This window comes from Sceloporus occidentalis, unplaced genomic scaffold, assembly GCF_023333645.1.
Source record: "Sceloporus occidentalis isolate IW3139 unplaced genomic scaffold, rSceOcc1.0.p SCAF_310, whole genome shotgun sequence".
NCBI lineage: Eukaryota > Metazoa > Chordata > Lepidosauria > Squamata > Phrynosomatidae > Sceloporus > Sceloporus occidentalis.
Window position 1 is genome coordinate 75662 of NW_028317290.1, and position 71718 is coordinate 147379.

At 44.0% G+C, this 71718-nt stretch overlaps 1 pseudogene; it reads right to left on the minus strand.

Moving 5' to 3' along the window:
• Positions 1-17504: 17504 nt before the first annotated feature.
• Positions 17505-32981, minus strand: LOC149274923 (prostaglandin reductase 1-like; annotated as a pseudogene).
• Between the last annotated feature and the right edge of the window lie 38737 nt (positions 32982-71718).

A 71718-nucleotide genomic window follows, 5' to 3' on the forward strand; every position in this document is an offset into this window, starting at 1 on the left:
GCAGGCTTTTGAGGGCTTTCAGCAAAGTATGGAGGTTTGCTTAGGCTTCGGTGGTTGTGGGGAAGATGGAGGAGTGTATTGCAGGCTTTTGAGGGCTTTCAGCAAAGTATGGAGGTTTGCTTAGGCTTCGGTGGTTGTGGGGAAGATGGAGGAGTGTATTGCAGGCTTTTGAGGGCTTTCAGCAAAGTATGGAGGTTTGCTTAGGCTTCGGTGGTTGTGGGGAAGATGGAGGAGTGTATTGCAGGCATTTGAGGGCTTTCAGCAAAGTATGTAGGTTTGCTTAGGCTTCGGTGGTTGTGGGGAAGATGGAGGAGTGTATTGCAGGCTTTTGAGGGCTTTCAGCAAAGTATGGAGGTTTGCTTAGGCTTCGGTGGTTGTGGGGAAGATGGAGGAGTGTATTGCAGGCTTTTGAGGGCTTTAAGCAAAGTATGGAGGTTTGCTTAGGTTTCGGTGGTTGTGGGGAAGATGGACTATTGTATTGCAGGCATTTGAGGGCTTTCAGCAAAGTATAGAGGTTTGCTTAGGCTTCGGTGGTTGTGGGGAAGATGGAGGAGTGTATTGTAGGCTTTTGAGGGCTTTCAGCAAAGTATGGAGGTTTGCTTAGGCTTCGGTGGTTGTGGGGAAGATGGAGGAGTGTATTGCAGGCTTTTGAGGGCTTTCAGCAAAGTATGGAGGTTTGCTTAGGCTTCGGTGGTTGTGGGAGTGTATTGCAGGCTTTTGAGGGCTTTCAGCAAAGTATAGAGGTTTGCTTAGGCTTCGGTGGTTGTAGGGAGGATGGATTAGTGTATTGCAGGGTTTTGAGGGCTTTCAGCAAAGTATGGAGGTTTGCTTAGGCTTCGGTGGTTGTGGGAGTGTATTGCAGGCTTTTGAGGGCTTTCAGCAAAGTATGGAGGTTTGCTTAGGCTTCGGTGGTTGTGGGAGTGTATTGCAGGCTTTTGAGGGCTTTCAGCAAAGTATGGAGGTTTGCTTAGGCTTCGGTGGTTGTGGGGAAGATGGAGGAGTGTATTGCAGGCTTTTGAGGGCTTTCAGCAAAGTATGGAGGTTTGCTTAGGCTTCGTGGTTGTGGGGAAGATGGAGGAGTGTATTGCAGGCTTTTGAGGGCTTTCAGCAAAGTATGGAGGTTTGCTTAGGCTTCGGTGGTTGTGGGGAAGATGGAGGAGTGTATTGCAGGCTTTTGAGGGCTTTCAGCAAAGTATGGAGGTTTGCTTAGGCTTCGGTGGTTGTGGTGAAGATGGAGGAGTGTATTGCAGGCTTTTGAGGGCTTTCAGCAAAGTATGGAGGTTTGCCTAGGCTTCGGTGGTTGTGGGGAAGATGGAGGAGTGTATTGCAGGCTTTTGAGGGCTTTCAGCAAAGTATGGAGGTTTGCTTAGGCTTCGGTGGTTGTGGGGAAGATGGAGGAGTGTATTGCAGGCTTTTGAGGGCTTTAAGCAAAGTATGGAGGTTTGCTTAGGCTTCGTTGGTTGTGGGGAAGATGGACTATTGTATTGCAGGCATTTGAGGGCTTTCAGCAAAGTATGGAGGTTTGCTTAGGCTTCGGTGGTTGTGGGGAAGATGGAGGAGTGTATTGCAGGCTTTTGAGGGCTTTCAAAAAAGTATGGAGGTTTGCTTAGGCTTCGGTGGTTGTGGGGAAGATGGAGGAGTGTATTGCAAGCTTTTGAGGGCTTTCAGCAAAGTATGGAGGTTTGCTTAGGCTTCGGTGGTTGTGGGGAAGATGGAGGTGTGTATTGCAGGCTTTTGAAGGCTTTCAGTAAAGTATGGAGGTTTGCTTAGGCTTCGGTGGTTGTGGGAGTGTATTGCAGGCTTTTGAGGGCTTTCAGCAAAGTATGGAGGTTTGCTTAGGCTTCGGTGGTTGTGGGAGTGTATTGCAGGCTTTTGAGGGCTTTCAGCAAAGTATGGAGTTTTGCTTAGGCTTCGGTGGTTGTGGGAGTGTATTGCAGGCTTTTGAGGGCTTTCAGCAAAGTATGGAGGTTTGCTTAGGCTTCGGTGATTGTGGGGAAGATGGAGGAGTGTATTGCAGGCTTTTGAGGGCTTTCAGCAAAGTATGGAGGTTTTCTTAGGCTTCGGTGGTTGTTGGAAACATGGAGGAGTATATTGCAGGCTTTTGAGGGCTTTCAGCAAAGTATGGAGCTTTGCTTAGGCTTTGGTGGTTGTGGGGAAGATGGAGGAGTGTATTGCTGGCTTTTGAGGGCTTTCAGCAAAGTATGGAAGTTTGCTTAGGCTTCGGTGGTTGTGGGGAAGATGGAGGAGTGTATTGCAGGCTTTTGAGGGCCTTCAGCAAAGTTTTGAGGTTTGCTTAGGCTTCGGTGGTTGCGGGGAAGATGGAGGAGTGTATTTTAGGCTTTTGAGGGCTTTCAGCAAAGTATGGAGGTTTGCTTAGGCTTCGGTGGTTGTGGGGAAGATGGAGGAGTGTATTGCAGGCTTTTGAGGGCTTTCAGCAAAGTATGGAGGTTTGCTTAGGCTTCGGTGGTTGTGGGGAAGATGGAGGCGTGTATTGCAGGCTTTTGAGGGCTTTCAGCAAAGTATGGAGGTTTGCTTAGGCTTCGGTGGTTGTGGAGAAGACGGAGGAGTGTATTGCAGGCTTTTGACGGCTTTCAGCAAACTATGGAGGTTTGCTTAGGCTTTGGTGGTTGTAGGAGTGTATTGCAGGCTTTTGAGGGCTTTCAGCAAAGTATGGAGGTTTGCTTAGGCTTCGGTGGTTGTGGGAGTGTATTGCAGGCTTTTGAGGGCTTTCAGCAAAGTATAGAGGTTTGCTTAGGCTTCGGTGGTTGTGGGGAAGATGGATTAGTGTATTGCAGGGTTTTGAGGGCTTTCAGCAAAGTATGGAGGTTTGCTTAGGCTTCGGTGGTTGTGGGGAAGATGGAGGAGTGTATTGCAGACTTTTGAGGGGTTTCAGCAAAGTATGGAGGTTTGCTTAGGCTTCGGTGGTTGTGGGGAAGATGGAGGAGTGTATTGCAGGCATTTGAGGGCTTTCAACAAAGTATGGAGGTTTGCTTAGGCTTCGGTGGTTGTGGGGAAGATGGAGGAGTGTATTGCAGGCTTTTGAGGGCTTTCAGCAAAGTATGTAGGTTTGCTTAGGCTTCGGTGGTTGTGGGGAAGATGGAGGAGTGTATTGCAGACTTTTGAGGGCTTTCAGCAAAGTATGGAGGTTTGCTTAGGCTTCGGTGGTTGTGGGAGTGTATTGCAGGCTTTTGAGGGCTTTCAGCAAAGTATGGAGGTTTGCTTAGGCTTCGGTGGTTGTGGGGAAGATGGAGGAGTGTATTGCAGGCATTTGAGGGCTTTCAGCAAAGTATGGAGGTTTGCTTAGGCTTCGGTGGTTGTGGGGAAGATGGAGGAGTGTATTGCAGGCTTTTGAGGGCTTTCAGCAAAGTATGGAGGTTTGCTTAGGCTTCGGTGGTTGTGGGGAAGATGGAGGAGTGTATTGCAGGCTTTTGAGGGCTTTCAGCAAAGTATGGAGGTTTGCTTAGGCTTCGGTGGTTGTGGGGAAGATGGAGGAGTGTATTGCAGGCTTTTGAGGGCTTTCAGCAAAGTATGGAGGTTTGCTTAGGCTTCGGTGGTTGTGGGGAAGATGGAGGATTGTATTGCAGGCATTTGAGGGCTTTCAGCAAAGTATGGAGGTTTGCTTAGGCTTCGGTGGTTGTGGGGAAGATGGAGGAGTGTATTGCAGGCTTTTGAGGGCTTTCAGCAAAGTATGGAGGTTTGCTTAGGCTTCGGTGGTTTGTGGGGAAGATGGAGGAGTGTATTGCAGGCTTTTGAGGGCTTTCAGCAAAGTATGGAGGTTTGCTTAGGCTTCGGTGGTTGTGGGAGTGTATTGCAGGCTTTTGAGGGCTTTCAGCAAAGTATGGAGGTTTGCTTAGGCTTCGGTGGTTGTGGGAGTGTATTGCAGGCTTTTGAGGGCTTTCAGCAAAGTATGGAGTTTTGCTTAGGCTTCGGTGGTTGTGGGAGTGTATTGCAGGCTTTTGAGGGCTTTCAGCAAAGTATGGAGGTTTGCTTAGGCTTCGGTGGTTGTGGGGAAGATGGAGGAGTGTATTGCAGGCTTTTGAGGGCTTTCAGCAAAGTATGGAGGTTTGCTTAGGCTTCGGTGGTTGTGGGAGTGTATTGCAGGCTTTTGAGGGCTTTCAGCAAAGTATGGAGGTTTGCTTAGGCTTCGGTGGTTGTGGGGAAGATGGAGGAGTGTATTGCAGGCTTTTGAGGGCTTTCAGCAAAGTATGGAGGTTTGCTTAGGCTTCGGTGGTTGTGGGAGTGTATTGCAGGCATTTGAGGGCTTTCAGCAAAGTATGGAGGTTTGCTTAGGCTTCGGTGGGTGTGGGGAAGATGGAGGAGTGTATTGCAGGCTTTTGAGGGCTTTCAGCAAAGTATGGAGGTTTGCTTAGGCTTCGGTGGTTGTGGGGAAGATGGAGGAGTGTATTGCAGGCTTTTGAGGGCTTTCAGCAAAGTATGGAGGTTTGCTTAGCCTTCGGTGGTTGTGGGGAAGATGGAGGAGTGTATTGCAGGCTTTTGAGGGCTTTCAGCAAAGTATGGAGGTTTGCTTAGGCTTCGGTGGTTGTGGGGAAGATGGAGGAGTGTATTGCAGGCTATTGAGGGCTTTCAGCAAAGTATGGAGGTTTGCTTAGGCTTCGGTGGTTGTGGGGAAGATGGAGGAGTGTATTGGAGGCTTTTGAGGGCTTTCAGCAAGGTATGGAGGTTTGCTTAGGCTTCGGTGGTTGTGGGAGTGTATTGCAGGCTTTTGAGGGTTTTCAGCAAAGTATGGAGGTTTGCTTAGGCTTCGGTGGTTGTGGGAGTGTATTGCAGGCTTTTGAGGGCTTTCAGCAAAGTATGGAGGTTTGCTTAGGCTTCGGTGGTTGTGGGAGTGTATTGCAGGCTTTTGAGGGCTTTCAGCAAAGTATGGAGGTTTGCTTAGGCTTCGGTGGTTGTGGGGAAGATGGAGGAATGTATTGCAGGCTTTTGAGGGCTTTCAGCAAAGTATGGAGGTTTGCTTAGGCTTCGGTGGTTGTGGGAGTGTATTGCAGGCTTTTGAGGGCTTTCAGCAAAGTATGGAGGTTTGCTTAGGCTTCGGTGGTTGTGGGGAAGATGGAGGAGTGTATTGCAGGCTTTTGAGGGCTTTCAGCAAAGTATGGAGGTTTGCTTAGGCTTTGGTGGTTGTGGGGAAGATGGAGGAGTGTATTGCAGGCTTTTGAGGGCTTTCAGCAAAGTATGGAGGTTTGCTTAGGCTTCGGTGGTTGTGGGAGTGTATTGCAGGCTTTTGAGGGCTTTCAGCAAAGTATGGAGGTTTGCTTAGGCTTCTGTGGTTGTGGGAGTGTATTGCAGGCTTTTGAGGGCTTTCAGCAAAGTATGGAGGTTTGCTTAGGCTTCGTGGTTGTGGGAGTGTATTGCAGGCTTTTGAGGGCTTTCACCAAAGTATGGAAGTTTGCTTAGGCTTCGGTGGTTGTGGGGAAGATGGAGGAGTGTATTGCAGGCTTTTGAGGGCTTTCAGCAAAGTATGGAGGTTTGCTTAGGCTTCGGTGGTTGTGGGAGTGTATTGCAGGCTTTTGATGGCATTCAGCAAAGTATGGAGGTTTGCTTAGGCTTCGGTGGTTGTGGGAGTGTATTGCAGGCTTTTGAGGGCTTTCAGCAAAGTATGGAGGTTTGCTTAGGCTTCGGTGGTTGTGGGGAAGATGGAGGAGTGTATTGCAGGCATTTGAGGGCTTTCAGCAAAGTATGGAGGTTTGCTTAGGCTTCGGTGGTTGTGGGGAAGATGGAGGAGTGTATTGCAGGCATTTGAGGGCTTTCAGCAAAGTATGGAGGTTTGCTTAGGCTTCGGTGGTTGCGGGGAAGATGGAGGAGTGTATTGCAGGCTTTTGAGGGCTTTCAGCAAAGTATGGAGGTTTGCTTAGGCTTCTGTGGTTGTGGGAGTGTATTGCAGACTTTTCAGGGCTTTCAGCAAAGTATGGAGGTTTGCTTAGGCTTCGGTGGTTGTGGGAGTGTATTGCAGGCTTTTCAGGGCTTTCAGCAAAGTATGGAGGTTTGCTTAGGCTTCTGTGGTTGTGGGAGTGTATTGCAGGCTTTTCAGGGCTTTCAGCAAAGTATGGAGGTTTGCTTAGGCTTCGGTGGTTGTGGGGAAGATGGAGGAGTGTATTGCAGGCTTTTGAGGGCTTTCAGCAAAGTATGGAGGTTTGCTTAGGCTTCTGTGGTTGTGAGAGTGTATTGCAGGCTTTTGAGGGCTTTCAGCAAAGTATGGAGGTTTGCTTAGGCTTCTGTGGTTGTGGGAGTGTATTGCAGGCTTTTGAGGGCTTTCAGCAAAGTATGGAGGTTTGCTTAGGCTTCGTGGTTGTGGGAGTGTATTGCAGGCTTTTGAGGGCTTTCAGCAAAGTATGGAGGTTTGCTTAGGCTTCAGTGGTTGTGGGAGTGTATTGCAGGCTTTTGAGGGCTTTCAGCAAAGTATGGAGGTTTGCTTAGGCTTCGTGGTTGTGGGAGTGTATTGCAGGCTTTTGAGGGCTTTCAGCAAAGTATGGAGGTTTGCTTAGGCTTCAGTGGTTGTGGGAGTGTATTGCAGGCTTTTGAGGGCTTTCAGCAAAGTATGGAGGTTTGCTTAGGCTTCGGTGGTTGTGGGAGTGTATTGCAGGCTTTTGAGGGTTTTCAGCAAAGTATGGAGGTTTGCTTAGGCTTCGGTGGTTGTGGGAGTGTATTGCATGCTTTTGAGGGCTTTCAGCAAACTATGGAGTTTTGCTTAGACTTCGGTGGTTGTGGGAGTGTATTGCAGGCTTTTGAGGGCTTTCAGCAAAGTATAGAGGTTTGCTTAGGCTTCGGTGGTTGTGGGGAAAATGGAGGAGTGTATTGCAGGCTTTTGAGGGCTTTCAGCAAACTATGGAGGTTTGATTAGGCTTCGGTGGTTGTGAGGAAGATGGAGGAGTGTATTGCAGGCTTTTGAGGGCTTTCAGCAAAGTATGGAGGTTTGCTTAGGCTTCGGTGGTTGTGGGAAGATGGAGGAGTGTATTGCAGGCTTTTGAGGGCTTTCAGCAAAGTATGGAGGTTTGCTTAGGCTTCGGTGGTTGTGGGGAAGATGGAGGAGTGTATTGCAGGCTTTTGAGGGCTTTCAGCAAAGTATGGAGGTTTGCTTAGGCTTCGGTGGTTGTGGGGAAGATGGAGGAGTGTATTGCAGGCTTTTGAGGGCTTACAGCAAAGTATGGAGGTTTGCTTAGGCTTCGGTGGTTGTGGGGAAGATGGAGGAGTGTATTGCAGGCTTTTGAGGGCTTTCAGCAAAGTATGGAGGTTTGCTTAGGCTTCGGTGGTTGTGGGAGTGTATTGCAGGCTTTTGAGGGCTTTCAGCAAAGTATGGAGGTTTGCTTAAGCTTCGGTGGTTGTGGGAGTGTATTCCAGGCTTTTGAGGGCTTTCAGCAAAGTATGGAGGTTTGCTTAGGCTTCGGTGGTTGTGGGGAAGATGGAGGAGTGTATTGCAGGCTTTTGAGGGCTTTCAGCAAAGTATGGAGGTTTTCTTAGGCTTCGGTGGTTGTGGGGAAGATGGAGGAGTGTATTGCAGGCTTTTGAGGGCTTACAGCAAAGTATGGAGGTTTGCTTAGGCTTCGGTGGTTGTGGGGAAGATGGAGGAGTGTATTGCAGGCTTTTGAGGGCTTTCAGCAAAGTATGGAGTTCTGCTTAGGCTTCGGTGGTTGTGGGAGTGTATTGCAGGCTTTTGAGGGCTTTCAGCAAAGTATGGAGGTTTGATTAGGCTTCGGTGGTTGTGGGAGTGTATTCCAGGCTTTTGAGGGCTTTCAGCAATGTATGGAGGTTTGCTTAGGCTTCGGTGGTTGTGGGGAAGATGGAGGAGTGTATTGCAGGCTTTTGAGGGCTTTCAGCAAAGTATGGAGGTTTTCTTAGGCTTCAGTGGTTGCGGGGAAGATGGAGGAGTGTATTGCAGGCTTTTGAGGGCTTTCAGCAAAGTATGGAGGTTTGCTTAGGCTTCGGTGGTTGTGGGGAAGATGGAGGAGTGTATTGCAGGCTTTTGAGGGCTTTCAGCAAAGTATGGAGGTTTGCTTAGGCTTCGGTGGTTGTGGGGAAGATGGAGGAGTGTATTGCAGGCTTTTGAGGGCTTTCAGCAAAGTATGGAGGTTTGCTTAGGCTTTGGTGGTTGTGGGAGTGTATTGCAGGCTTTTGAGGGCTTTCAGCAAAGTATGGAGGTTTTCTTAGGCTTCGGTGGTTGTGGGAGTGTATTGCAGGCTTTTGAGGGCTTTCAGCAAAGTATGGAGGTTTGCTTAGGCTTCGGTGGTTGTGGGGAAGATGGAGGAGTGTATTGCAGGCTTTTGAGGGCTTTCAGCAAAGTATGGAGGTTTGCTTAGGCTTCGGTGGTTGTGGGAGTGTATTGCAGGCTTTTGAGGGCTTTCAGCAAAGTATAGAGGTTTGCTTAGGCTTCGGTGGTTGTTGGGAAGATGGAGGAGTGTATTGCAGGCTTTTGAGGGCTTTCAGCAAAGTATGGAGGTTTGCTTAGGCTTCGGTGGTTGTGGGGAAGATGGAGGAGTGTATTGCAGGCTTTTGAGGGCTTTCAGCAAAGTATGGAGGTTTGTTTAGGCTTCGGTGGTTGTGGGGAAGATGGAGGAGTGTATTGCAGGCTTTTGAGGGCTTTCAGCAAAGTATGGAGGTTTGCCTAGGCTTCGGTGGTTTTGGGAGTGTATTGCAGGCTTTTGAGGGCTTTCAGCAAAGTATGGAGGTTTGCTTAGGCTTCAGTGGTTATGGGGAAGATGGAGGAGTGTATTGCAGGCTTTTGAGGGCTTTCAGCAAAGTATGGAGGTTTGCTTAGGCTTCGTTGGTTGTGGGGAAGATGGAGGAGTGTATTGCAGGCTTTTGAGGGCTTTCAGCAAAGTATGGAGGTTTGCTTAGGCTTCGGTGGTTGTGGGAGTGTATTGCAGGTTTTTGAGGGCTTTCAGCAAAGTATGGAGGTTTGCCTAGGCTTCGGTGATTTTGGGAAGATGGAGGAGTGTATTGCAGGCTTTTGAGGGCTTTTAGCAAAGTATGGAGGTTTGCTTAGGCTTCGGTGGTTGTGGGGAAGATGGAGGAGTGTATTGCATGCTTTTGAGGGCTTTCAGCAAAGTATGGAGGTTTGCTTAGGCTTTGGTGGTTTTGGGAAGATGGAGGAGTGTATTGGAGGCTTTTGAGGGCTTTCAGCAAATTATGGAGGTTTGCTTAGGCTTCGGTGGTTGTGGGGAAGATGGAGGAGTGTATTGCATGCTTTTGAGGGCTTTCAGCAAAGTATGGAGGCTTGCTTAGGCTTCGGTGGTTGTGGGAGTGTATTGCAGGCTTTTGAGGGCTTTCAGCAAAGTATGGAGTTTTGCTTAGGCTTCGGTGGTTGTGGGAGTGTATTGCAGGCTTTGAGGGCTGTCAGCAAAGTATGTGTAATGCTATGTCCATGTTTATTGTTATCTCTATGTTTAACGTTATGTCCATTTTTAATTTTATATCCATGTTTAATGCTGTATCCGTGTGTAATGCTATGCCCATGTTTAATGCTATGTCCATTTTTAATGCTATCTCTGTTTAATGCTATGTCCATGTTTAATGTTATCTCTATGTCTAATGATATGTCCATGTTAAATGCTATAGCCAGGTTTAATGCTATTCCCATATTTAATGTTATCTCTATGTTTAATGCTATGTCCCTGTTTAATGTTATCTCTATGTCTAATAATATGTCTATGTTTAATGCTATATTTATGTTTAATGCTATGTCTATGTTTAATGTTATCTCTATGTGTAATGCTATATCCGTGTTTAATGCTATGTCCCTGTTTAATGTTATCTCTATGTCTAATGATATGTCCATGTTTAATGCTATATCTATGTTTAATGTTATCTCTATGTTTAATGCTATGTCCATGTTTAATGCTATAGCCAGGTTTAATGCTATCTCTATGTTTAATGCTATCTCTATGTTTAATGCTATGTCCGTGTTTAATGCTATATCTATGTTTAATGCTATGCTCATGTTTAATGTTATCTCTATGTGTAATGATATGTCCATGTTTAATGCTATATCCATGTGTAAGGCTGTATGTATGTTTAATGTTTAATGCTATGTCTATGTTCACTGTTATCTCTATGTATAATGCTATGTCCATGTTTAATTCTATATACATGTTTAAAACTATGCCCATGTTTAATGTTATATCTATGTGTAATGCTATATCCATGGTTAATGCTATGCCCATGTTTAATGTTATATCTATGTTTAATGCTATATCCATGTGTAGTGCTATGTCCATGTTTAATGTTATTTGTATGTTTAATGCTATGTTCATGTTCACTGTTATCTCTATGTATAATGCTATGTCCATGTTTAATTCTATATCCATGTGTAGTGCTATGTACATGTTTAATGTTATCTCTATGTGCAATGTTATGTCCATGTTTAATGCTATGTCCATGTTCACTGTTATCTCTATGTATAATGATATGTTCATGTTTAATTCTATATCCATGTTTAATGCTATGCCCAGGTTTAATGTTATATCTATGTTTAATGCTATATCCATGTTTAATGCTGTGCCCATATTTAATGTTATCTCTATGTGTAATGCTATATCCGCGTTTAATGCTATATCCGTGTTTAATGCTATGTACCTGTTTAATGTTATCTCTATGTCTAATGATATGTCTATGTTTAATGCTATATTTATGTTTAATGTTATCTCTATGTTGAATGCTATGTCCATGTTTAATGTTATGCCCATGTTTAATGCTATATCCATGTGTAGTGCTATGTCCATGTTTAATGCTATGTCCATGTTTAATGTTATCTCTATGTTTAATGCTATGTCCTTGTTTAAAGCTATATCCATGTTTAATCGTATCTATATATGTAATGCTATTTCCATGTTTAATATTATCTCTATGTTTAATGCTATATCCATGTGAATGCTATGTCATGTTTAATGCTATGTCCATATTTATTGCTATGTTCATGTTTAATGCTATCTCCATGTGTAATGCTATATCCATATTTATTGCTATGTTCATGTTTAATGCTATGTCCATGTGGAAGGCTGTGTCAATGTTTAATGCTATGTCCTTTTTTAATATTATCCCTATGTGTAATGCTATATCTGTGTTTAATGCTATGTCCCTGTTTAATGTTATCTCTATGTCTAATGATATGTCTATGTTTAATGCTATATCTAAGTTTAATGTTATCTCTATGTTTAATGCTATGTCCATGTTTAATGCTATAGCCAGGTTTAATGCTATTCCCATGTTTAATGTTATCTCTATGTCTAATGATATATCCGTGTTTAATGCTATATCTAAATTTAATGTTATCTCTATGTTTAATGCTATGTCCATGTTTAATGCTATAGTCAGGTTTAATGCTATTCCCATGTTTAATGTTATCTCTATGTTTAATGCTATGTCCGTGTTTAGTGTTATATCTATCTTTAATGCTATATCCATGTTTAATGTTATCTCTATGTGTAATGCTATGTCCATGTTCAATGTTATCTGTATGTTTAATGCTATGTCCATGTTCAGTGTTATCTCTGTGTTTAATGCTATGTCCATGTTTAATTCTATATCCATGTTTGATGCTATGCCCATGTTTAATGTTATCTCTATGTGTAATGATGTGTCCATGTTTAATGCTATATCCATGTGTAGTGCTATATACATGTTTCTTGTTATCTGCATGTTTAATGGTATCTCTATGTTTAATGCTATGTCCATGTTTAATGCTATATCCATGTTTAATGTTATCTATATATGTAATGCTATGTCCATGTTTAATGCTATCTCCATGTTTAATGTTATCTCCATGTTTAATGTTAAGTCCATGTTTAATGTTATCTCTATGTTTAATGATATGTCCATGTTTAATGTTATCTCTATGTGTAATGATATGTCCAGGTTTAATGCTATGTCATGTTTAATGCTATGTTCATGTTCAATGCTATATCCATATGTAATGCTATGACCTTGTTTAATGCTATCTAAATGTGTAATGATATATACATGTTTAATGCTATATCCATGAGTAATGCTATGAAAATGTTAAATGCCATGTCCTTGTTTAATGCCATGTCCAAGCTATGTTCTTGTTTAATGCTATGTCCATGTGTAATGCCATCTCCATGTTTAATGCTATGTCCATTCATATTGAACTGATGATGTTAAGCCTATTCAAGGGAATGAGCTTGCGATGGAGGTATAATCATCCACAGAAGCTTTGTGCTCCCGTGTTGTCAATTATGTTTTGCCTTTTCTTCTCTACAGGTATAAATACACAGTTAACCTCTTAGTGTCCAGAGGGAAGGACAACCTTTCAAGCCATGGTTCCCCAGAGGTTTCCCCCCTTAGGGTGGTTTTTCCTCTCCTGTGTGCTGAAAGGTGACTCTTCGTGAGTCTCGAGGTAGCTGTCACCATGATCAGCTCTTTCAGGCCTAATTAATTGGACTATTAATTAATTAATGTTGTAATTAATAATAAATAAATTAAATGACCATTAGTTTCTGTTGTGGTTTTTTTTTATACTATTGACTAATAGTAGCTGTAACCATATGTAATAACAAAAATGAATGGAGTTTATCCAGACCAATGGATCGGGCCCAACCAGTGTGTACACTCAAGAGCTGCATGGCTGGCTTCCTCAGGGCCCTTTGCCAATGCACAGGTGTACAAAAAAAAAGACAATGTATGAATTTAAAAGGTTACAAAGTTGCATCAGTGCGTCTTTTTTCATATGTATAGACGTCACTTACATCTTCACACACATCATAGTTAAACATTTAGCGTGAGTAATGTTATAAAAAGTACTAAAACCCCATATTTTTCAGATATATTTAATCCCTCATTAAATCAGTTAAATTGACAGAACATACCCCCAACAACAATTCAGGTGTCCAGATTGTATATGCATTTTGAGCATTTTAATTGGGCTTATAAGGTGTATATTGCTATTTTGGAACAGTTTTTTTACATTTAGTATGTTGAGTTTGTAACTGGAAATTTTAAACAAAGAAGCCGTAATCACCACCCAATCTAGGATATGTCACTAATGGCTTCAGGATACATTCCAGGACTTTCCTGAACCTTTTTCACCAATGCTTCTGTGTCGTTTAGAATTTTTTGGCACAGGTTATGTGTTATGGCAGAGAAATCGAGTATATGTTTTTTTTAGATTATGGAAATACCCTACATGCATAGGTTTCTTTACATTTTGTTTTGGAATTTGCCTGGAACGCTGCTTAGAGTTTTTATGTAGGTTATGTGCCATCAAAATACCCCACATTTTCATCTTGTTTTAATAAGTTGCAGCAATCCTACTGTTTTTTGTTATCTCAATTTAAATCTCCGTTTATTCAATGTATGCGTAAAGACAAGTTACAGTGTGTACATTAGAGGAATGGGAGACACCCCCCGCGTTTGCACAGTAAAACAACGGTCCGCTAAAATAAAATGATATTGGTAAGAATACCAGGGTCCGAAAGACTCTAGAATGAACAGTGGACAGTGAATAACACCAGATACGGAGAGGAGATCAACATAGTGTGATCGTGTCAGAAAATACAGTATTACAAAAATACAGCAGTATTAATAAAAAATAAACATAACTAAAACAGAATCCAAACACACCAGGATGTCATTGCTATCCTACTGTTAAAGCAAAAGCAGAACAATATATATTATTGAAAACATTTCCAATTCCCTAGTTTTGTATGATACAGAGTCCTATTAGAGAGGGGCAGGAAGGGCAGTGGTACCTAAGGAGTCTGTCCTAATACCTTTTTTATAGCAGACTTTTTGTGCGTTTGGTGGGGGGATCGTACAAGGAAAATGCCATTTTTGTCTTTGGATTAGGATGTTTCTCAAAATCTTAAAATGGAACTGTAGAAAAGTGTAGCTTTTTCCGGTTCCAAAATTATCTTAAAGCCCCTATGTATTAAACACGGCAACTTGGGTCAGGTTGATCACAACTTTTGTATACCATGTTGTGGTCTTGCGTAACACTAGGTAAGGCTGTTTGACTTTGATTGGAAAGGTATACCCCACCATGTTTTATTGTTATTGATAATGCAATTTGGTTTTGGGAACTGTGCATCACCCTTACCTCTGACATGTACCAGCACCAAAGTTTCACTGTGTATGGAGGAAAGAGCATACTCTACATGTCTGGCTGGGTACCTAACAGCCAGAATGTCTTCACAAAGCACTTTGGTTTGGGTACACCAATTGGTGGATGGAAGCTTTTTAGGCTGGGGTGTCATATATATATAAAAAAGTTAAACAACTCCAGGCTGGTATCGGAATTATCTACCTGGATACTAACGGTACGTACATTTCTAGTTTCCTATTTTTCCTTCTTGCTACATAACCCTGCACCCACTGATACTTTTTTAACCTGTTCCATGCCATAAGCACATAAGCTTTCTGGACCTCAGAGGTCTTTTCGTCAACATTTCTTCTGTAGGAGAGACCTCTAATGTCCAAACATACACCTATCAATATAAATCATACAACTTATGCAGTTAAGTGTCCATTTTGCTTGTGGAGCTCTGTAAGAACAATACCAAGACTTTGCTACACCTTTAATTTTATTTCAAATATTTTAAATACACAATAGATACTTAACATAGACACAACTGTACCATGGAACTGACAAAATGTTGATATTGTTATAAAGATACAACGCCTGGCTTCTTCAAAATATACATAAATAAAAATCAATTAATTCAATCTGAATCCCATTATGAGAAATGTATTCTTTGTTTTCATCACATTGGTTACAGATACAAAGGCCTGACAAATGGAGATATTATTTTATTGTGGGGCCTTGAACGGGTTTTCAGGTCTCCCAGGAACAATATGGGAGATAAAGGGATTAGCCTCAAACAGACCCCCACCTCTGATATTTTCCACCGACAGTCAGGCTGGAGCCCTGGCTGGACACCCTGTGGAGATAATCCTGTCTGGTATACATTGTGGGGCAGGAGGCTATTCTAGCCGCCCAGCAGCTCCAAAAGTAAAACCTGTATGTCCTGGTACTGGGCCTGGCGGTGTGGGTGGCAGAGGGCAGCTTCTGGGTCGGGGCAACAGGAAAAAGGGGTATAAAATAGAAACTGGGTTCCAGGGGAATATAAATATCCACAGCGGTGTGACTGAAGGGACGAGTCCGTCACACAGGTTATCAGAGAAATATAGAAAAGAGCATCTCTAGATAGCTTCACCCCACTGATGGGACTCTCCGGGCGTGGTTTATCCTTCTCTGTAACAAATATGTAACGGGCCTTTGAAGTCAGTTGTGGAGATGTTGTCATGTGTGTTCCGATTCACGTTGACACTTGAGACTCCTGTTTCTTCTGCGTACTGTTTGTAAGAGGAGTCACAGCCACCCCAACGCCTGTGCGAAGGACAAAGAACCACTTAAACAAGTGATATTCACAGAAAATATTCCATCTGAAGAAGAGACCCATGACTTTCTGAAAACCTTTGTAACTTTACATTGTTTTGTATGTTGGCCCAATAAAGTATCAACTTTGACATAATACCCTACTATCACCCTTTCAACTGCTGGGCTGTGTTAAAACACATTAAGAACAATCTCAATGCTCGCTTGACAGCCTTATCACACTAACATCAGCACTCACTAAATAAGACTGCAAAGTAAAATCTAGATCTAGGCTTTCCTGTGTGTTGGACATCACAGCAGGCACAGACCTCCCTAATACCCCTTTGGCCAACCTGTGTGACCTCTGGAGGTGTTATTATGTGAAGTCATGTCCTGGTACTCCAAGATTACACTCAGTACAAGGATGAGGAGGTAGGTTATGTGTCCCTCCCAAATATGTATAAGATCAGGGCAAAACTAAAGACATAGCTACATTTAAGTACAAATACCCCTTGAGGGCATACATATAATTACAAGTGAAAAAAAACAGAAGGTGCCAGTGCCTGACCTCATATCATGAGAAATAAGAAAATTATGGGGATCAGCTGGTCCCCCATCCTTAAAATCACCCTTATCTGTCTGGGTCTTCTGCAGAATCTTTATCAATGCCACATGACATACCTTTTTTATGATTGCCAGCAATAAGATAACAACAGATACCAGCATAATACTTCCTGCAATAGACACCATGATGATCTCATAGGTCCTGTTTGTATAATCTGCTATAACAAGGGCATAAAAAAGTAGTCATTTTCCTCTTCCCGTACTGCCACTCAAGAGTAATACGCAAACATGACCTTTTACAAAGAAAGAGAATATCGAAGTCCCTGCATGCCTGAGTTAAAAATCACACAGCAAGCCAAGCATAGTCAGAAAGACAATTATTTTACACTTTTATAGAAAGTGTTATTGTATGTGAATTAGCACTCCTTTTAACTTTTCTCAGAACAGCTGAGCTCACGAACATTAATGAAACATACCCCTGCTTGAGTATGGGTGACTTAATTCAGAAGTGTTGTATTTGAGTGCCAAGCTAGTTCCCAAGTGTATGTATAACTTAATATTAAAATTAATCAATCCTTGGTTAAGCCTCAACTACTTCATCTGGAAGGCTGTGCCATGCATCAACCACCCTCTCGGTAAAACTTTTGTTGTGTCATGTTTTGTAACAGCTTTCTAGAATGTTACCTAAATTGTGGTTCTCTCTCTCTCTCGCATTTAATATTTCAGCCCACAAAGAAAAAAACTCCTTTTTCAGAGTTTGTGTCTGCAACCATTTCGCTTCCAGAGTTTTCCAGAGCCATTCTGTAAAACAGCAACCAAAACATAATATAAAACATAGTAGAAAACACACACATATATATATATATATATATATATATATATATCCTATAGTACATTACTGTGGAATATGATGGTGCCACATAAGATAATTATAATAATAAATATTATTAAAAATGAAATTCAATAATTGTGTATTATCAATATATTGTTAAGATATTTATAAGACAAAATATTGCGCTATAATAGCATCAAAAAGCGTAGTGTAAGGATAGTTTAGTCACCTTAACACTTTATTTAGCAATACTTTAGCCTTCATATACTAAAGATTGTGTTAAGTATTTTTTCCACCCTTGTGTTTTACACTATTTTTTTGCCGTAACCAAACAAAATTATATTTAATTAAAATATATAAAAAATAGCATTGAGCGTTCTAGAATATCAACCTCAAAGCAAAACTCATACCATGGGAATGGGTGGTGGATAAGAGAACATCCTAAAATAAACACGTTAGTCTAATAAGAAAGCTATGACCCCTATACAATTTTTTTTCCATTTATATGACTAACATGGCTGGTCCTGAACAACATACGTGATCAGTAAATCTTGTATGTAATGAACGTAAATTACAGAGTGTATTTACCTGAAAAAGAGATGCTTCTGCCTCTATAGCCCACGGGACTCTCTGGCTCTCCTCTTTGATCTTGGGTGGTTTATGATATATTTTATGGCATAAGGTTAGCACCTTGAATCATTCCTTTACGCTCCTCCCCCCCCCTTACATTTTTTTCCAGTATAAATTCCATTGTAAAAATGCCAGCGGCTAATTATCAGAGATTAGATCTCCACCTAGAGGGGACTGAAGCTGGATTGGAGTCAACGTTCTGCTACCCTGGACCAGAAGGTTTATGTTGGCAGAGAGCTAAGAAAACAATATACCGTATATTATATATATATATATATATATATATATATATATATATTGTGACAAACCCTGTTGCATGATGGCCATACATGTCACATTTAGGGGTCCTAAGCACAGTCCTCTAGGACAATCAGAGTCGGGAACACCAGCTTTGAACAAAACAGCACTTTATTTTAATCACTTAAACCCCCAAAAACCAAATCATAAAAAGAAAACCTCCCAATTGGAGCCCTCTCTAACTGAACTATGCTGGTCCAGACTGCCCAGCCTAATCACCCACTACCTCAACCTTCCAGCCGGACCCAGCTACGCCAGGCTCTGGAAAACCTCCCCCAGACAACACACAAAATGTCTAGGCAGGTATTGCCTCACTTGGCTCAGGGATGGTCTTCTTGTTCAAGGCCTCTCCTTGCCCTGGGAGCGCAGGGAACTTCCTCTTCCCCCAACAGTCTCTCTGATTATCAGGCTCCAGGGGTTTTTAATGTCCAGCACCTGTGCCTGATGCCGGCTCCATAGGAATCCCGGACCGGATCCTGCAGACTTCTAACCTCCTGGAAAAGCCGGCATGGATTTTCCACAGAATGGGGACGGAGCATTGGCCCACCCTGCTCTCCAATTGCTCCACCCCAGGGACCCATATTTATGATCTGGATAGCACCTGTACCGAAATGCCACACTAAGCATCTCCCTGGAATTTACACTGTCACAATATATATATATATATATATATATACACAGTATATATACTATACTGTTCAAAAGTTTGGGGTTGCTTAGAAATGTTCTTGTTTTTGAAAGAAAAGTATATATATATCTATATATATATATATATATATATATATATATATATATATATATATATTAAATGGATCAGAAATCCAGTGCAGAAGGGGTTAATGTTGTAAATAACGATTAACTGGAAACGATGTAACTGGAAACGGCTGATTTTCTAATGGAACAAAGAAAACACATAATTTGGGGGCACAAATACAAGATCCATTCTACACCCAATTCCAGCAAATTTTAAAATTGCCCCTTTTGCATGTATGTAAAATACCAATCTCAAGTGGTTAGAAGATGTATACTCTGTTGACTTTAATGGGACTCCATTGAATAAGTGGTCATATTTATACAAACCTCAACGTATAAACCAAAAGAAGGCAAAGAAATTGCATTGACAAAACGTCCCGTTGAAAAGGGAAAAGGTATCTAAATATTATGAGAAAATCTGGTTTCCTTGGATCAATGGCACATACATTATCTGTTACGTATTCTAACACTATGAGGGTATTGGCGAAAGCTGACAAAACAACAGTCCTTAGTTCTATCCTATAACGGACAAGTAATCTAAAGTCACGCCACATTAAAGATGTTATTTTCTCAGTATGGTCTAGAGTATGTGCACAACAGGGATTTTTTTTATTATTTATTTACAGAGAAAGAATAGGAAATTATTACCTCCACAACCCACTCAAAGAGTTGTTTCTGACCTTCCTGATGCTGTGGTTTGTCCTCCCAGCTACTCACTAGAAACCCTTCCATGCGGAGTTGTTTAAAGAGTAAATAAGGTTGTATGAATGGTCCTATAGGGGAAAGATATTCATAAATTCAGTAAATGGAAACTGGATTATACATTGCCGATGTGCATAAGTGCTTCATCAGGTCGGTTTCTTTGTACCCAAGAATGACATGTGGCCACACCCACTCTTTGCCCACATTCCCTCCCACAAAAGACACTCTGGGACTAGCCCCACCCCTGTACTAAGCCACTCCCCCAAGAGGGAGGTACACCAAGTAGCCTGCCCTGTAAAGTTGCTAGGTATGTCGACTTTTAAAAAAAAATAAGCTTGACTAATCTCACTACATTTCCCTATTTTAAGATATAAAATAGTAACGTTCGGTCTAAATTACACAATGTTTATTAAAAACAAATGTTGTCTAACTCATTACATTTTACAGTAAATATAGGTTTGAATAACAAACAATTGATGATCATGCAGTAAAGATTAGTGTGAAATGTTGACAAGGTTGAAGTGAAGAAGCTTTAGGGCTTTCTGAAAAGTTTTGTAGTATTTAAACAGAACTCATTCAACCGTAGTGTTAACCCATCACAGATAAGTGATGGCAATGCTTTTGTCAATTCACCTTAACACTTTTACAATAGTTCATATAAAAATGAAGGACATATGAATGTGTATGAATGTTAATGCATATGAATAAAGGATATATTGAAAATAAAGTTTTCTAAAACCAAATATTTTTGTATAGAAATGTCAATTGGCAGTAATTACACAAAAGCATATGAAGTGCAGTATCTCTACTGACATGCCCCATGTTCTTTAAAAAGGGATTTTATGTTAAACCTCCTTTTATATTAAGAATATTTTTGAATGGTCATTACGACATAATAGTAGAAGCTAGGACATCCCCAATAAGGATGGTGCAGGAAAATGTCCCGCAGGAGTCAATGGGAGCCCACACAGTGCGAATGCATTCACCCAGTGCGTGTAAACTTATTACATGGTAGCATTTGTAACTGTACCAGTCCCTTCCAGAGGCCTCCAGTACTTTTCCCAATAACAGGGTTTTTTTGTCACTGACCCCTGCCCTTCCTGATTTGCAAACCTATAATGTTGGAGATTAAGGCACTGTTTAAAATGTTTCAAAAATATAAACTTACATTCTCAAAATAACAATCAAATCCCTCTGGAGATGCTTGTTTCAGAGCTTCCTCCAAAGAGCTCACTGTCTTGTAGTTAAAGGCTTCATCAAAACCAATTTCCTTTAGATAGGCAATTTTGTCATCTGAGCCAGCAGATCCAACTGCCTTACAGCCCTGAGCAGGAATACAAGTAGTTCAAATTAGCACAAGCAAAAATGGCTTTATTCAACATTGGAAATTTAATTTAAAGGTTGTTCACCGCAACATAGTTTTAAGACTTCATGTAATACTTTTCTACCTAATAAAAGTTAGTTGTCCTGGTTATCAAACCACAAATCACAGGGCACGATTGCAGCTGACTCAATGCTATCAGAGGTATGCAAGTTCTCTTATCAACAATACGTTCTTCTTGACCATTATGATTTACTTTGCCGTTTTGTGCATCAGCCAGAAAATCATGTAAGATTGGGATGATTATTGTCATATTAACAACAAAACCAACAAAGTGTTCATTGTATATAACACATTGGATTACAATCAAGCATTTGCTAAGCAAAGTTAACAAAAATGTGGAATTCCATAGAAAATGTCCGCTATAAAAATATTTTATAATAACATGCTATTACCAAATTATATGATAGATATGAGTTTATATTCCCTTAGTGAAGCATAGTGCCCACAGACAAAAAGAGAGTGAATTCACTAAGGACTTGGTCATCTCACAGTAGTGATGTATCCTGGCTTAGGGCGACTAGGTCTAGGGCAGCAAGTTCAGGGAGACAACAGTACCTCTGGTACAAAACTAGGGAGCAGACCATCCTCTCAGATGATCTAGCTCCTCAGTGAAAGTAGATCTTGCTAACCAACATTATGGATGTTGTGTCAGCTCAGCCCAGCCCCCATAGACTTCATTAAAAGACGATGCTCGCCTTTACGATGTGGTGCACAGCGTTATGACATCATATGCCTACGCACAGGCCCTTTTATTGTATTTGGGATGCCTTCTGCAGGGGTAGAGATTGAAGAAGTGGCCCTAGGCCAACTCCAAAGGAAAACACATCTCATAGTATTTACTAGACTTGCGCATTCGTCTTCGGGCGAACATGAAAACGAGCACGAAGAGGCCGTTTTTTTTTTCGTTCCGAAGACACGCCGAAGAGAATACAGTGCCGGCAAAACGTAGGAGTAGACGAAGACTCACAACCACGAAGAATCGAAGATTCTTCGTGATCGTCTTCGTTTTTGCCGCGCAGCCGCCAAAATTTCAAACAGGAGTGAGCTGATCTCGTCTGTCCAATCAGCTCACTCTTGTGACGTCACGCTAAGGGTCTCGTCCAATGCCTGTGCTGCTGTTTTTTGAATTCTGAAGGCGCCTTTATAAGACCAGAGCTTGCCTGAGAGATCCATTCATTTTTCGCTGTGACTGCTTTGGCAACACTGCTGTGCTGCATCCGAGCGTTACAGAGAGATTGTTCTGTTCTGTGTGAGACTGGTAAGCCTTAACCTGCCATTTCTCACAGTGTACTTCATCCTCACTTCAGTGCTACTTAATATAATTAATAATAATTTGATTAATTTAATTTTTTTTTATTTAATTTGTCATCAACTGTAGTGTAAGTGCTGTTGAGTTGACAGTGCACCCAGTGTCTCAGTGGCACTGGGGTGCCCTTGCCCTGGGCTGGCACTAGTGCCTACTGCCTGTCCTGCTTAAATAAATTAAATAGAATTTATAAATAATAATTTAATAGAGTCTATAATTTAATAGTTCATTATAATATTATATATATATTTGTCAGTCATATATATATATACTATAGTATACTAGTGTAGAGTGTACTGTAGACATTCATCTACTAGTGTCTAATTTAAAATCAGTAATATTAATTAATATAATTAATAATTGAATTCATTATAAAATTATATATATATTTGTCAGTTATAGTTAGTAATAGTATACTAGTGTAGAGTGTACTGTAGACATTCAAGACATCTACTAGTGTCTAATCTAAAATCAGTAATATCAATAATTCTATAATTCTTTCTTATCTTAATAGTTAATTAAATTAGCTATAAATAAAAGTAATAATATTAATTAATTACTACTAGCGTATAGTTCAGCTAATCTTATTAGTACTGGTGCTGCAGCTCTATACTTTGTGCTTTGTTTTAGCAACAGCAAGAGACCAAGTCAATTTTTCTTAATTAATAATCTTTCATTTTATTTCATTTGTTTTGCTCACCTCAGTCCATCAGTGAAGTGAACTTGTTGGGCTAGTGAGTGCAGCCGCATAAGTGCTGTGTGTTTTTGTTCAGCAAGCAGTGAAGCTAACTGTTTTGCTGTGACATTTTATTTTATTTCTAATTCTTCTCAAGAAAAATTGACTGTGACGAGCTGTACTAAGCAAAGCTTCAAGCTACTAGCTGTAGTACTAAAATAATTCTAATCTTCTTTAATCTTAATCTATAATATATTATAAATAATATATAACAATATAAATTCTAATTCATAATCTATAATATAAGTAATTCTAATTTCTAATTCATAATCTATATTCTTCTATCTATAATACATAATATATAAGTAAATTATTTCTAATCTATTAATATTATATAACTTAATATTAATTAATAAATCATACTGAATCTGATTTAACCTCACTTTAGCTTAGTGGGTTTGAGAGCGTCTGCCTAGAGGTAGACTTATAGTAAGGAAATATAGCTTTAGGCTAGCATAGTAGTAGGCTAAGCTCTTAGGCCTGTGTAAATTCAAATTAAAAATAAAATACTGCTAGTTATTAAATAGTTAATAATTTAAATAACTTTAGCACTTTGCCAGATTGCACACAACAGCACAGTGCAGTAGTGCATAGTTTTACTTTTTAAGCAGTAGCACTGAAGAGAACTTCCTCTAATTTTTTTGTCTTTAATTCATTTTTCCTTTCTTTTATTTCTTTTTTTTTTATTTTTTTATAGTTTTTTTAAACACTACACTACACTACACACACAACACAAAATTTGAAATGGATCCTCCTTTTGGGACTAAGGAGGGACAAGCTCCATCTACCACCACCACCACCACCACCACCAGTTCTAAGATGCAGTCTTTGCGTCAGTCTAGTCGGCCAAGTAGGCCAAGCTCTCGCTTATCATTTGGGGAAGCATTGCTTGAAGGATCATCAAGTAAAGGAAAGGCACCAAAAGCAGGCAGTAGTAGTGCGGCTAGGCCCACAAGCTCTATGGTTTTTTACGGAAAGCCTAAAGCACCAGAAGCACGTTCAAAGTTAAAGGGTAGCACAAGTAGTACCAGCCCAGTGACTAAAAATAAGTGCCTTTTGCCCCAAGCAGCATCTTCCCCATCCACAAGCAGCATGCAAGGTACCAAGCAGAGCCAAATTAGCAGCAAGACTCAGAGGGGTCCCAAACAAAAGCGATCTCATTCCTTTGTAGGGAAAACCACCCCCACCGCCTCTACCACCACTAGTGCTGCGCCTACTGTTCCCACTGGTACCGCCACGCCATGTCCTCCTAGTACCTCTAGCAAGCCACCAAGTCCTTACAAAATTTTTGTAAAGACAGTTAGAGAGAGGGCTACACATAGTGGGACTTCACCTAGCGAGGTAGCAGAGGAGCCTGAGACTGAGAGGCCAAGTGCAGAGTCTATTCTTCCTGCTCGCACTACTACTAGTCACGAGTCTCACGACGATATCAGTCTTAGCTCCAGCCTAGCAGGAATTCCATTTGATCTGGCTAATGAAGAGCTAGACTATGAGCCAGAGGAAGTAGAGGAGATGAGTGGTCAGGAATCAGATTCCTCAGGGAGCAGTGTCCAAATGACTAGTGCACAATTTTCCCCTGAGCCTCCACCTTCTCTGCTACGATCATCACCATCACCACCACCACCACCAGCAGCAGCAGCAGCAGCAAAACCTAGCAAAACCTAGCATTTAGCAGTCCCACTATGGCCAGTACTGTTACCACCAGTCCCACCACCACTAGTTCTGCCTCTGTTCATCCACCCCGAGCAGTAGGAGCAGCACCCAAGGTACACTCCAAGGCTATGCGCGCCCCAATTTGGGAGCACTTTGAAAATGTTGAAGAAGGGCGCTATGGAAAGTGCAAACATTGTGGGAAGCTAATAAGCAAAGGGAAAGTGTCTGGCCATTTAACCAGTGCTAGCATGAAGCATCACCTCAGCACTCAACACAACGCTGTGCTATTGGGGAAAGATGCAGAAGTAAAACTTAGTGCAGGCAGCATAGCTGGTGGCCGTGGAAAAACCCCAACAGCTTCTTCTTCTGAGCCAATAGCAGCAGCAGCAGCAGCAGCAGCAGCTAGTGCTGGCAGCCAGAGACCAAGGCAGGTTGGAGCACTGCATGTCCAGCCCACCCTGGAACAATTTGTGGCATTCCAATCCAAAAGGTCAATGCCCAAACAGCAGGCCAATAAAGTAACACGACTGATTGGTCAGTTCATTGCTGTTGGAGGGGCATCCTTCTCTATGATCGAAGGGGAGCCTTTCAAACAATTGATGGCGGCTGTGGCTCCACAATATACAGTTCCGTCACGTTCCACTTTCAGCAGGAACATTGTCCCCTCATTGTATCGGTCCTGTGTTGCAGCAGTGAAAGAGGAGCTTTCCAAGGCTGCTGGTCAGTGTGCTCATTTCACTACAGATTTGTGGAGTGCACCTAGCGGCCAGCATGCCTTTCTTTCTTTGACAGCACACTGGTGGCAGCCCGGTGTGTCTAAGGAAGCTGCTGCAGCAGGCTACCGATCTTTCCTTCTCCATGCAGAAGTGATGGATGAAAAGCACACTTCCCAAAATATTCTGCATGCAATGAGGAAAATGTTTAGCCTTTGGGTGGGAGCAGAGGCGGGCACCAATGTTGAAGTTGGTTTTGTGGTAACTGACGGAGGTGCCAATATGGTGAAAGCGCTGCGAGATGGTCATATTGTTGGTGTGCGCTGTGCAGCCCACATCATCCATCTTGTAGTGAAGGCAGCAATGTCAGAAGGAACTAATGTGGCAGCAGTAGTTCTGTCCCGCTGCAGAAAGATCGCTGGGCACTTTCACCATAGTGTTAAGGCTAGCCAACTTTTGAGGGAAGAGCAAGAGAGGTCAGGTCTTCCCGTACACTGCCTATGCCAGGATGTCAGTACACGGTGGAACTCCACGTTAGACATGCTGGAGAGGATTTTGGAGCAGCAGAGGGCAATCCATAATCTTGCCTCAGAGCACAATATTGGGATTACCTCTCCATTGAATAGGGAGGATTCGACAGTGATCGCCCAGCTAGTGGCAGTCCTTAAACCATTCAGGGATGCCACAGAAAATTTAAGATCAAACACTGCCAGTCTGGCCCAGGTAATCCCAGTGTTCTCCCATCTAGGCAGCAAGATGGATGTGTTCCTTGGAAACCGTGAGGCTGTTCAAGGTGGCACTCTACATCCTGACGTAGCAGCCATAGCCAGGAAGCTGAAGGATCTGCTAAAAGTACACCTTCGCAAACGAATGGAAGAGAGTCCCGAAATAATGCTAGCGTGCCTTTGCGATCCAAGAATTAAGGGAAAGCTAGCTTTGAAATTTAATGTTCTCAGTAGCTACCGGGAGCAATTGGTCAACAAGGTGCGTGACTGGCAGCGTAAAATGGGAATGCTGTCCGAGGAGGGAGAGGTGCAGGAGGAGGAAGAGATGATGTGGTCTGCTACTCCTAGCAGCAGCATCAGCAGCAGTGCCACAAGCAGCACAACACAGCTGAGTGGAGCAGCTGCGTTTTGGGAAGAGGCACTTGGGAGTATAGTTGGACCATCTGACAGAGCTAGCAGCAGAAAGGAGAGTAGTGCTGCTGAAATGGTCAAACTTTACCTCTGTGAAGTTCCTTCTGCGCCTAATGTTGATCCTCTTAGCTACTGGGATGAAAAGAAGAGTGTGTGGCCTGCACTCTCATGGGTTGCGCAGCAGCTACTATCATGTCCGCCAACCACTGTTCAAAGTGAGCGCGTGTTTTCTATGACTGGAAACATACTGAGTCCACAGCGCTCACGCATGGCACCTCATCTGATGGAGCAGATTGCCTTTCTTAAATTCAATCTGCCCAAGTTGGGTTACCCAGCTCTTAGCTTGGAAAGTTAATTTTTTTTCTCTGTAATGTTTAAGGTAGTTTCTCCCCCTGGTTGCACGTGTTTGTGGTGTGGCAACGTCTGCTACCTCCGCCGGTGTAGCCAATTTACGCTAGGGCCTAGTGTCTGAGTTCTGGAAGTCCGCTCCCAAACGCCATGGACTGACAGACTTTCATGCTTTGCCCTGGGGTGAAACAGGTGAGCGGGTCGTCAATTGCCCACTCATTCACCTTTTTCCGTTTCCAACGCTGCTGCTGGTGGTGGTGCCACTATCTTTTGCCAGTTCGCTTCCTGGCTGAAATCATGCCTCAAATGTCCCTAATGGAGAGGGTAGTTTCCCCCCCTGGTTGCACTTGCTGCGGTGTGGCAATGCCTGCTACCTCCGCCGGTGTAGCCAATTTACGCTAGGGCCTAGTGTCTGAGTTCTGGAAGTCCGCTCCCAAACGTCAAGGACTGACAGTCTTCGGATGCTTTGCCCTGGGGTGAAACAGGTGAGCGGGTCGTCAATTGCCCACTCATTCGCCTTTTCCAATGCTGCTGCTGGTGGTGGTGGTGGTGCCAGCGTCTCTTCTCTGCCAGTTCGCTTCCTGGCTAGTGTCATGCCTTAAATGTCCCTAATGGAGAGGGTAGTTTCTCCCCCCTGGCTGCGTCTGTTTGCGGTGTGGCAACGCCTGCTACCTCTGCCGGTGTAGCCAGCTTACGCTAGGGCCTTGTGTCTGAGTTCTGGAAGTCCGCTCCCAAACGCCAAGGACTGACAGTGTTTGGATGCTTTGCCCTGGGGTGAAACAGGTGAGTGGGTCGCCAATTGCCCACTCATTCGCCTTTCCCAATTCTGCTGCTGCTGCTGGTGGTGCCAGCGTCTCTTCAATGCCAGTTCGCTTCCTGGCTAGTGTCATGCCTCAAATGTCCCTAATGGTAAGGGCAGTTTCTCCCCCCTGGTTGCACTTGCTGCGGAGTGGCAACGCCTGCTACCTCCGCCAGTGTAGCCAGCTTACGCTAGGGCCTTGTGTCTGAGTTCTGGAAGTCCGCTCCCAAACGCCAAGGACTGACAGTGTTTGGATGCTTTGCCCTGGGGTGAAACAGGTGAGTGGGTTGCCAATTGCCCACTCATTCGCCTTTCCCAATTCTGCTGCTGCTGCTGGTGGTGCCAGCATCTCTTCAATGCCAGTTCGCTTCCTGGCTAGAGTCATGCCCAAAATGTCCCTAATGGTGAGGGCAGTTTCTCCCCCCTGGCTGCATCTGTTTGCGGTGTGGCAACGCCTGCTACCTCCGCCGGAGTGGCCAGCTTACGCTAGGGCCTAGTGTCTGAGCTCTGGAAGTCTGCTGCCAAACGTCTAAGACTAACAGTGTTTGGGTGCTTTGCCCTGGGGTGAAACAGGTGAGTGGGTCGCCAATTGCCCACTCATTCGCCTTTCCCATTTTTCACTGCTGCTGCTGGTGGTGGTGGTGCCAGCATCTCTTCCGTGCCAGTTTGCTTCCTGGCTAGAGTCATGCCCAAAATGTCCCTAATGGTAAGGGCAGTTTCTCCCCCCTGGCTGCGTCTGTTTGCGGTGTGGCAACGCCTGCTACCTCCGCCGGAGTGGCCAGCTTACGCTAGGGCCTAGTGTCTGAGCTCTGGAGGTCTGCTGCCAAACGTCTAAGACTGACAGTGTTTGGGTGCTTTGCCCTGGGGTGAAACAGGTGAGTGGGTCGCCAATTGCCCACTCATTCGCCTTTTCCATTTCCATTTCATTATTTTCCTTCTGATACACAACCAACCAACCAAACATAACACACACAATAACACAAATAACACAGTGACATAATACATAACACATATAACACACAGTGACAACACACATAACACACATAACACATACACGTACAATGCACAAATCACAAGGACCTTTCCTCTTGTTATTTGTCCTGGCCTTCACTTCTACACTCACTAGCATTAACGCTATAACTCACACTTCATACTATAACATTTTTCCATCCACATACCTGCCAACAGACCCAACTTTTTCAGGGACAGTCCTGCTTTTTTCCAGTCCTGTCCCATCTAATTTAGCTATCTAGGTATGCAAAATACACGTTGGTAGTTATAGCTCGGTAGGTAGCACTAGTATAAACATTAAATAAATATAATAAAGTACTAAATAATAAATCTAACTTTAAAATACATTTAAATAAACCCCTTAATTTTTTAAAACCCCTTAAAATTAAAATTAAATTATTATTTAGACATAATACATCTTTAACCAAACCAGTGCACTGCTACTAATCTTAAACATAACCGTACATTAACCCTAAGCTATTTTTTAGTTCTTGTCCAACATTTTTCCATCCGCATACCTGCCAACACACCTAAGATTTTGGTGGACAGTCCTGCTTTTTTCCAGTCCTGTCCAGTAAAAGTTGGGTTGTTGCAAAGTATGCCATTGTGAATAGGTAGCAAATGTTAGGCATGTATTACAAGTGGTCCAAAATCAATTTAAAAATTTAAAATAATCCCTATTCTTTTATTAAACATCTATGGATGTGTGACTGTGTATGATAAACGGAGGCCAAGTTCCTTGGAGCATTTGTCTCTAGGTCATTTTGTGTACAGTACACCTCAGTACGTGTGTGCAACTCTATTGGTCGTTTCGGCAGGGGGCTGGCCTGCCATCAACGAATGAAGTGCGTTCTGCAATTCACTTGTTGATGCCAGACCAGCCCCCTGCCGAAACGACCAATAGAGTTGCACACACGTTCCTTCACGGCAGCTGCTGCTGCTCCGATGTGTTGTTAACCCCGTATTAACCCCTGCTAGGCAACCGGGAAGGAAACGAAGATTAAACGAGCACGAAGAATGTCCGCGAATATACGCCCGAAGAGAAGACAGGAACGGGCGAATATTCGCGGAATACGAAGGTTTTTTTCCCCCCGAAGACGAGCACGAAGACGAACACGAAGAGCCCCCTGGTGCCCAAGTCTAGTATTTACTATTGAGTGTTAGGCGTTATCTCAGAGAAACTTGTCAGGTCTCTGTGCACCCCCACTTTTCCATCCACTGCTCATGATCATGGATATCTAATGGCAAATGCATAGAAATCATAGTGGTCACAACCTAGTCAGTTGCTCTTAGTTTACGTACCTTGATTTTGTCAATCTGTCCAACTACAGAGCCAACAGCTCCAGCTGCACAGTTGACAAGGACAACTTCCCCGTGTTTTGGCTTGCATATTTCTAACAGGCCAATATAAGCTGTCATTCTATGGAGAATATAAGAAAACATAAAAAATGGTAGATTCCTCCATATTGTTATGTGAAAATTATTTAATATATTAGATGGTCTGGATTTAATATTTTAAATTATTTTTAGCCTTTTCCCTGTTTGGGTAACCTAAGCAGATAGACTGCACGCACAGCCCATGCAGGTGATAATGCACATTGTGGCATATCCAAAGTCAGGTATATAGTAAGAAAATACACATTCACACAAATATGCCATTGATTTCCACCCCTAGCCCACACAAAAGTGTTGAGGGTTATAACTCATCATTATAACTCAAGCTGAGGGCCCTGTGCCAATGACTTGTGACTGTTGTCCATAAAAGCATATAAGGTAATTTTTATTTAAACAATATTACTTATATAAATGTAAGTGCCAGAATGTGTTTTTTTATTCATTTATTTTGGGAAGGAAGGAAGTTTTGACATTGGGAATTGGGGCACTGCTGACATCACATTGATAGATGCATGCAGAGATCAGACTTTTCTAATCTTTAATTTACATATAGAGAAGCTGTCAGTCAGCCACTGACATCACAGTATTCTCCCAAACTAAGCCTCATATATAAGTCTAAAAGCCTCACTTAAAAACACAAGCCTTCTGTGTATAGGCAATAGAATGCTGCAGGCCCATTTTTCTGTTATCGCTTTTAGCAGATATGTGGTTGGCACTTTGACCTTGCAGTCAACAGGTTATGATTAATTTATGATTGTAATTTATGCTGGACTATGGACTAATGAGAGTTGCTATTGGAATTTACCCAGGCATGCCTAGTACTCCCAGCGCCAATGACTTGGGAAGATTCTCTGGCCAGTTAGAAGGCAGTGCACGAAGCCCTTTACCATCTGATATGAAACGAGTTGTCCACCCAGCATATGCAACAAAATAGCCACCTACAGGGAAGTCAGGATTTTTACTTTCAATAACCCTGAAAACAAGGAGAAAACATGGTCAGCAAAATCAATTAATGCAGCGAAAGCAATAAAATTCATATGGCCATATTTATAGAAGATCAAGAAACTGGGTAATAGGGACTATCACAGCTTGGCATCAGTGATGTTCCACCTCTACATAGGGATTCTCCATAGCAGAGCCTGGATTATTTTAACATTAACGAATTATACAGTTATTAACAGTTATGTGGATATTAAATACAAACAGCCTTTTGCACCACCCTTTAAGATGGATTTTCAATAATCTATTAATTGCCATAAGATTTGTTTTTAAATGCACCACAAGAGGTTTAATGTTTATAATAACATTGACAATTTTCTGGTAGAACAAAATATACGTGACAGCGTTCTAATCTAATGCAATATTATGACAAGCTATAATGATGTTTGGAGAGTGGGAGAGTCTGGTTATATGCAGTATTTGGTGTGTTGGTGTATAGTGTTAGTAACTGGTCCGAGTAAATGTATGTGTGTTAGAATGTCAGGGATAAGCCTCGACTTATTGGTTCGAGGAAGAGGATGTAGACTTGTGCACGTACTGTGTGCGGAAACGTTAGGGTGAGTGGGTGTTAGAGCAGGTTTGTCCGTTAGTATTAGTGTGTGTTTACGTTACGGGGGATCCAAACAAATGCAGCACCAAGATGTCACTACCCCTAGGCTCGCCTCTGACCTTAGCTATATTACAAATAAGGAATGTACAATTAAGTGAAAGAAATATAATGCAGTTGTTTTATTAAAGACACTAATTCGCTTGAAATTTACCTGGCAACTTGTGATCCCATCATAACATCACCATCCTTCAACTTTAGTTTGCTGTATGGCCTGGTAGAAAAGAAAACTCAGAAAAGTTAAACACACATATTAAAAACAGTATAAATATTAGACTTGGGCACCAGGGGGCTCTTCGTGTTCGTCTTCGGGAAAAAAAAAAATCTTCGTATTCCGCGAATATTCGCCTGTTCCTGTCTTCTCTTCGGGCGAATATTCGTGGACATTCTTCGTGTTCGGTTTTTCTTCGTTTTTTTTCGGTTAAGGGGTTAATACGGGGTTAACGCGTACCGCAGCAGCTCTGGCGCCAGGAGTTTAAATGTCCATATGATCAACTCTATTGGTCGTCAGCAGGGGGCTCGTCTGCAAATGGTTGATGGTAGACAAGCCCCCTCCTGGCGACCAATAGGGTCGCTCGTACAGACTGTTAAACTCCTGTGCCAGAGCTGCTGCGGTACGCGTTAACCCCGTGGTGCCGTAACTTGTCCGGCAGATACCATTGGTCTCCCTGTTCTATCATTTATTAACTGATAGAACAGGGAGACCAGTGGGATCTGCCGGACAAGTTGCTTCATTAACTTTTTAAAGTCTGTACGAGCGACTCTGTTGGTCGCTCGTACAGACTTTTAGGCTCCTGGTGCTGCAACTTACCCGGCAGATCCCACTGGTCTCCCTGTTCTATCAGTTAATAAATGATAGAACAGGGAGACCAGTGGGATCTGCCGGACAAGTTGCTTCATTAGGGGTTAACTTTTTAAAGTCTGTACGAGCGACTCTGTTGGTCTTCGTCTGTTGTGTCTTCGCCTACGTTTTACCGCCGCTGTCTTCTCTTCGGCGTGTCTTCGGAACGAACACGAAAACGCACTCTTTGTGTGCGTTTTCATGTTTGCCCGAAGACGAATGCACAAGTCTAATAAATATATTAAAATGGAAAGTAAGACAAAATGGCAAAGAGGTCTATTCACTAAAAAGCTGAGTGGCCAAATGAGTTATGTATTTACTTGACCGACCAGACCCATCTGAGGTGCGAATGCCCTCATATGCTAACACTAACAAAGTCCCCATGTAGAATACTTGGAAAAGAAATGTAATGAATTAGTAACTAACAACCAGTTAACCAAAAGGATTGTGTAAACATTCACCATCCCATGTGAAGTGTAGTAAAGAGTAACCAGTGGGGGTTAACAGCCCACCAAGTTCTGCCACCATAGGCCTTGGCTCACTAGAACATGCTACTGCTCACTGAGTGCTCTACCATGCATTCTTCTTTAGTTAGAGGTGTCAGGGAACATGTACTGTCCCTTTAAGAAAAAGCTTGTTGCAAGGTATGAGGAAGATTTTGTGACTCCTAACTTGACAGAACGAGAAACAGCTGGAATGTAAACAGCCTGTTTTTAATGCCTTGATACATTATACGGATTCATGGTCAAAACATGTAGATGACTATGAAGATTTTGCTTTCTTACTTTATGTCAAACTTGTCTGAACGGTCAGAAATTGATAAGTCCGTTGAACTTCTGAAATACCCAAACGCAAGGTGCTTCTTCAAAGGATTAAAAGAGGTTCAGAATGGAATGCGTCACTAGTTGCCATGTCTGTCCCTACATGGAATCCATGTTTCGCACACAAAGAAAACATGGAAAAGCCTAATATTAAACTTCAAAAACCTGCAGAAGTACTACAATGCTTGCCTTTAGAAAAAATCTTTTTTTTGAAAACAATTTATGGACTTCTGAGAAATAAATTATGATTTTCAGCGCAAACATTAAATGGTTGAGTTTAGACTTTTTGAAAAAGTTCTCGAAGCATAAAACTATTTCCGCGTAGATTAATTCCTCTAACAAATACAATAGTTAATACCTGATCACAGATACATGTACCAATGTGGATGCATAAATAATCAGGACCATTACTAATGATAATGGCAGCCTGGGAACCAGGGGCGTAACACTCATGGTCACAAGGGTAGCAACTTGGACAATTGATGGGAGATTATGCAATCTAGACAGTAGAGAAAAGTCATTTTCTTAATTGGACTATATATAAGGACTGTTGAAGGGGCAGGGTTTAAGCACCTGAGGAAGCCCATTGGGCGAAATGTGTAGTGCACCAGGAAGTAAACATTAACCAGAAGTCTTGTGGGACACTGTACCACACGGCTGGAGGCTGGAAGTACACGGTGCTATCGGCAGCGTAAGGCCAGGTTCTTCCCTCTGGAGCATGTCTTCATTTGTTGTAAATGTAAGATGTGGATTGTTGTTTTGGGAATAAAACTTGTTATACCTTTTTAACCCAGCCACTTTGGTCTGGTTGTCATTTTGAGCCATTGATTTGGCTGATACTGTGCCTGTGGTGATCCTGGTCTCTTGTGGGGTTTCCCTATGGCCAGAAGCTATTTATATGGTCACCTATAAATCCATACTTAAACATTGTTGCACTATATGTATATGGGTTTATATATGTGGGTTTATATATATTAAGACAAACCCTGTAGCAGGAGGGCCATACATGTCACTTTTAGGGGTCCTAAGCACAGTACTCTAGGGCAATCAGTCTCGGGAACACCGGCTTGTAACAAAACAGATTTTTATTTTTAATCGCTGAAACCACAAAAACCAAATCCTAAAAAGAAAACCTAGCTCCCATTTGGAGCCCTCTCTAACTGAACTATGCTGGTCCAGACTGACCAGCCTAATCACCCCCTATCTAAACCTCCCAGCCAGACCCAGCTACGCCAGGCTCTGCAAAACCTCCCACAGACAGCACACAAATGTCCAGGCAGGTATTGCCTCACTTGGCTCAGGGATTGTCTTCTTCAGGGCCTCTCCTTGCCCTGGGAGCACAGGGAACTTCCGCTTCCCCCAACAGTCTCTCTGAGTATCAAGCTCCAGGGGTTTTTAATGTCCAGCACCTGTGCCTGATGCCGGCCCCATAGGAATCCCGGACCGGATCCTGCAGATTTCTTGCCTCCTGGAAAACCCGGCATGGAATTTCCACAGCATGGGGAAACGGAGCATTGGCCCACCCTGCTCTCCAATTGCTCCACCCCAGGGACCCATATTGACGATCTGGATAGCACCTGTACCCAAATGCCACACTAAGCATCTCCCTGGGGTTTACACTGTCACAATATACACACACTACTGGAATCAAGCTGCATATAGAATTTTTTTTTATATAACTTCACCCTTGGTAGACACTAAAATGTACATTTTGTCACATTTGTAATGTCTCTCTAAGGGGCCCGGGTGACCACCCCTTTAAAAGCCGCTAGCTGTAACCGCAATTTGTTTTTACACTGGGGCCCTAGTGTTTCTAGTTACAACCCAGCTGGGAACCCTCCTGTCATGGGTTACACAGCCCAGTTAGTCTGGCATACGGTATTCTTTAACAATCACAGGTAAGCTGTAAAAAAGAAAAAAAAAAGCTGCAGTGCCCATACCCCCCAACCCCCCCCCCCCCTGTAAGTTGACCTTTTTGCCCCTACTTAACCCTATAAAAAAAGTGATGGAACCCTTCTGTCATTTGTGTTTAAAAAATCTAGAGGAAAATCTTAGGCATATGAAGTGTTTCTAAACTCAAGACAATATATATATTCCGTACTTTGAATGAGCTGTGTACAGTTTTTAATGGATAAAACTGTGGAAAATGTCTAATTTTCCCCATTCTCTCTTTTAAAAATCTTAAATACAGTGTGTTGTACAGTATATATAAATATGATTTCAAATGAATGATTCACTTTTCCTGAAAACTATATACGGTAATTTGCGTGGGTAACCTAAATGTGAGAGTAAATTTCTGGTTGAATAAAAAGACAAAGTTAAAATGCTGAAAATGTTTCCAACTTTATGAGTAAAAAGATATGTCTGTTTAGTTACTAATCCAAATAGCGAGTATTTGCAGCTTCATTCCATTCACGTCGCCCCTGTAATATTTGATTAGTAAACATGCCAGCACTTAAAGTAACAGAAACACATGGTGTGGGCCAGACTCGGCTGTGTGTGTGCTGTGTCATGCTGACTCTGTAATGACTCCTCATGCAACCAAACACAGGCGGCATAACTTCCATGAAAGGAGTGTATTGTGAAAATACGTTGCTGACTGTAACAAGCAGACATTGAGATTTATAAGCATTGCACATAGGGTTTTTTGTTTGTTTGTTTTTTTACTTTTTGAACTGTAAGCTACCCTAACAAGTGACGGAAAAGGGACCACACTTGTCTCTCCAGACCCTCCTGAGAACTCTGGCTCCCCGTGCAGGTTGAATAGGTTGCCCAGCTTACCGGTGCTTCTGACTTCCCTGTCATGTAGCCGGGGCAGCGTGTAGGTGCGGCACCGGCACCGGTACGGGGAACTCTGATCTCTGACAGCCGGGGAAGGTCTGTGCAATGGACGCAGACAACCCCTGCTGCTAGCCACACCTCCTTCCTGCTGCAGCGGAAGTTGTCTACGCGAATCGCGTAGACATCTACACGCTGCCCCAACTACACACTCAGAAGTACCGGTAAGTGGGGCGGGGGAGACAGGAGGATCCAGGTCCCCTGCAGCTGGGGGGATCTGGATCTTAGTCGTCTCATAGTCAGACCTATTTGAGGTCTGATTATAAGACGACCCCGATTATAAGACGAGGGGTATTTTTCAGAGCATTTGCTCTGAAAAAAACCTCGTCTTATAATCGAGCAAATACGGGCTTCCTGCTGATTCACCAGATATAGCAGAAATGTAAATAAGCCTGTTGTCTTTGAGATACACTATATGGACAAAAGTATTGGGACCATTACACTAATAGGGACGTTTATAATATTGCATTTTGATGTTGGATGAGAAGGCCCGGCTTGCAATCTCTGTTCCAGTTCATCCCAAAGGTGCTCAATGGGGTTGAAGTCAGCTGCTTTGTGTAGCCAGTCAAGTTCTTCCACACTAAACCCATCCAACCATGTCTATGGACCTGTGAGTTGGGATATATGTATAAGTGTTTGTGTGTGTGTATATATTTATATATATATATGCATGAATGTGTATTTGTGTGCGTGTGAGCATGGATGTGTACGTGCGTGTGTGTGTGTGTGTGAGCTTGGATGTGTACGTGTGTGTGAAAGCATGGATGTGTATGTGTGTGTGAGCATGGATGTGTATGTGGGTGTGAAAGCATGGATGTGTACGTGTGTGTGAAAGCATGGATGTGTACGTGTGTGTGAAAGCATGGATGTGTGTGTGTGAGAGCACGGATGTGTACGTGTGTGTGAGAGCACAGATGTGTACGTGTGTGTGAGAGCACAGATGTGTACGTGTGTGTGAGAGCACAGCTGTGTACGTGTGTGTGAGAGCACAGCTGTGTACGTGTGTGTGAGAGCACAGATGTGTACGTGTGTGTGAGAGCACAGATGTGTACGTGTGTGTGAGAGCACAGATGTGTACGTGTGTGTGAGAGCACAGATGTGTACGTGTGTGTGTGAGAACACGCATGTGTATGTGTGTAAGAGCACAGATGTGTACGTGTTTGTGTGTGTGTGTGTGTGTGAGAGCACGGACGTGTACGTGTGTGTGTGAGAGCAAGCATGTGTAAGTGTGAGAGCACGCATGTGTACGTGTGTGAGAGCACACATGTGTGTGTATGTGTGTGTGTGTGAACATCGATGTGTGTGTGAGCATAGATGTGTACGTGTCTGAGCATTAATGTTACATAGTTGCATAGTTCATAAGGTTAAAAAAAGACCGAAGTACATCAAGTTCAACCCTTCTACCTAACCTTCCTATTCTTGATCCAAAAGAAGGCCAAAAAACCCTAATTAAGCTGCTAAGAATTCTGCCATCTGTGGAAAAAAATTCCTTCTTGACTCCAAGAGGCAATCGGATTTCTCCTTGGATCAAGAAGCTCTAAAAATAACACCACCTCCCTTGGCAGTGAATTCCATACCTTTATTGTCTTTACTGTAAAGAATCCCTTCCTTTGTCGTCTATGAAACCTCCGCTCTTCCAGTCTCAGAGGGTGACCTCTTGTTCTTTGTATATTTCTGTTAATGAACAGGTCACTGAAGAGCTCTTTATATTAGCCCTGCATATATTTATATAATGTTATCATATCCCCTTTTCTAGCGTATATCATTTTAACTTTTTTAGCCTGTCTTCATAACTAGTATCTCCCAATCCCCTTATTAATTTTGTAGCCTTCCTTTGCCCTTTTTCTAGTTCCATAATGCCCAGAATTGTACCGCTTATTCAAAATGAGGTCTTACCATTGACCTGTAAAGAGGCAAGATAATATCCTGCTCCCGTGAATCAATAGCTCTTTTTATGCATGCCAAAACCTAACTGGCCCTTGCAGCTGCTTGCTGGCATTGTGCACGGCTATCAAGTCTGTTATCTACCATTATTCCTAAATCCTTCTCATTTGTAGTTTTCCCCATGGATATATTTAAAGAATAGGTTGCATTTTTATTATTTCTACCATAATGCATAACTTTGTTTCTCTATATTGAACTTCATCTGCCACTTGCACGCCCAGTCCCCAACTCTAAATCTTCCTGCAAAGAAGAAACATCCAGATTAGTCTGAATTACCCGGCCTAATTTTGTGTCATCAGCAAAAACTGTGACATGGCTCTCAATGCATCTTGGGAGATCATTTATAAATGAAAAGGGGACAGACCCCTGAGGCACTCCACTTAATACCTGCGTACAGGCTGAGAAACATCCATTCACAACAACTCTCTGCATTCTATCTTTTAGCCAATTTCTGATCCACATACAGACATTTGCCCCTAAGCCTATTTCTGTTAATTTGTAGATCAGCCTTTTATGTGGAACTGTATCAAATGCCTTAGCAAAGTCCAGATAAATCACATCTACAGCCACACCCAGGTCTATATTTTTACTAACTTCTTCATAGAATGCTAATAGGTTGGTTTGACAAGACCGGTATTTCACAAATCCATGTTGAATTCTACTAATTGGATTATGGATTAATATGTGATCTTGAATGTATACCTTTAGCAACCCTTGAAGTAATTTTCCCACTACCGATGTTAAGGTTACTGGCCTGTAAATGCCCGGTTCAGATTTTGATCCCTTTTGAAATATGGGCACAACATCTGCTTTGCGCCAATCTAATGGAACTATGCCTGAGCTGAAATCCCTAAAGATTAGTAATAATGGTTGGGCCAGAATTAGGCTTAACTCCTTCAGTACCCTTGGTTGTATACCATCCGGTCCAGGGGCCTTGTCTACCTTAACGGTATTTAATTACTTGAGCACTTTTTCTTGTGTCAGCCAATCCCATGTTTGATGCAACGGTTCCTTAAGATTAGCCAGCAGGGGCTCCGTTATTGGCCCTTCGTTGGTATAAACAGAAGAAAAAAGTATTTAACCCCTTGATGACAATTGCCGGTCCGGGCACGTCACGGAAAAACATGTCGTTAACGACAAATGACGTGCTAGGACCGTCATTTGTTAAAACGGGTAAAAAACAAACAAACAAAAAAAAAAAATCGATCCGTGATCGATTTTTTTACCCAAACGGAGTTGCTGTAATGCCTCGACCTCGAGGCATTCAGCAACGCCATGATCGGAATCAGGGGCCATGTCTGGCCCCTCCCCGGGGCGTCAACATCCACCATACAATGTATGGCGACGGACCTCCTAAACTTAAATGGTGTCGCTGGAATGCCTCGATCAGGAGGCATCCAGCGACACCAAACACTTACCTCTTGATGGACTGTGACCGCTCCGGAGAGCGGTCACAGCCGCAGCTGCCGGTGATCTTCGCCATCAGCAAGATGGCGGCGGCCCGGGAAAAAAAATAATAAAGATGAAAACGTTCGCTAGACGGTCTCCAGACCCTCTAGAGAACTCCACTTGCAGGTTGAATACAGGTACTGCATTCAACCATGCAAGTCAATGGAGCCCAGCTTTCTAATCACAGTGTGATTAGAAAAAATAAATTAAAAATAAAATAAAATTAATAATAATTAGAAAAAAAAATAGTAAAAAACCAGTAAAATGTAAAAATAATTTCCCTCTGATGTCACTATCAGGGGAACCTTCAAGTTGAAAAAAAATGTTAAAAATGTTTTAAAAAAAGGCAAAAAAAATTAAAATATATATATAAAAAATATATTTTTGTGAGCAAGTCCTAAAATTAGCACATTAGCTTAAAACAATTCTCGCATGGAAAGAGTTAAAATACTGGCATATTAAATGCCCATGGGGTGTCTACTTTAAAAAAATGTATGATTTGATGGGGTAAATTGAATTGGCCGGATTCAACAATGTCCTAATTAACACGGGGGGGGGGGAAGGATGGCCACACATCTAATTTCCAATTAGAAAAATGCACACGTACCAAATGTGGCCTTTTAGTTCCCCCCAAAAATGACAAACCCATGCATGTGGGATATCACTGTACTCAGGAGATGTTGCTGAACACATATTGGGGTGTCGTGTGACAGCGGCATATACCAGGAGCTGTAAATTCATACATAAAGTAGGTGTGTGTGGGAAAAATACACACACAAAAATACTACTGCAAACTTTGAAAAAATGCTGGTGGTAAAATGTGTGCATGCAAAGAGTTAAAATACCAGCATTTAAAATACCCTATGGTATCTAGTTTTCAAAAATATATGGTTTTGTTGGGCACACTGAAATGGCCCGGCTCAAGATGTACCAAATAGGGCATGGGCAGTGGATCCCCAAATGCCAAAGTTCAACATTGAAAAATGTGCATGCCCCAAATGTGGCCCTTTTGCCCCCAAACAGCCAGGCAAAATCATTCATGTGGGGTATCACTGCGCTCATGAGATGTTGCTGAACACATATTGGGGTGTTTTGTGATAGTGACATATACGAGAACTTTTTAATTCATACCTGAAGTAAAATGTGTGTGAAAAAACAAATGCAAAAAAATGACTACCACAAAGTTTGACAAAGACTTGTGGTAGATATGGTGCATGGAAAGAGTTAAAATACTAGCATTTGAAATACCCTGGGGTGTCTAGTTTTCAAAAATATATGGCTTTATTGGGCATACTGAAATGGCCCGGCTCAAAGATGTACCAAATAGGGCATGGGCAGTGGATCCCCAAATGCCAAAGTTCAACATTGAAAATGCGCATGCCCCAAATGTGGCCCTTTTGCCCCCAAACAGCCAGGCAATATCATTCATGTGGGGTATCACCGCGCTCAGGAGATGTTGCTGAACACATATTGGGGTGTTTTGTGATAGTGACATATACGAGAACTTTTTAATTCATACCTGAAGTAAAATGTGTATGACAAAACAAATGCAAAAAAATGACTACCACAAAGTTTGACAAAGACTGGTGGTAGATATGGTGCATGGAAAGAGTTAAAATACTAGCATTTGAAATACCCTGGGGTGTCTGGTTTTCAAAAATATATGACTTGATGGGGTAAATTGCATTGGCCGGCTTCAAAGATACCCGAAACGGCACATGGGGGAAGAATTACCAGATTTGGAAAAAATGGCTTTGAAATAGCAAAACGCTACCTGTACTTTTTGCCCCATAATGTGTAGAAAAAAGCAAAAAAACATTGGGTATTTCTAAACTCAGGACAAATAGTAGAATCTATTTAGCAGGTTTTTTCATTACCTTTTATAGATGAGTAAAAGATTTTTCAACAAAAAGTTAGAAACAGTCATTTTTTTCTAAATTTTTCACCATATTTTATACTTTTTTTAATAGTAAATAATATGTAAATAATATATGTGGGTACAGTAAACGGGAAAGAAGAAAATTACAACTAAACACGAGCAGCGCAGAAATGTTAAAACGGCCATTGTCACGAAGGGTACAAAAAGTAAAATCAGCCTTTGTCACGAAGGGGTTAAGATGTCGGCTTTCTCTCTGTCCTCACTAACTAAATTTCCAGTTTCAGATAATAAAGGACCAACATTCTCTACCTTTAACTTTTTTCCATTTACATACTTAATTTTTTTTCCAGTTTAGCCATTTTAATCGCCTTTTTGCAGGCTATGTTGGCATCTTTCTATGCCATAAATGATACTACCGTCCCTTCGCTTTTATAATGCTTAAATGCCATTTGTGTATTCCTTATTTCCTGTTTTACTTTCCAGGTAAGCAACATTGGTTTTGATTTGCTTCTTTTGTATTTGTTTCCCATAGGTATATATTGGGATGTGCAATTTTGCAATGTATGCTTAAAGGTATTCCATTTGTCCTCTGTGTTTAGCCCAGAGAACAATCCATCCCAGTCTATACATTCCAAAGTTTGCCCTTCTGAAATTAAGTGTTTTGGTAGAGTAGTTACCCATTTGCTTTGTGGAATTTATCTCAAATGAAACCATGTTATGGTCACTATTCCCTAAGTATTCTATTACTTTAATGTTTGAGATAAGTTCTTCATTGTCAGTTATTACCAGATCCAGACAGGCATCCATTCTGGTTGGGGTCTCTACTAATTGCGACATAAAATGGTCATTAAGCAGGTTCAGAAACGTGCTGTCCTTAGTTCCAGTATTCCAGTCTATATCTGGGTAATTAAAATCTGCCATGATTAAAACCTCATTCCTATTTGCAGCCAGTGGCGGAACTACCGGGGTCGCAGGGGTCGCGACTGCGGGGCCCAAGCCAAGGGGCCGCCCGAAATCAGGCAGGGGCGTCCAACATGCGGCCCGCGGGCCAAATGTGGCCCGCGAGACCTCGAGGTGCGGCCCGCGTAAGATCGGCAGCCAGGGCAACCGATCTTACGCGAGCCGCACCTCAAGCCCTGCTACTTACTTGTGGGAGGGTCTTCTGGACTGCACAGAGGAAGCGGAGTTCACGTGACATCCTACTTCCTCTGTGCTTTAGCAGAGAAGGCAGAGGGAGGCCGCGCCCCCTGCTGAAGTCTGTGAGCGGCATCGAGGAGCTGCAGTGCAGGTAAGGGGGTGGGGAGGGTGTTTGAATGAGTGTGTGTGATTGAGGGAATGAATCTGTGAATGAATGATTATATGAATAAATGAGTGTGTGTGTGTGTGTGTGATAGTATGGATGTGTAAGTGCTGGAACCTAGGCATGATGGGACTGTGATTGCTGTTAGCAATCACACTCCTATCATGCCAAGTCAGCCAGTACATGCTGAAACCTGGCCAGCTGCCCCCCTTGTGTAGTGATGCTGCCAGCAGTATGGGGTCTGCACTTACAGCCACCCTGTACCAGCATGTACTGGCTGACTTGGCATGATAGGAGTGTGATTGCTAACAGCAATCACAGTCCCATAATGCCTAGGTTCCAGCATTTACTGGATGGATGTGTAAGTGCTGGAACCTAGGCATGATGGGACTGTGATTGCTGTTAGCAATCACACTCCTATCATGCCAAGTCAGCCAGTACATGCTGAAACCTGGCTAGCTGCCCCCCTTGTGTATTGAAGCTGCCAGCAGTATGGGGTCTGCACATCACTTACAGCCACCCTGTACCAGCGTGTATTGGCTGACTTGGCATGATAGGAGTGTGATTGCTAACAGCAATCACAGTCCCATCATGCCTAGGTTCCAGCATTTACTGGATGGATGTGTAAGTGCTGGAACCTAGGCATGATGGGACTGTGACTACTGTTAGCAATCACACTCCTATCATGCCAAGTCAGCCAGTATATGCTGAAACCTAGCTAGCTGCCCCCCTTGTGTAGTGATGCTGCCAGCAGTATGGGGTCTGCACATCACTTACAGCCACCCTGTACCAGCATGTACTGGCTGACTTGGCATGATAGGAGTGTGATTGCTAACGGCAATCACAGCGAGCACAGTCCCATCATGCCTAGGTACCAGCATTTACTGGTTGCCTGGGTATGATAGGAGTGTGATTGCTGTTAGCAATCACACTCCTATCATGCCAAGTCATATTGCTAATTTTGTCCAATTGTGTGTTACCTACTTTTATTAAAAATGTGAGTTTTTATTATTATTTTTAAAGGTGGGGGTCATTTTCGGTTTTGGCTAAGTGAACCCTGAATGTTTTGGTCCAGAATTTTCATTTTAGTTCATCCCTAGAATAAATCTAGGGAATCCTGAATTTGTAGTCGCAAAACTTTCTAGGCCCAGAAATTAGTAAGAGGAAGAGTAAAGGTTTTGTGTCATTTTACTTTATTTTAATCTGCATATTTTATTAAAGGCCATATTTTTTGTCACAGTGAAAAATGAGTGCGGCCCGCGCACGTATACAATTCTGATGAAGTGACCCACTGCAGAAAAAACTTGGACACCCCTGGATTATGCCCTTTGTACATGCGCCCCTTTTTCTTTGATTTTTTTACAGATATGATTCAATATGTAAATTGAATTTGTTGAATTTGTTGAAAAAAAATTGTTGGGTAAAAATCATGTTGTTTTTTTTGGGGGGGGTGAGGGGGTGGGGGGGCCCTTAACAGATTCTCGCACCCGGGCCCTGAGGCGTCTAGTTACGCCCCTGTTTGCAGCCTTTTCAATTTGAAATAGCAGCTGATCTCCCCCGTCATTACTTATGTTGGGTGGCTTGTAGCATACACCCACAAGTAATGTGTGACTCTTTCTACTATCTAGGTTAATCTCCACCCACAGTGTCTCCACATTACCACTGTCATCATGCACAGCTTCCTTAACACTGGGCTTTAGTTTAGGAAACTTTAGGGTTTGCAAATAAACAAATCCCTTCCTCTTTTCTATTCTGCGTGTGTTAGCATGGATGTGTACATGTGTGTGTGAATATGGATGTGTAAGTGGGGTGAGATGGAGTGTGTGTTAGTGAGTAGGAGTAAGTGTATGTAATTTGTGTAAGTGTGCTTTGATATGTTGTATGTTGGACGGGGGCAAGGGGAAAAGAAGGCACAGACCAGTTATGTGGGGGCAATGATGGCACAGAAATTGCTGCTGAAATTGGGGGACCTGGGACAATTATCGCACCAGGATCCCGTGGTTTCTTGTTACGCCCCAGGCAGTATTGATTAGTTTGAAGCAATGTTGTTCAAGTATGCATTCGTGAGTTTGATATTTCTCTTTGGCTAAAGCTGATCTGAGTGATGGGAGTGCTTCAGCATGGCTTATTATTACAGTAGGTTTAAATACCCCCTCACACTGTCTGCCAAGCCCCAACCTCCTCACAGGGACTACTAAATCTCCAATAGTGGTCACAATCTACCCTAGTGGGCCCAATCTGCACCTGCATGCCCCCAGGGGCATGATCTGCAAGCCAGCCCCCAGGGGCCTAATCCTCACCAGCAGGCAGAGAAAGTCCATTTTAAGCTACTTTACAGGTCCAAATAGAAGGCCTTTAGGGTTCTTTCACCCCCATACTGGGCTCCATGGGTTTTTCTTATTCCTAAACTGGAATATTTGTTATTTGTTAATCCTAAACAGGGTGGAATGGGTCCTGTACCCTCCTCACAATTGGGCTACATGGACCCTGTACCCAAAAAGGAGGAGACTGACAGGCCCAGTACACCAGTACTGGTTATACCCCCCTGCTGACCAATCAGCATTTACAAGGGTAAGGGACCAGCACAGACATACAAGTCTGGTCAGTAGTAGCCATAGACTCAGGGCCGGATTAACGTAGGGGCTGATGGAGCTGCAGCTCCAGGACCCTACCTTAAAACAGGTCCAGTCAGAACCGGAGAGACTGGGCTTATGCACCTGCCCCTTAAACCTGCAGCAACTCTGGTCGCTGCCACTGCGACCGGGCCCGCCCCTCTAGGGGACCCGGGAAACTCTCACGATCAATTCCACAGGGGCCTGTCCTGGTGTGTGTCGGTGTGGCAGAGCCTGTCCTGTGTGTGTGTGTGTGTGTGTGTGTGTGTGTGTGTGTGTGTGTGTGTGTGTGTGTGTGTGTGTTCGGGTGTCGGTGTGGCAGGGCCTGTCCTGGTGTGTGTGTTTGGGTGTCGGTGTGGCTAATTCCCTGCACCTCTCCGACAGTCGGGGAAGGTCTGCGCGATGGACGCAGACAACCCCCGCTGCTAACCGCACCTCCTTCCGGCTGCAGCGGAAGTTGCCTACGCGAATCGCGTAGACGTCAACCCGCTGCCCTGGCTACACAGCAGGGAGTCGGAAGCACCAGTAAGTGTGTATGTGTGTGGGGTGTTAAATGGGGGCATAAGGCATTTCTGTAGGCAGAGTGCTCTATGAAATGCCTTATGTATTAAATACATATAAAAAAATATATATAATAAAAAAGCATCTCGGCACCAAGACACATATAGGAAGGTACATATGAACAAGGGCACAGGACTACAGGAACTAGGATGGAAATACGTATGTATATGAAGGCACAAATGAGAAACACAAGGATGACCACAGCGATAAAGTGAAAAGGAACAAATGAAATGACATACAGCAATGGTACATCAGTGCTCAAAAGTAACTAAGCAAAAAGCCTGGGGTTGGTAAGTTTGGACTTGGCACCATTCATTCATCTGGTCAGGCTTTTTGCTGTTTTCAGCCTTGTTTCTGGGTTTGGTTAGTTACTTTTGAGCACTGATGTACCATTGCTGTATGTTATTTCATTTGTTCCTTTTCACTTTATCGCTGTGGTCATCCTTGTGTTTCTATACCTTTTTTCCTTACGTGCTCTCCTTGCATTAGGTTTTGGTGTTTATATATGCTGCCAGCAAATGTGACGGAGACCCGTACTGGTACTGAGTAGCTCCGCCGTAGAGATTTTCCTTGGCGCGGAAAACTTAATTGCTAATGGGATTAAACCTTCATATTCCCCCAAGCACTCTCTTTATTGAGGACTGCACACATATATATACAGCAAACATGATAGGATTAAAGGTATAATCCCATCAACTACCAGACAGCCCAGCGCCACCATACAGTTCTATGGCCAGCAAGGCCCACCCGACAAAGAGTCACTATTTCAGGGTGATCCCGAGAGAGCGGCGTCAATCCCGGGGTACCAATGGAGAGTTTAGGGTAAGCTAAGATTTTATAATCAAAGAAGCGACGTGATCCGACGTTGGGGCCCTGAGTGACAGCGTTTGAAATATCCCTGGGAAAATTCAGTGAAATAGCCATATTTTCATAGCCACGGCTGGGTAAACCCTGGTCCTAGAGATAATTAAACCACGGTTCCCGAAGGAGCTCCCTCACTGTAACCACCGCCGAGTGTTGCCCACCACAAGCTTAATGTACCCTCAAAAGAGCAACTTGGTGGGGCAAAGGGCGTCCTTAGTGACGCTGTTCCAATTGTCGGCAGGCATCGTCGTGGTTCCTAGCCGCTGCAGAGTTCCATGAATTTGCTGCTAGGTCCCGGTCAGGCGCATCGAGTGTTTCCTGGCTTGTAGAGCCCCCATAGCCGGCAAGTCCATGGGAGTCTGGTTCCGGCAGACCAGACGGGGTTTTCCAGTCACCCTGTGCCCCCCAAAGAAGGGGTTGGGAAAGCAGGTAAGGAGTCTCCCCAGAAATCCAACAATACCCTCCTCCCACACCCATTCTCCTCAGCCTTAAAGGGTTAACTTGACACTTACATTGCCCCTAAGCCTCTGACCCTCTAGGTTTAGACTATGACCTGTTGTTCTAACATTGTTCTTCCTTTTAAATAAGCTTGCTTCTTCTACTTTGTTAATTCGCTTTTAAGTATTTAAATGCTTCTATTGCATCTTAGATCCTCTTCTTTACTCCAAGCTAAATATATATTAAGATACTTTAGTCTTTCCTGATAATTTCTATCTTGTAAACGATTTAATCTGCAACACAAGAGGGATCCTATGCACCAAGCAGGACCCCACCGTGGCCACCACCTCACCCATTCATCCAATATTTAAAATGATTAAAAAAAAGCTTTGACTATTCTCATAATCATTGTTAATATTTCTTTCTAAATTATAAAAAAAAGTTGCTCTACCTTGTCCGCTGACCCCTTACGCATCTTCTTTCAGGCAGCTCCACTTCTTATATTTCTTCTTATATTTCTTCTTGGACCATTGACCAGGACTCCTGGATTACTTCTGCAAAAGCTAAGGAAACCGTCTTTGTCGGCCACTTTCTGTGTGCTAACCATCCAAATAGGTATATACACTGCCAGTGCCTGCACTGTTGGTGACCAGTATGACCAACCACAAGAGAGACAAGGCACATTACAAAAGTGGACAGCAGATGTAAGCTAAAAATTGGAAGCTTTTAGCTAATTACTAAAAACCATATATTTTAATGTAAGTAACAGTTCGCGAAGATTTAAAAAAAAAAAAAAAGATTGTCTTTAAAGACCAAACCTTTGCTTGAGATGGATGGTTAAGAGGTGTAGTTATGACAAAGGGCATAGGCAGCAGCATATTTACCCCAGCAGCCGTCTTACCCACCCTCGTTGAGGAGCGCAAAAAAAAGCTGTCATATCCAGGAGCTCTGCAATGAAAATGAGGAGGCAGTAGCTTGGTGCTGCTCTGGAAGAGACCAAGGGTAGTCTCCCACCAGCCACCTTCCCCGTCCTCACTTCAGAGGGCAGTCTAAAAACTGCCACCAGAACTCAGAGTTGCATGATCGCACATGTCTATGTAAGTGCCCCTTATAAGAAACATTTGTAAACAATACAGTGTTCGCCCTTGCTGCACCACCCATAGGTATGCTCTGTCTCTCCCCCAAGCCCCACCATAACATAAACCAATGGTGTACTTTTTTTACAGCATGTACTTTTAAAAAAATATATTTTTTAGCAAAAAAAACCACAATGTCCAAAAAAATTATAATAATATTTCGATGCCATTTCATCTGTAGAAATGTATACATTTGGAAAGACACATCAAAAACCAAGCATACCTGTTTAGGAATTCTCCCTTCCCACATTTCACTTGCTCTTCTCTCATATCTGAAATGAAAAGGAAACAAAGTAAGTCTTAATAGCTTCAATTATCACATTAAAATAAGACTTTTACATTTAAAAAATCCAGGGAAATAAATGCCCCTGATAAGCCTTATACCTTATATTTGAATTGCCCCACAGAAATGCCTTATACCCCCCCTATATGCCACTCTGCCCATGGCTGACCCAAGGCATTATGCCGCCTGGCGCAAAGATTAAAATGCCGCCCTCCCCCATTATCTACCCTTCCTCTCCCTCCCTCTTATCTACCCTATTCCCCCCCTTTGTACTTACCTTTTAGCAGTCCTGCGGCGAGTCTCCCTGGTCCCGGAAATGACGTCATCTTCCAGCGCTCAGCATTACAAGCCGGCACTGAGACTGAGCTAGAGGGCTCGCAGAGGAGAGAGAGAGAGGGCGCCGAGCAGGTACTGACAACTTGGTAAGCGAAAACCACTCGGCGCCCCTCTCTCTCTTCCTCTTTTAAAAAAAAAAAAAAAAAAGGGCTTGGGGCGGCAAAGTGCCGCTCCTTCAAAAGTGCCGCCTGGAGCAATTGCCCCACTCTGCTCCATTGTAGGGCCGGCCCTGACTCCCCCCACAGATATGCCTTACACCCCCTATATGCCACTCTGCCCCTGGATATGCTTATACCCTATATTTGCCACTCTGCCCCCCAGATTTGCATTTTACCCCTATATGCCACTCTGCCCCACAGATATGCCTTATACCCCCTATATGCCACTCTGCCCCTGGATATACTTATACCCTATATTTGCCACTCTGCCCCCAGATTTGCATTTTACCCCTATATGCCACTCTGCCTCCCTGATATGCCATATACGCCCTATATATGCTGTGTCCATGTATCATGCTATGTCCATGTGTGTAATGCTATGTCCATGTGTGTAGTGCTATGTCCACGTGTGTAGTGCTATGTCCACATGTGTAGTGCTATGTCCACGTGTAATGTTATCTCCTTGCCCAATGCTATGTCCATGTTCAATGCTATCTACTATACACAAAACATAGCAAAAATTCAGTGCATACCCAGTAAATATCATTCAAAAAAACCTAAAGTATATACATTGGGGATTTCTTTATACTATATGGCTATATCTAAGGCTGGTTAGACAGCACTCGTCCAACTCGGGGTATTTTGATGTAGTGGCAACTGAGCGTTATATAGCCATATAGTGTGATGGAATCCCCAATACTTACTCCTCAGATCAGTGAATGATATTCGCTGAGTATGCGCGGAATTCTTCTATTGTTTTATGTTAGTGTGTGTGCGGGCATGTTATTACTGTGTGTCTCTCTGGGTATGTTTTTAGTGTGTGTGTCAGGGTATGATATTGTCTATGTGTGTCTCTCTGGGTATAATAGCATGCATTTGTGTTGGTGTGAGTGTCTGTGCATGTGTGTTAATGTATGGGCCTTGTTGTGTTAGTGTCTGTGTGTGTATTAGTCCTGGTTGTCTGGTTGTGTTAGTGTCTGGCTGTGTGTTAATGTATGGGTCTGGTTGTGTTAGTGTGAGTGCCTGGGTGTGTGTGCTTTAGTAAAAATATTGTGAGGAGAACTGGTGTGCCCCAAAAATAGTGTGTGTCAGGACCCGGGCGAGCAGGTCGGGTAGGATACGGGGGACTCTGTCTGTACCCCTTTATGCATAGTGACAGAGAGATAGGTACAGACAGAGTAGCAGAACTGGGATGGCAGAGACACGGGAGCGGACGGCAGAGACACGGGAGCGGACGGCAGAGACACGGGAGCGGACGGCAGAGACACGGGAGCGGACGGCAGAGACACGGGAGCGGACGGCAGAGACACGGGAGCGGACGGCAGGCACAGGCTCGGGTGCAGGCACAGGCTCGGGTGCAGGCACAGGCTCGGGTGCAGGCACAGGCTCGGGTGCAGGCACAGGCTCGGGTAAGCCCACTGGCAGGGCGGATGGCAGGTTCCGGTTCAGGTACAGGTTCAGGTAAGCCCACTGGCAGGGCGGATGGCAGGTTCCGGTTTAGGTACAGGTTCAGGTAAGCCCACTGGCAGGGTCGGAAGGCAGGTTCAGGTAAGCCCACTGGCAGGGCGGATGGCAGGTCCAGGCTCAGGTACAGGTAAGCCCACTGGCAGGGCGGACAGGAACGGAGGCCCACTGGCAGGGCGGACGGGAACGCAGGCCCACTGGCAGGGCGGACGGGAACGCAGGCCCACTGGCAGGGCGGACGGGAACTGAGTAATACAGGCACAGGCACAGGCACAGGCACAGGCACAGGCACAGGCACAGGCACAGGCACAGGCACAGGCACAGGCACAGGCACAGGCACAGGGCAAAGCAGTCCTTCAACTTCAATGCCAAGGCCATGGCTGAAGGGCAGGTCTTATAAAGGCAGAGCTTCACTCAGGCAATAAGGCGCAGCTGTACCTGATAATGAGCTTCAGAGCACTCCAGTGGGAGGAGGGTGGCCACTAGAGGTAGCAGATAGAACTACCACATGTATGATTAAGCCATGGTTCAGGCAGCAAAGAGTGGACCCTGACAGTGTGCTAAATAAGTAAATCTCTTAAAAATACTTCCCTTTTGTTTTCTCACAGCTGCCGCCTTAAAAACACCTCTCTCCAGGTGTTGTTAAGTATAGGTTCAATTTCAATAGGGGGCATCATGTAAGAAAAACAAACAAAACAACAACAATAGTGTAGACTGTTCAGACGATACGGTTTTAATTATATTGTGTTAGTTTTACTCACAATAGTGCTGAAGATTTGTGTCTGTTTCTCATTCCCCTCTCATAGCAGTTTGTGAATAAGGTAGTAAATGGTTGCACTCACGGGATCCAATGCACATAAAAGTATGTGCAAGGTGCGCTCAGGGAGCCCACGGTGTCCAGGATCTCTTCTCCAAATTTCATGGAATTTCAGGTCCGATCCCCCGAACGCTGTGATACAGTGCGGCAACTTCTTCCAGCCAGGGAGCGGGAAAACCACCCCCAGAGAATAAACAACTGCTGCTTATATTTAAATATATAGATTTATTATGGGAATATCCCTTTAAAATAATTTGATATACATTTTAAAAAAGTACTTTAAGATATAAAATATAAATCTGTAAAAGTCAAACGATTAAGTGAAATAAAAAGTCTTTCCTCAATGCGTTTCGCCTTTAATTGCTTCCTCAGGAGGTAAAAAGTATTTAATCGCTTCTTCCACTCTTTTTATATGTATGTTAATTCGTTGTATTTTCTTCCAAGTTACGCTAGATGGCGGTGTAACGTTGTTTCCCAGAACATGAGGACGTGTTGTACGCACATGTACACTAGGTGGCGCTGTTACGTCATTCCACAATACGTGAGGACGTATTGGAAGCTGGATGTGTGCTCTATACTGGCGTCATTCTGTTTATACGCGTCTCCATAGAAACGCCACATTCTTTGGCAGAGATACCGGCTTCTCCTTCTCCGTAGCGCTGTCTCTTTTCTTAGTGTTGCATCGGGTCCTGTTGTCCTGCTGTGCTGTGAAGTGCAGATGCTAAGCAATGACCTTTGAAGACGGATTAACATGAAGGTGGTGTAAACGCTATAGGATGTAAACGTTTAAGGATGTGATTGCATGAATGAGAAAATATTAAACGTATGAACTATAACTAAAGATTGTGCAGAAACATACTATGGGTTTTGTTTATACATAAATGTCTATATGAATCCACGGAAAAGGGAGCAATAAGGGTGGAAAAGTGCCAAACAATAATACAAAATACGAAATATTGGAATTATGCATAGTAAAAAGTAATATTGAAGAACCCATGAATGAATAAGTAGTCTGTGTCTATTTATTTCAAGGGGTTACAAAAAACAAAACAAAAAAAACAACCTTTTGCATTGCCCCGCATATCCTAGACCCCTATTTGGGATCCCTTAGGTGAAAGCTTGAATATCCAAGTTTATGTTCAAGCCTCCTTTTTTATATGTTCCTAATTCCTCTCCAATTTGGGGGTACAATGTCTATTCCCATGATTCAGAATTGATTAATTGAGAAAACAGGACATGAATTACAGTATCGCGGGACACCATGTTTAATGCTTGAATTCATAATGTTCCCAAGATTTTCCAAAATTCTTCCTTTAAGTGGTCTGATTGTTCTTCCCCCATACTGTGCACCACATGGACATTGTAATAAATAAATTACAGATTTGGTGGTGCAAGTGATGACTTTCTTAATTTCGTATGTAGTCCCTGTCCTATTACTGATAAAACGGTTTGTTTTCCTTGGTAGGTAGGTGCACATCTTGCACCTACCGCATGGGAAAAAAACAATGGGTTTCTTACCCAGAAAGGTATTAGAATTATTCTCTGTTTTCTTTGTTGGGAGGAAAATGTTTTTCAAATTATTTGTTTTTTTTTTATATTTATGATTTTAGGTTTTTCCGGTAAGAGGGGACCTAAAATGTCATCGCTCTTCAGGACATGCCAGTGTTTCCGCAATATCTTTTTAATGTGGTGAGCCTTAGTATTATATTCCATCATGAATAAAAAACTGAAATCATTTTTGTTCATATTATGTTTGGGCTTTCCTTTTAGTAGATGAGATCTGTCCATTTGTTCCACTTTCTGTTGACTTCTCGCTAATAACTCTATTGGATAGTGTTTCTCCCTAAATTTACTTTTAATATCTGTGGTGTGTTTAATAAAGTCCTGGTCCCGTGTACAGTTCCTCCTTATTCTCATCATCTGTCCCGTGGGGATGTTATCTAACCATGCTGGGTGATGACAGCTTGTGTAATCAATGAAACCATTGGCATCGGTAGCATTTTTATAATTTCTGGAGCATTGCCTTCTGTGAATAGTTCCACATCCAAGAATTCAACACTTTTAGTATGTTGAAAGTAAATTTTAGGTTGTATTGGCTCTGGTTGATGTATTCTATAAATTGATGTAATTTATCCAGTGTTCCCCTCCATAAAATTAACACATCATCGATATATCTCTTTCACAGCACCAGGTCCGCTTCGGATGGATTGTTGTGCCATATCTGTTCTGCTTCCCATTCGGCTACGAAAAGGTTGGCGTAACTCGGCGTGAACCTGGCACCCATGGCTGTCCCACATAGATGACGGTAAAACTGGTGTTCAAACCAGATATAGTTATATTTCAGAATGAAATCGATATATTCCAAAATGAAATCCTTCTGTATTGTGTTAATTTCTAAGTCCCCTGGTTAGTGTTTTATTAATTGCTTCAATTCCCTGTTCATGCTTTATTACCGTGTATAAAGAAGATACATCCATTGCGGCCCATAGCCAACCTTCTGACCACACTATCGAATCTATTAAATTGAGTAGGTGTGTAGTATCTTTAATATATGCGGGGGGTGCTGGGTACGTATTTTTGTAGGAAGTGGTCCACATATTCCGATGTGTTGCATGCTATCTCTGTGTTTAATGCTATCTCAATGAGTAGTGTTATGTCCATGTTTATCGCTATCTCCATGTGTAATGCTATGTCCATGATTAATGCTATGTCCATGTTTAATGTTATTTGTATGTTTAATGCTATATCCATGTTTAATGTTATCTCTATGTGTAATGCTATGTCCATGGTTAATGTTATCTGTATGTTTAATGCTATGTCCATGTTTAATGTTATCACTGTGTTATGTTGTGTCAATGTGTAATGCTATGTCCATGTTTAATGCTATGTCCATGTTTAATGTTATCTCTATGTGTAATGCTATCTCCATTAGGGCTGCAACTAACGAGATAAAAAAAACAATATGCAAATGTTTTTTTATTTAAAATAAAAACGTATAATTTACATTAAGATGTGTCATTAACACTTTTTTTCTCTTTATCACAATGGCATTTCTCTATTTGCCTTCTTATTTTACTGACATAATAATGAAAGGTACAAGAACCCAAAACACATTATTTCTCAAACTAAGTTTTACCAAAATACCAAAAAAAGTTTTACTAGTAAATATTCATTCATGTAAACTATTTTTTTCATATTTAATCCAAACTATGATTGAGAAAAATGCTTCTTGTTTATATTTTCTTTTATTTGCCAACCTGCCCCCAGTTATGTACCTCTCATTTCCAGTTTGCCTCTCTGCCCCAGAAATGCCTTATACCTCCTAAATGCCAGAGATTCCACTGTGCCCCCTGATATCCCTTATACCTCCTATATGCTACTCTGTCCCCTGATATGCCTTTTACCCCTGATATGCCTTATACCCCCTATATGCCACTGTGCCCCCGATATGCCTTATAGCCCCCTATATGCCACTGTGCCCCTCTGATATGCCTTATAGCCCCCTATATGCCACTGATATGCCACTCTGTCTCCTGATATGCCTTAAACCCCCGTGATATAAGAAAAACTGACAGTGCTAAAATGGGTATTAACATATGCTGTAATAAATATAGACAAAAAGGAATACACAATACAATATAAATATATATAAATATATGGACAATCAAAAAACAATAAATCAAATATTACAGCAATCAAAAAATAAAAAACACATATTAAAGAATGCACATAATTAATAGATCCCGGAAAAATTCTACCTGCCCCACCAGAAACACGGGGCAAATACGCATAAAAATAATACTCCAGGCTTAGCTTACCCATTGGTCCTTATTTGTCCCGTTTTTCTTCTGTTGATATATTAACCCCTGGTGGGGCAGGTAGAAGTGGAAGTGAAGGGAAGCAGCGGAGGTTGCGCACATCGCACTAAAATCCAAATCCACTGCAGCGCTGCAGGGGACCTGGATCCTCTCCGGAAGCCGGTGGGGGTCTGTGCGATGCGGGCAGACAGCCGCTTCTCCCCTCCACTTCTGTTGGGGTTTCCATGATGGTGCGCCAGTCCGGAAAGTCACGTGACGCAGGCGTTCAGTAATTAAAGCCCCAGCGGAAGTGGAGGGGAGAAGCGTAGGATCTCTGCACGTTTTGCACAGACCCCCACCGGCTGACAGAGGAGAATCCAGGTCTCCTGCACCTCTGCGGGGGATCTGGATTCTAGTGTTATAATCTGATCTCTCTTTCATGTCGGATTAGAGAAGGAGGGGAGTTTTTCAGAGCATTTGCTCTGAAAAAACTCATTTTTTAAATCGATAAAAATCGATTCAACTAACCGATAATGAAAATCGCTGACAATTTTCATAATCGATTATTATCGATTTTATTGATTCGTTGTTGCAGCCCTAATCTCCATGTGTAATGTTATGTCCATGTTTAATGCTATGTCCATGTTTAATGTTGTGTCCATGTTTAATGTTTAATGCTATGTCCATGTGTAATGCTATCTCCATGTGTAATGCAATATGAAGGCGTAATGCTATATCCATGTTTAGTGCTGTGTCCATGTGTAGTGCTATGTCCATGTTTAATGCTATGTCAATGTTTAATGTTATCTCCATGTGCAATGCTATGCCCATGTTTAATGCTATATCCATGTTTAGTCCTGTGTCCATGTGTAATGCTATCTCCATGTTTAATGCTATATTCATGTGTAATGCTATATCCATGTGTAATGCTATGCCCATGTTTAATGTTGTGTCCATGTTTAATGCTATATCCATGTGTAATGATATGTTCATGTTTAATGTTATTATAATAAATAAATTAAAATAAATAAAAACGTATAATTTACATTAAGATGTGTCATTAACACTGACATAATAATTAAAGCTATATTTTAAAGGAACCCAAACACACTATTTCTCAAACTAAGTTTTAAACCAAAAAAAACTTTTACTAGTAAATATTAATTCATGAAAACTATTTTTTCATATTTATTAAAAACTATGAGAAAAATGCCTCTTGTTTATATTTTCTTTTATTTGCCAACCTGCCCCCCAGTTATGGACATCTCACTCCCAACTTGCAACTCTGCCCCATATATGCCTTATACCTCCTATATACCAGAGATGACACTGTGCCCCCCCAATATGCCTTATACCTCCTATATGCCACTGTGCCCCCCCCTGATATGCCATATAGCCCCCTAAATGCCACTGACATGCCACTCTGCCCCAAAATATGCCTTATACCCCCTATATGCTACTGTGCCCCAATATGCCTTATAGCCCCCTATATGCCACTCTGTCCCCTGATATGTCTTATAGCCCCCTATATGCCACTATGCCCCGCTGATATGCCTTATACCCGATATGTCAGTGATATGCCTTTTACAATTGATATGCCACTGTGCCCCGATATGCCACTGTGCCCCGATATGCCTTATACCCCCGATATACCACTGTGCCCCGATATGCCTTTTCCCCCTATATGCCACCATGCCCCCTGATATGCCTTACACCCCCTTAATGCCACTGTGCCCCCTGATATGCCTTATAGCCCCTTAATGCCACTGTGCCCCCCTGATATAAGAAAAACTGACAGCGCTAAAATAGGTATAAAAATATATGCTTTAATAAATATAGACAAAAAAGAATAGATAATACACAATACAATATAAATATATATTAATATATGGACAATACAAACAATAAATCAAATATTACAGCAATCAAAAAAGAAAAAACACAAATTAAGGAATGCACATAATTAATAGATCCTGAAAAAATTGTACCTGCCCCACCAGGAGTTAATATATCAACAAAAGAAACACAGGGCAAATAAGCATAAAATAAAGATAATACTCCAGGGAGGGCGGGCAAAAATTCAGTTGTTGTGGGGAAGATGGAGGAGTGTATTGCAGGCTTTGAGGGCTTTCAGCAAAGTATGGAGGTTTGCTTAGGCTTCGGTTGTTGTGGGGAAGACGGAGGAGTGTGTTGCAGGCTTTGAGGGCATTCAGCAAAGTATGGAGGTTTGCTTAGGCTTCGGTGGTTGTGGGGAAGATGGAGGAGTGTATTGCAATCTTTTGAGGGCTTTCAGCAAAGTATGGAGGTTTGCTTAGGCTTCGGTGGTTGTGGGAGTGTATTGCAGGCTTTTGAGGGCTTTCAGCAAAGTATGGAGGTTTGCTTAGGCTTCGGTGGTTGTGGGAGTGTATTGTAGGCTTTTGAGGGCTTTCAGCAAAGTATGGAGGTTTGCTTAGGCTTCGGTGGTTGTGGGGAAGATGGAGGAGTGTATTGCAGGCTTTTGAGGGCTTTCAGCAAAGTTTGGAGGTTTGCTTAGGCTTCGGTGGTTGTGGGGAAGATGGAGGAGTGTATTGCAGGCTTTTGAGGGCTTTCAGCAAAGTATGGAGTTTTGCTTAGGCTTCGGTGGTTGTGGGGAAGATGGAGGAGTGTATTGCAGGCTTTTGAGGGCTTTCAGCAAAGTATGGAGGTTTGCTGAGGCTTCGGTGGTTGTAGGGAAGATGGAGGAGTGTATTGCAGGCTTTTGAGGGCTTTCAGCAAAGTATGGAGGTTTGCTTAGGCTTCGGTGGTTGTGGCGAAGATGGAGGAGTGTATTGCAGGCTTTTGAGGGCTTTCAGCAAAGCATGGGGGTTTGCTTAGGCTTCGGTGGTTGTGGGGAAGATGGAGGAGTGTATTGCAGTCTTTTGAGGGCTTTCAGCAAAGCATGGGGGTTTGCTTAGGCTTCGGTGGTTGTGGGGAAGATGGAGGAGTGTATTGCAGGCATTTGAGGGCTTTCAGCAAAGTATGGAGGTTTGCTTAGGCTTCGGTGGTTGTGGGGAAGATGGAGGAGTGTATTGCAGGCTTTTGAGGGCTTTCAGCAAAGTATGGAGGTTTGCTTAGGCTTCGGTGGTTGTGGGGAAGATGGAGGAGTGTATTGCAGGCTTTTGAGGGCTTTCAGCAAAGTATGGAGGTTTGCTTAGGCTTCGGTGGTTGTGGGGAAGATGGAGGAGTGTATTGCAGGCTTTTGAGGGCTTTCAGCAAAGTATGGAGGTTTGCTTAGGCTTCGGTGGTTGTGGGGAAGATGGAGGAGTGTATTGCAGGTATTTGAGGGCTTTCAGCAAAGTATGGAGGTTTGCTTAGGCTTCGGTGGTTGTGGGGAAGATGGAGGAGTGTATTGCAGGCTTTTGAGGGCTTTCAGCAAAGTATGGAGGTTTGCTTAAGCTTCGGTGGTTTGTGGGAGTGTATTGCAGGCTTTTGATGGCTTTCAGCAAAGTATGGAGGTTTGCTTAGGCTTCGGTGGTTGTGGGAGTGTATTGCAGGCTTTTGAGGGCTTTCAGCAAAGTATGGAGGTTTGCTTAGGCTTCGGTGGTTGTGGGAGTGTATTGCAGGCTTTTGAGGGCTTTCAGCAAAGTATGGAGGTTTGCTTAGGCTTCGGTGGTTGTGGGAGTGTATTGCAGGCTTTTGAGGGCTTTCAGCAAAGTATGGAGGTTTGCTTAGGCTTCGGTGGTTGTGGGAGTGTATTGCAGGCTTTTGAGGGCTTTCAGCAAAGTATGGAGGTTTGCTTAGGCTTCGGTGGTTGTGGGGAAGATGGAGGAGTGTATTGCAGGCTTTTGAGGGCTTTCAGCAAAGTATGGAGGTTTGCTTAGGCTTCGGTGGTTGTGGGGAAGATGGAGGAGTGTATTGCAGGCTTTTGAGGGCTTTCAGCAAAGTATGGAGGTTTGCTTCGGTGGTTGTGGGAGTGTATTGCAGGCTTTTGAGGGCTTTCAGCAAAGTATGAAGGTTTGCTTAGGCTTCGGTGGTTGTTCGAGTGTATTGCAGGCTTTTGAGGGCTTTCAGCAAATTATGGAGGTTTGCTTAGGCTTCGGTAGTTGTGGGGAAGATGGAGGAGTGTATTGCAGGCTTTTGAGGGCTTTCAGCAAAGTATGGAGGTTTGCTTAGGCTTCAGTGGTTGTGGGGAAGATGGAGGAGTGTATTGCAGGCTTTTGAGGGCTTTCAGCAAAGTATGGAGGTTTGCTTAGGCTTCGGTGGTTGTGGGGAAGATGGAGGAGTGTATTGCAGGCTTTTGAGGGCTTTCAGCAAAGTATAGAGGTTTGCTAAGGCTTCGGTGGTTGTGGGGAAGATGAAGAAGTGTATTGCAGGCTTTTCAGGGCTTTCAGCAAAGTATGGAGGTTTGCTTAGGCTTCGGTGGTTGTGGGGAAGATGGAGGAGTGTATTGCAGGCTTTTGAGGGCTTTCAGCAAAGTATGGAGGTTTGCTTAGGCTTCGGTGGATGTGGGGAAGATGGAGGAGTGTATTGCAGGCTTTTGAGGGCTTTCAGCAAAGTATGGAGGTTTGCTTACGCTTCGGTGGTTGTGGGAGTGTATTGCAGGCTTTTGAGGGCTTTCAGCAAAGTATGGAGGTTTGCTTAGGCTTCGGTGGTTGTGGGAGTGTATTGCAGGCTTTTGAGGGCTTTCAGCAAAGTATGGAGGTTTGCTTAGGCTTCGGTGGTTGTGGGGAAGATGGAGGATTGTATTGCAGACTTTTGAGGGCTTTCAGCAAAGTATGGAGGTTTGCTTAGGCTTCAGTGGTTGTGGGAGTGTATTGCAGGCTTTTGAGGGCTTTCAGCAAAGTATGGAGGTTTGCTTAGGCTTCGGTGGTTGTGGGGAAGATGGAGGAGTGTATTGCAGGCTGTTGAGTGCTTTCAGCAAAGTATGGAGGTTTGCTTAGGCTTCGGTGGTTGTGGGAGTGTATTGCAGGCTTTTGAGGGCTTTCAGCAAAGTATGGAGTTTTGCTTAGGCTTCGGTGGTTGTGGGAGTGTATTGCAGGCTTTTGAGGGCTTTCAGCAAAGTATGGAGGTTTGCTTAGGCTTCGGTGGTTGTGGGGAAGATGGAGGAGTGTATTGCAGGCTTTTGAGGGCTTTCAGCAAGGTATGGAGGTTTGCTTAGGCTTCGGTGGTTGTGGGGAAGATGGAGGAGTGTATTGCAGGCTTTTGAGGGCTTTCAGCAAAGTAAGGAGGTTTGCTTAGGCTTCGGTGGTTGTGGGGAAGATGGAGGAGTGTATTGCAGGCTTTTGAGGGCTTTCAGCAAAGTATGGAGGTTTGCTTAGGCTTCGGTGGTTGTGGGGAAGATGGAGGAGTGTATTGCAGGCTTTTGAGGGCTTTCAGCAAAGTATGGAGGTTTGCTTAGGCTTCGTGGTTGTGGGGAAGATGGAGGAGTGTACTGCAGGCTTTTGAGGGCTTTCAGCAAAGTATGGAGGTTTGCTTAGGCTTCGGTGGTTGTGGGGAAGATGGAGGAGTGTATTGCAGGCTTTTGAGGGCTTTCAGCAAAGTATGGAGGTTTGCTTAGGCTTCGGTGGTTGTGGGGAAGATGGAGGAGTGTATTGCAGGCTTTTGAGGGCTTTCAGCAAAGTATGGAGGTTTGCTTAGGCTTCGGTGGTTGTGGGAGTGTATTGCAGGCTTTTGAGGGCTTTCAGCAAAGTATGGAGGTTTGCTTAGGCTTCGGTGGTTGTGGGGAAGATGGAGGAGTGTATTGCAGGCTTTTGAGGGCTTTCAGCAAAGTATGGAGATTTGCTTAGGCTTCGGTGGTTGTGGGGAAGATGCAGGAGTGTATTGCAGGCTTTTGAGGGCTTTCAGCAAAGTATGGAGGTTTGCTTAGGCTTCGGTGGTTTTGGGGAAGATGGAGGAGTGTATTGCAGGCTTTTGAGGGCTTTCAGCAAAGTATGGAGGTTTGCTTAGGCTTCGGTGGTTGTGGGAGTGTATTGCAGGCTTTTGAGGGCTTTCAGCAAAGTATAGAGGTTTGCTTAGGCTTCGGTTGTTGTGGGGAAGATGGATTAGTGTATTGCAGGGTTTTGAGGGCTTTCAGCAAAGTATGGAGGTTTGCTTAGGCTTCGGTGGTTGTGGGAGTGTATTGCAGGCTTTTGAGGGCTTTCAGCAAAGTATGGAGGTTTGCTTAGGCTTCGGTGGTTGTGGGGAAGATGGAGGAGTGTATTGCAGGCTTTTGAGGGCTTTCAGCAAAGTATGGAGGTTTGCTTAGGCTTCGGTGGTTGTGGGGAAGATGGAGGAGTGTATTGCAGGCTTTTGAGGGCTTTCAGCAAAGTATGGAGGTTTGCTTAGGCTTCGGTGGATGTGGGGAAGATGGAGGAGTGTATTGCAGGCTTTTGAGGGCTTTCAGCAAAGTATGGAGGTTTGCTTACGCTTCGGTGGTTGTGGGAGTGTATTGCAGGCTTTTGAGGGCTTTCAGCAAAGTATGGAGGTTTGCTTAGGCTTCGGTGGTTGTGGGAGTGTATTGCAGGCTTTTGAGGGCTTTCAGCAAAGTATGGAGGTTTGCTTAGGCTTCGGTGGTTGTGGGGAAGATGGAGGAGTGTATTGCAGGCTGTTGAGTGCTTTCAGCAAAGTATGGAGGTTTGCTTAGGCTTCGGTGGTTGTGGGAGTGTATTGCAGGCTTTTGAGGGCTTTCAGCAAAGTATGGAGTTTTGCTTAGGCTTCGGTGGTTGTGGGAGTGTATTGCAGGCTTTTGAGGGCTTTCAGCAAAGTATGGAGGTTTGCTTAGGCTTCGGTGGTTGTGGGGAAGATGGAGGAGTGTATTGCAGGCTTTTGAGGGCTTTCAGCAAAGTATGGAGGTTTGCTTAGGCTTCGGTGATTGTGGGGAAGATGGAGGAGTGTATTGCAGGCTTTTGAGGGCTTTCAGCAAAGTATGGAGGTTTTCTTAGGCTTCGGTGGTTGTGGGAAAGATGGAGGAGTATATTGCAGGCTTTTGAGGGCTTTCAGCAAAGTATGGAGCTTTGCTTAGGCTTCGGTGGTTGTGGGGAAGATGGAGGAGTGTATTGCAGGCTTTTGAGGGCTTTCAGCAAAGTATGGAAGTTTGATTAGGCTTCGGTGGTTGTGGGGAAGATGGAGGAGTGTATTGCAGGCTTTTGAGGGCTTTCAGCAAAGTTTTGAGGTTTGCTTAGGCTTCGGTGGTTGCGGGGAAGATGGAGGAGTGTATTTCAGGCTTTTGAGGGCTTTCAGCAAAGTATGGAGGTTTGCTTAGGCTTCGGTGGTTGTGGGGAAGATGGAGGAGTGTATTGCAGGCTTTTGAGGGCTTTCAGGAAAGTATGGAGGTTTGCTTAGGCTTCGGTGGTTGTGGGGAAGATGGAGGAGTGTATTGCAGGCTTTTGAGGGCTTTCAGCAAAGTATGGAGGTTTGCTTAGGCTTCGGTGGTTGTGGGGAAGATGGAGGAGTGTATTGCAGGCTCTTGAGGGCTTTCACCAAAGTATGGAGGTTTGCTTAGGCTTCGGTGGTTGTGGGGAAGACGGAGGAGTGTATTGCAGGCTTTTGAGGGCTTTCAGCAAAGTATGGAGGTTTGCTTAGGCTTCGGTGGTTGTGGGGAAGACGGAGGAGTGTATTGCAGGCATTTGAGGGCTTTCAGCAAAGTATGGAGGTTTGCTTAGGCTTCAGTGGTTGTGGGGAAGATGGAGGAGTGTATTGCAGGCTTTTGACGGCTTTCAGCAAACTATGGAGGTTTGCTTAGGCTTTGGTGGTTGTAGGAGTGTATTGCAGGCTTTTGAGGGCTTTCAGCAAAGTATGGAGGTTTGCTTTGGCTTCGGTGGTTGTGGGAGTGTATTGCAGGCTTTTGAGGGCTTTCAGCAAAGTATAGAGGTTTGCTTAGGCTTCGGTGGTTGTGGGGAAGATGGATTAGTGTATTGCAGGGTTTTGAGGGCTTTCAGCAAAGTATGGAGGTTTGCTTAGGCTTCGGTGGTTGTGGGAGTGTATTGCAGGCTTTTGAGGGCTTTCAGCAAAGTATGGAGGTTTGCTTAGGCTTCGGTGGTTGTGGGGAAGATGGAGGAGTGTATTGCAGGCTTTTGAGGGCTTTCAGCAAAGTATGGAGGTTTGCTTAGGCTTCGTGGTTGTGGGGAAGATGGAGGAGTGTACTGCAGGCTTTTGAGGGCTTTCAGCAAAGTATGGAGGTTTGCTTAGGCTTCGGTGGTTGTGGGGAAGATGGAGGAGTGTATTGCAGGCTTTTGAGGGCTTTCAGCAAAGTATGCAGGTTTTCTTAGGCTTCGGTGGTTGTGGGGAAGATGGAGGAGTGTATTGCAGGCTTTTGAGGGCTTTCAGCAAAGTATGGAGGTTTGCTTAGGCTTCGGTGGTTGTGGGAGTGTATTGCAGGCTTTTGAGGGCTTTCAGCAAAGTATGGAGGTTTGCTTAGGCTTCGGTGGTTGTGGGGAAGATGGAGGAGTGTATTGCAGGCTTTTGAGGGCTTTCAGCAAAGTATGGAGATTTGCTTAGGCTTCGGTGGTTGTGGGGAAGATGGAGGAGTGTATTGCAGGCTTTTGAGGGCTTTCAGCAAAGTATGGAGGTTTGCTTAGGCTTCGGTGGTTTTGGGGAAGATGGAGGAGTGTATTACAGGCTTTTGAGGGCTTTCAGCAAAGTATGGAGGTTTGCTTAGGCTTCGGTGGTTGTGGGGAAGATGGAGGAGTGTATTGCAGACTTTTGAGGGCTTTCAGCAAAGTATGTAGGTTTGCTTAGGCTTCGGTGGTTGTGGGAGTGTATTGCAGCCTTTTGAGGGCTTTCAGCAAAGTATGGAGGTTTGCTTAGGCTTCGTGGTTGTGGGGAAGATGGAGGAGTGTATTGCAGGCTTTTGAGGGCTTTCAGCAAAGTATGGAGGTTTGCTTAGGCTTCTGTGGTTGTGGGGAAGATGGAGGAGTGTATTGCAGGCTTTTGAGGGCTTTCAGCAAAGTATGGAAGTTTGCTTAGGCTTCGGTGGTTGTGGGGAAGATGGAGGAGTGTAGTGCAGGCTTTTGAGGGCTTTCAGCAAAGTTTTGAGGTTTGCTTCGGTGGTTGCGGGGAAGATGGAGGAGTGTATTTCAGGCTTTTGAGGGCTTTCAGCAAAGTATGGAGGTTTGCTTAGGCTTCGGTGGTTGTGGGGAAGATGGAGGAGTGTATTGCAGGCTTTTGAGGGCTTTCAGCAAAGTATGGAGGTTTGCTTAGGCTTCGGTGGTTGTGGGGAAGATGGAGCAGTGTATTGCAGGCTTTTGAGGGCTTTCAGCAAAGTATGGAGGTTTGCTTAGGCTTCGGTGGTTGTGGGGAAGATGGAGGAGTGTATTGCAGGCTCTTGAGGGCTTTCACCAAAGTATGGAGGTTTGCTTAGGCTTCGGTGGTTGTGGGGAAGACGGAGGAGTGTATTACAGGCTTTTGAGGGCTTTCAGCAAAGTATGGAGGTTTGCTTAGGCTTCGGTGGTTGTGGGGAAGACGGAGGAGTGTATTGCAGGCATTTGAGGGCTTTCAGCAAAGTATGGAGGTTTGCTTAGGCTTCAGTGGTTGTGGGGAAGATGGAGGAGTGTATTGCAGGCTTTTGACGTTTTTCAGCAAACTATGGAGGTTTGCTTAGGCTTTGGTGGTTGTAGGAGTGTATTGCAGGCTTTTAAGGGCTTTCAGCAAAGTATGGAGGTTTGCTTAGGCTTCGGTGGTTGTGGGAGTGTATTGCAGGCTTTTGAGGGCTTTCAGCAAAGTATGGAGGTTTGCTTAGGCTTCGGTGGTTGTGGGGAAGATGGAGGAGTGTATTGCAGGCATTTGAGGGCTTTCAGCAAAGTATGTAGGTTTGCTTAGGCTTCGGTGGTTGTGGGGAAGATGGAGGAGTGTATTGCAGGCTTTTGAGGGCTTTCAGCAAAGTATGTAGGTTTGCTTAGGCTTCGGTGGTTGTGGGGAAGATGGAGGAGTGTATTGCAGGCTTTTGAGGGCTTTCAGCAAAGTATGGAGGTTTGCTTAGGCTTCGGTGGTTGTGGGGAAGATGGAGGAGTGTATTGCAGACTTTTGAGGGCTTTCAGCAAAGTATGGAGGTTTGCTTAGGCTTCGGTGGTTGTGGGAGTGTATTGCAGGCTTTTGAGGGCTTTCAGCAAAGTATGGAGGTTTGCTTAGGCTTCGGTGGTTGTGGGGAAGATGGAGGAGTGTATTGTAGGCATTTGAGGGCTTTCAGCAAAGTATGGAGGTTTGCTTAGGCTTCGGTGGTTGTGGGGAAGATGGAGGAGTGTATTGCAGGCTTTTGAGTGCTTTCAGCAAAGTATGTAGGTTTGCTTAGGCTTCGGTGGTTGTGGGGAAGATGGAGGAGTGTATTGCAGACTTTTGAGGGCTTTTAGCAAAGTATGGAGGTTTGCTTAGGCTTCGGTGGTTGTGGGAGTGTATTGCAGGCTTTTGAGGGCTTTCAGCAAAGTATGGAGGTTTGCTTAGGCTTCGGTGGTTGTGGGGAAGATGGAGGAGTGTATTGCAGGCTTTTGAGGGCTTTCAGCAAAGTATGGAGGTTTGCTTAGGCTTCGTGGTTGTGGGGAAGATGGAGGAGTGTATTGCAGGCTTTTGAGGGCTTTCAGCAAAGTATGGAGGTTTGCTTAGGCTTCGGTGGTTGTGGGGAAGATGGAGGAGTGTATTGCAGGCTTTTGAGGGCTTTCAGCAAAGTATGGAGGTTTGCTTAGGCTTCGGTGGTTGTGAGGAAGATGGAGGAGTGTATTGCAGGCTTTTGAGGGCTTTCAGCAAAGTATGGAGGTTTGCTTAGGTTTCGGTGGTTGTGGGGAAGATGGAGGAGTGTATTGCAGGCTTTTGAGGGCTTTCAGCAAAGTATGGAGGTTTGCTTAGGCTTCGGTGGTTGTGGGGAAGATGGAGGAGTGTATTGCAGGCATTTGAGGGCTTTCAGCAAAGTATGTAGGTTTGCTTAGGCTTCGGTGGTTGTGGGGAAGATGGAGGAGTGTATTGCAGGCTTTTGAGGGCTTTCAGCAAAGTATGTAGGTTTGCTTAGGCTTCGGTGGTTGTGGGGAAGATGGAGGAGTGTATTGCAGGCTTTTGAGGGCTTTCAGCAAAGTATGTAGGTTTGCTTAGGCTTCGGTGGTTGTGGGGAAGATGGAGGAGTGTATTGCAGGCTTTTGAGGGCTTTCAGCAAAGTATGGAGGTTTGCTTAGGCTTCGGTGGTTGTGGGGAAGATGGAGGATTGTATTGCAGGCATTTGAGGGCTTTCAGCAAAGTATGGAGGTTTGCTTAGGCTTCGGTGGTTGTGGGGAAGATGGAGGAGTGTATTGCAGGCTTTTGAGGGCTTTCAGCAAAGTATGGAGGTTTGCTTAGGCTTCGGTGGTTGTGGGGAAGATGGAGGAGTGTATTGCAGGCTTTTGAGGGCTTTCAGCAAAGTATGGAGGTTTGCTTAGGCTTCGGTGGTTGTGGGGAAGATGGAGGTGTGTATTGCAGGCTTTTGAGGGCTTTCAGCAAAGTATGGAGGTTTGCTTAGGCTTCGGTGGTTGTGGGAGTGTATTGCAGGCTTTTGAGGGCTTTCAGCAAAGTATGGAGTTTTGCTTAGGCGTCGGTGGTTGTGGGAGTGTATTGCAGGCTTTTGAGGGCTTTCAGCAAAGTATGGAGGTTTGCTTAGGCTTCGGTGGTTGTGGTGAAGATGGAGGAGTGTATTGCAGGCTTTTGAGGGCTTTCAGCAAAGTATGTAGGTTTGCTTAGGCTTCGGTGGTTGTGGGGAAGATGGAGGAGTGTATTGCAGGCTTTTGAGGGCTTTCAGCAAAGTATGGAGGTTTGCTTAGGCTTCGGTGGTTGTGGGGAAGATGGAGGAGTGTATTGCAGGCTTTTGAGGGCTTTCAGCAAAGTATGGAGGTTTGCTTAGGCTTCGGTGGTTGTGGGGAAGATGGAGGATTGTATTGCAGGCATTTGAGGGCTTTCAGCAAAGTATGGAGGTTTGCTTAGGCTTCGGTGGTTGTGGGGAAGATGGAGGATTGTATTGCAGGATTTTGAGGGCTTTCAGCAAAGTATGGAGGTTTGCTTAGGCTTCGGTGGTTGTGGGGAAGATGGAGGAGTGTATTGCAGGCTTTTGAGGGCTTTCAGCAAAGTATGGAGGTTTGCTTAGGCTTCGGTGGTTGTGGGGAAGAGGGAGGTGTGTATTGCAGGCTTTTGAGGGCTTTCAGTAAAGTATGGAGGTTTGCTTAGGCTTCGGTGGTTGTGGGAGTGTATTGCAGGCTTTTGAGGGCTTTCAGCAAAGTATGGAGGTTTGCTTAGGCTTCGGTGGTTGTGGGAGTGTATTGCAGGCTTTTGAGGGCTTTCAGCAAAGTATGGAGTTTTGCTTAGGCTTTGGTGGTTGTGGGAGTGTATTGCAGGCTTTTGAGGGCTTTCAGCAAAGTATGGAGGTTTGCTTAGGCTTCGGTGATTGTGGGGAAGATGGAGGAGTGTATTGCAGGCTTTTGAGGGCTTTCAGCAAAGTATGGAGGTTTTCTTAGGCTTCGGTGGTTGTTGGAAACATGGAGGAGTATATTGCAGGCTTTTGAGGGCTTTCAGCAAAGTATGGAGCTTTGCTTAGGCTTCAGTGGTTGTGGGGAAGATGGAGGAGTGTATTGCAGGCTTTTGAGGGCTTTCAGCAAAGTATGGAAGTTTGCTTAGGCTTCTGTGATTGTGGGGAAGATGGAGGAGTGTATTGCAGGCTTTTGAGGGCCTTCAGCAAAGTTTTGAGGTTTACTTAGGCTTCGGTGGTTGCGGGGAAGATGGAGGAGTGTATTTCAGGCTTTTGAGGGCTTTCAGCAAAGTATGGAGGTTTGCTTAGGCTTCGGTGGTTGTGGGGAAGATGGAGGAGTGTATTGCAGGCTTTTGAGGGCCTTCAGCAAAGTATGGAGGTTTGCTTAGGCTTCGGTGGTTGTGGGGAAGATGGAGGAGTGTATTGCAGGCTTTTGAGGGCTTTCACCAAAGTATGGAGGTTTGCTTAGGCTTCGGTGGTTGTGGGGAAGACGGAGGAGTGTATTGCAGGCTTTTGACGGCTTTCAGCAAACTATGGAGGTTTGCTTAGGCTTTGGTGGTTGTAGGAGTGTATTGCAGGCTTTTGAGGGCTTTCAGCAAAGTATGGAGGTTTGCTTAGGCTTCGGTGGTTGTGGGAGTGTATTGCAGGCTTTTGAGGGCTTTCAGCAAAGTATGGAGGTTTGCTTAGGCTTCGGTGGTTGTGGGGAAGATGGAGGAGTGTATTGCAGGCTTTTGAGGGCTTTCAGCAAAGTATGGAGGTTTGCTTAGGCTTCGGTGGTTGTGGGGAAGATGGAGGAGTGTATTGCAGACTTTTGAGGGCTTTCAGCAAAGTATGGAGGTTTGCTTAGGCTTCAGTGGTTGTGGGAGTGTATTGCAGGCTTTTGAGGGCTTTCAGCAAAGTATGGAGGTTTGCTTAGGCTTCGGTGGTTGTGGGGAAGATGGAGGAGTGTATTGCAGGCTGTTGAGTGCTTTCAGCAAAGTATGGAGGTTTGCTTAGGCTTCGGTGGTTGTGGGAGTGTATTGCAGGCTTTTGAGGGCTTTCAGCAAAGTATGGAGTTTTGCTTAGGCTTCGGTGGTTGTGGGAGTGTATTGCAGGCTTTTGAGGGCTTTCAGCAAAGTATGGAGGTTTGCTTAGGCTTCGGTGGTTGTGGGGAAGATGGAGGAGTGTATTACAGGCTTTTGAGGGCTTTCAGCAAAGTATGGAGGTTTGCTTAGGCTTCGGTGGTTGTGGGGAAGATGGAGGAGTGTATTGCAGACTTTTGAGGGCTTTCAGCAAAGTATGGAGGTTTGCTTAGGCTTCAGTGGTTGTGGGAGTGTATTGCAGGCTTTTGAAGGCTTTCAGCAAAATATGGAGGTTTGCTTAGGCTTCGGTGGTTGTGGGGAAGATGGAGGAGTGTATTGCAGGCTTTTGAGGGCTTTCAGCAAAGTATGGAGGTTTGCTTAGGCTTCGGTGGTTGTGGGGAAGATGGAGGAGTGTATTGCAGGCTTTTGAGGGCTTTCAGCAAAGTATGGAGGTTTGCTTAGGCTTTGGTGGTTGTGGGGAAGATGGAGGAGTGTATTGCAGGGTTTTGAGGGCTTTCAGCAAAGTATGGAGGTTTGCTTAGGCTTCGGTGATTGTGGGGAAGATGGAGGAGTGTATTGCAGGCTTTTGAGGGCTTTCAGCAAAGTATGGAGGTTTTCTTAGGCTTCGGTGGTTGTGGGAAAGATGGAGGAGTATATTGCAGGCTTTTGAGGGCTTTCAGCAAAGTATGGAGCTTTGCTTAGGCTTCGGTGGTTGTGGGGAAGATGGAGGAGTGTATTGCAGGCTTTTGAGGGCTTTCAGGAAAGTATGGAGGTTTGCTTAGGCTTCGGTGGTTGTGGGGAAGATGGAGGAGTGTATTGCAGGCTTTTGAGGGCTTTCAGCAAAGTATGGAGGTTTGCTTAGGCTTCGGTGGTTGTGGGGAAGATGGAGGAGTGTATTGCAGGCTCTTGAGGGCTTTCACCAAAGTATGGAGGTTTGCTTAGGCTTCGGTGGTTGTGGGGAAGACGGAGGAGTGTATTGCAGGCTTTTGAGGGCTTTCAGCAAAGTATGGAGGTTTGCTTAGGCTTCGGTGGTTGTGGGGAAGATGGAGGAGTGTATTGCAGGCTTTTGAGGGCTTTCAGCAAAGTTTTGAGGTTTGCTTCGGTGGTTGCGGGGAAGATGGAGGAGTGTATTTCAGGCTTTTGAGGGCTTTCAGCAAAGTATGGAGGTTTGCTTAGGCTTCGGTGGTTGTGGGGAAGATGGAGGAGTGTATTGCAGGCTTTTGAGGGCTTTCAGCAAAGTATGGGGGTTTGCTTAGGCTTCGGTGGTTGTGGGGAAGATGGAGCAGTGTATTGCAGGCTTTTGAGGGCTTTCAGCAAAGTATGGAGGTTTGCTTAGGCTTCGGTGGTTGTGGGGAAGATGGAGGAGTGTATTGCAGGCTCTTGAGGGCTTTCACCAAAGTATGGAGGTTTGCTTAGGCTTCGGTGGTTGTGGGGAAGACGGAGGAGTGTATTACAGGCTTTTGAGGGCTTTCAGCAAAGTATGGAGGTTTGCTTAGGCTTCGGTGGTTGTGGGGAAGACGGAGGAGTGTATTGCAGGCATTTGAGGGCTTTCAGCAAAGTATGGAGGTTTGCTTAGGCTTCAGTGGTTGTGGGGAAGATGGAGGAGTGTATTGCAGGCTTTTGACGTTTTTCAGCAAACTATGGAGGTTATCTTAGTCTTTGGTGGTTGTAGGAGTGTATTGCAGGCTTTTGAGGGCTTTCAGCAAAGTATGGAGGTTTGCTTAGGCTTCGGTGGTTGTGGGAGTGTATTGCAGGCTTTTGAGGGCTTTCAGCAAAGTATAGAGGTTTGCTTAGGCTTCGGTGGTTGTGGGGAAGATGGATTAGTGTATTGCAGGGTTTAGAGGGCTTTCAGCAAAGTATGGAGGTTTGCTTAGGCTTCGGTGGTTGTGGGAGTGTATTGCAGGCTTTTGAGGGCTTTCAGCAAAGTATGGAGGTTTGCTTAGGCTTCGGTGGTTGTGGGGAAGATGGAGGAGTGTATTGCAGGCTTTTGAGGGCTTTCAGCAAAGTATGGAGGTTTGCTTAGGCTTCGGTGGTTGTGGGGAAGATGGAGGAGTGTATTGCAGGCTTTTGAGGGCTTTCAGCAAAGTATGGAGGTTTGCTTAGGCTTCGGTGGATGTGGGGAAGATGGAGGAGTGTATTGCAGGCTTTTGAGGGCTTTCAGCAAAGTATGCAGGTTTGCTTAGGCTTCGGTGGTTGTGGGGAAGATGGAGGAGTGTATTGCAGGCTTTTGAGGGCTTTCAGCAAAGTATGGAGGTTTGCTTAGGCTTCGGTGGTTGTGGGAGTGTATTGCAGGCTTTTGAGGGCTTTCAGCAAAGTATGGAGGTTTGCTTAGGCTTCGGTGGTTGTGGGGAAGATGGAGGAGTGTATTGCAGGCTTTTGAGGGCTTTCAGCAAAGTATGGAGATTTGCTTAGGCTTCGGTGGTTGTGGGGAAGATGGAGGAGTGTATTGCAGGCTTTTGAGGGCTTTCAGCAAAGTATGGAGGTTTGCTTAGGCTTCGGTGGTTTTGGGGAAGATGGAGGAGTGTATTGCAGGCTTTTGAGGGCTTTCAGCAAAGTATGGAGGTTTGCTTAGGCTTCGGTGGTTGTGGGGAAGATGGAGGAGTGTATTGCAGGTATTTGAGGGCTTTCAGCAAAGTATGGAGGTTTTCTTAGGCTTCGGTGGTTGTGGGGAAGATGGAGGAGTGTATTGCCGGCTTTTGAGGGCTTTCAGCAAAGTATGGAGGTCTGCTTAAGCTTCGGTGGTTGTGGGAGTGTATTGCAGGCTTTTGATGGCTTTCAGCAAAGTATGGAGGTTTGCTTAGGCTTCGGTGGTTGTGGGAGTGTATTGCAGGCTTTTGAGGGCTTTCAGCAAAGTATGGAGGTTTGCTTAGGCTTCGGTGGTTGTGGGAGTGTATTGCAGGCTTTTGAGGGCTTTCAGCAAAGTATGGAGGTTTGCTTAGGCTTCGGTGGTTGTGGGGAAGATGGAGGAGTGTATTGCAGGCTTTTGAGGGCTTTCAGCAAAGTATGGAGGTTTGCTTAGGCTTCGGTGGTTGTGGGGAAGATGGAGGAGTGTATTGCAGGCTTTTGAGGGCTTTCAGCAAAGTATGGAGGTTTGCTTCGGTGGTTGTGGGAGTGTATTGCAGGCTTTTGAGGGCTTTCAGCAAAGTATGAAGGTTTGCTTAGGCTTCGGTGGTTGTTCGAGTGTATTGCAGGCTTTTGAGGGCTTTCAGCAAAGTATGGAGGTTTGCTTAGGCTTCGGTAGTTGTGGGGAAGATGGAGGAGTGTATTGCAGGCTTTTGAGGGCTTTCAGCAAAGTATGGAGGTTTGCTTAGGCTTCAGTGGTTGTGGGGAAGATGGAGGAGTGTATTGCAGGCTTTTGAGGGCTTTCAGCAAAGTATGGAGGTTTGCTTAGGCTTCGGTGGTTGTGGGGAAGATGGAGGAGTGTATTGCAGGCTTTTGAGGGCTTTCAGCAAAGTATAGAGGTTTGCTAAGGCTTCGGTGGTTGTGGGGAAGATGAAGAAGTGTATTG